This window comes from Lampetra fluviatilis, chromosome 59, assembly GCF_964198595.1.
Source record: "Lampetra fluviatilis chromosome 59, kcLamFluv1.1, whole genome shotgun sequence".
Lineage (NCBI taxonomy): Eukaryota > Metazoa > Chordata > Hyperoartia > Petromyzontiformes > Petromyzontidae > Lampetra > Lampetra fluviatilis.
The window spans coordinates 1972384-2041801 of NC_136333.1; the positions used below are offsets into that span (position 1 = coordinate 1972384).

Consider the following 69418-nt stretch of genomic DNA (forward strand, 5'->3'; position numbering starts at 1 on the left):
CTCATGATGGCAGGAGCCAGAGCCGGTCCACCGGACCTCCTGAATACCACAGAGATCCAGGCAGTACTGGTCCAGCTCCCGACAGAGGAGTGGCAGCCTCTCCTTCACAGTGAGCGTTCGAACATTCTACGTGGCCACACGTAGTGGTTTTTAGTTGTTTCTAGAAGAGCCCCGAGGGTAAGGATTCAGTCTTATGGCTCCGCCAAATGGGGTTTGGCCAGGAGACGTCATAGACGCCTGTCCCCCCGGGGCCTCCGGCACAAGCTTATTAATTCGATATTTTATACGTGGTTTTGTGGTAATTAATTGAAAGGGGAGGGGTTACCAGCCCCTCGCACCCATCCAGAGCCCCCATTTGGCCGCTGTGGTGGTCACAAACGCTACGAGGGGAATGGCCAATCTAAGTTGGCCGTCCCCCCACGTCACTGCCAACCACGGCGTTGCCGTCCGGCACCACGAGGAGGTCCGGGGTTGTTTTTCACCACGCCACGTTGACTAGGACACACACACTCACTGTGACGCTTCACACACACACTTGCCATAGTCATCCACACAACTTGCCATGGCGCCGCTAGTACCGCACCCACCTGCCACAACACCGCAGATGCACCTGCCATGACCCCTGCCATGACCCCTGCCATGACCCCTACCACGACCCCTGCCACGACCCCCTCCACGACCCCTGCCACGACCCCCGCCACGACCCCAGCCACGACCCCTGCCACGACCCCCTCCACGACCACTGCCACGACTCCTGCCGTGACCCCCGCCACGACCTCTGCCATGACTCCCGCCACGATCTCTGCCATGACCCCTACCACGACCCCCGCCACGACTCCCTGCGATGACCCCACGTTGTGCCACCCGCGCAGGTGTTCCTGCTGTCGTTCGCCCTCATCATCTACCCCAGCTGCGGCCCCTCCTCTCCTGCCACCTCGGCGCCCGCCACCTACCGCCCGCAAGGAGGTAAAGGCGGCCACGCGAGGTTTGGGCGGCGCCGGTGGTCGCACTCGCGCCTTACGGCAGGAAGAGGCTGGGGGGTTCGAAACTCCGACTGCGGCGCCCATCTGTGTGGCGTTTGCGTGCTCTCCGCGTGCTCTACAGAGTGAGCGAGTGTGCGCAGTTTGTATGTTGATAATTGGTTTTTTACCCTTTTATCTGGCAACAAAACTGACACCTTTTTGTTACGAGGAGTCATGTTGGCATAGACCACAATACCTGCAGTCGTAATGCAAACAAAAAACACAACTCTGATAATATATGCACTGTCCTTGAAGATGATTGGTCCACACCCGAGACAGCTTTCCTTAGAGCCTAGTCTCACATGGGTTGGACCATATGACGCCAAAAGGCGCAGTTTGTATGTTCCCTCCTTGTTCTGCATGGGCTTCCACTGGGATTTCGTCCCATGGCAACAAAAAAACAGAGAACCCAGAGTCAACCCATCCTCCTCTTCCTCCTCCTACTCCTCCCACCTCCCTCCTCCCCCCCCCCTCCTCCTCCCCTCCTCCTCCCTCCTCCCTCCCGCCTCCTCGCTCCTCCTCCTACTGTCTCCTCCCGCCTCTCAGTGCTGTCCAGGTCACTGATGGACACCGACGCGGCCAGAGTCGTCGCCCCCACTGACGACCCCTATGGGGCCTCCCCAGGGCCTCCCATCCCGCCCGTCGCCCCGGCCGCTCCCGGCCGCCCGGCCCAGCCCGAGGCCGCGATCGGAGTCGCGGCGTCCGAGAAGAGCCCTGGCCCAGTGGCCCCTGGCCCCAGGAGGAGACTCGACCAGATCCAGCGCAAGGAGAGAGAGGAGGAGGAGGAGACGGGCAGGAGGCACGGGGCCCACGGAGGCACGGGGCCCAGGAACCGGACGGCGCCGGGCGCCGCCGGGGGATACGGGGAGCGCCGACGGCCCTACGCGGGGCCCAAACTGGGGCCCAGATTGGGGCCCAAGTCGGAGTCCCTCCTGGGAGGCCGTGGGCAGCCTCCGCTGCACGTGACGGCCGGGGAGATGTAGGGAGACAGGAGTGGAGGCCACTGGAGATCGGCCGACGACGACTACGACGATGATGTTGATGATGGTGATGTTTGTATTCCATAGTGAATATTATAGTAGCGCGTGTGCAGGCGTTGAGTCGATCAACTGCTGGATGAGGGCCACCCCAAGCTGTTATTTGACCGTCCGCCGTCCCGCGAGGGAGCGGCGGGTTGGTGTTGAAGGCGGGGAGCGTAGAATGTGAGAATGTACAGCACAACAACTGGTTCTGCTGCACGGCCCTCCGTTGTGGCGACTGCACGTAGCCCTGCAGCCACAGCAACAACAGCAACCCATAGCAACCCATTCACCAAAGCACTAATCAGGTCCCATTCCTGGTCATTTGTTCACGAGATTTTGTATTAGCCATAGTGTGTGTCGTGTGTGTGTGTGTGGGTAGCGGTAGGTAGTGTGTGTCGTGTGTGTGGGTAGCGGTAGGTAGTGTGTGTCGTGTGTCATGTGTGGGTAGCGGTAGGTAGTGTGTGTCGTGTGTGTGTGTGGCGGTAGTGTAGCGCTTCGAATCCGACGACCCGAGATCGATTCCCGCGCACGGCCAACACCAGTGACGATGATTTAAATCGGTCCTGGGCCTCACCTAGGTTGACTCAGCCTCAAATGGGTACCTGGTACTATGTGTAAACATCGTTACTAGGGAGACAAAGGCGGCCGAAGATTGTGCTGGTCACCCACCCCCTCGTGTGCCGTACCGGCCTTCTTAGGGTCTCGCTAACAGCACTTGCCCCCACAGTCGGTTTAGGCTCTACGGGGGAAACAGGAAGACTTACGGCAATCCGACTTCACGGAAATGCTCTCATGAACAATGTAAAAAAATTAACCCGTAAAAACAAAGTTTTTCACTATAAATCCTTTATATGCGTGGCGGCTAGAGTCCTCTCGTCCTCTGGCTTGAGATGGCTGCCACCTATGGGTCAGATGATTGCCTGCCACCATTAAACAATTGGTAATTAAATATAAAAAAATAAAATCCTAAAAAGTGTAAAGTTTTGGAATTTTTCCACGAAAATAAATTGTCACGCACAACGAGTCTGTGTGCAAAATGTCAGCTCGATTGGATCACGGAAAGTGGGTTAAAAAACGACCGAAAGATTTGCACGGTCGTAAGCGCGCAAGCAAGCAAGCAAGTGAACTTAATATAAAGGATTTAAAAACAAAAATTCAACATGCGGAAATTCCTCGCGTGAGTTACGTAAGCGCAAATAGTGCAGCGTGGTGAGGTTGTCGATGAATGCCGAGGGGCGAGGCGTAAGGGGCCGTCCATAAATGACGTCACGCACCTAGGGGGGCGGGGGGAGTTCAGACATTTGTGACGATGTGTGACGAGGGGGGGGGGGGTTGAGAAATGTGACGTCACATCAAAATGCGCAACTTTAAATAAATATAGAATTTACACCATTGGAACCTCATTTGCCAGTAACAAATATGATAATTGTTTTTTTACCCTTCTATCTGGTTGTGCGCCTATTGGCGTCATCTGGTCCAACCCATGTGAGACTAGGCTCTAAGGAAAGCTGTCTCGGGTGTGGACCAATCAACTTCAAGGACAGTGCACATTATCAGAGTTATGTTTTTTGTTTTAATTATGACTGCAGGTATTGTGGTCTATGCAAACATGACTCCTTGTAAAAAAGGTGTCAGTTTTGTTGCCAGATAGAAGGGTAAAAAAAACTATTATCAAATATAGAATTGTTATAGCAACACTAATCGTTATAACAAGACTCCTACAACATCAGAGTGCAGCGCCACTTTAAATACGCACTACAATGACAATAGTTTAAAGCGATTTGAAGCATGCTTTATTTTCAAAATAGAAATATGGTTTTGGGGGGGGGGGGAGGGGGCAGAGCTTTGTGACGTCATATTTGAGGGGGGGGGGGGTCTGACTTTTTGTGACGCCGTGTGGGGAGGGGGGAGTCAAAAATCGTTTAAAATCGCGTGACGTCATTTATGGACGCCCCCTAAGGCTAGGATTAAGGGAAATGTAATTTTTTGTAGCGTTAAGTAATTATTTTTCTTTTGTAGCAATACGCAATTCAGTTTTCTATGCTTTGAGCTAGCAATAGCACCGCTAGTATTTTTCGCGTTAAGTTTATTTCACGAGTTATCTGCTGTATGTACTTTATTTAACACAATTACACTTCAATTGTTCGTGGTCTCAGCCAACAGCGATCGCAGAAGTCTCGGGCCTTGCCTAATGCACGGTAGACGGACATTCGGAAGTGACTGCTTTCTATTTCGATGTAAAGCTTTTGTGACTGCAGCAGGGATTCATATTCTTGGTTCTTTCGTTAAATTCACGTAGAAGGGAAATAATAAAATAATAAACATATAAAACAATACAATTCTCACGACGTTTCGACTGCAACACAAGCAATCGTCATCAGGTGTGAAAAATGCTCTTGCTGTGTTTTTCACACCTGATGATGGTTACTTGTGTTGCAGTCGAAACGTCGTGAGAATTTTATTGTTTTGTATTTTATTACTTTATTGTTTCCCTTCTACGTGACTTTACCGAAAGAACCAAGAATATAACTGCTTTCTGTTAACAATGTTAAAATAATGTTTCGTGGTGTTCATCAACAATTGGATACAGTATATGTTCTCGTTAGTTTAATTATGGGTTAGTGTTAAGGGTAGATGTTCGATTGAATACAAGAATCGTAGGAAGTGCAGAGCATATGTACAGCGATACGATCAGGTAGCGAAAGATAAGGGACGACCGACATACGGAAAATTCGGGTTACGGATCGCACTCGGAACCTAACCCTTCCGTAACCCGGGGGACTGCCTGTATTTGTCTGTGTGTGTGCTTCGTCGATTGTTCGTCGTATCAAGGGGGAGGGCCCACACACGGCTCGTCAGACATGTGCGGTTTTCCCGCGGGGTTCCATCAACACGCAGGCAATGTCTCAACCAGTGGGCAGAACTCCATTATCAGACGGTAAACACATTCTTGCGGAGGGAGCTGGTATAGGAACGTTGGGTTGCTCGGTCAATGGCCAGGGTCAACGGCGGCGTGGTATATTCCGCAAATATGCCCGATTGTGAGGGCGGGCACAAGCCGGCGTGAGTAGGTTAAACGTTGAGTTTTATAAGGGCACCACGGGGTGACCAGCCCCCTCCCCACCCAGCCACACCCCTCCCACCCCCCACCCAGCCCCTCCCCACCCAGCCCCTCCCCACCCTCCCCACCCAGCCCCTCCCTACCCAGCCTCTCCCCACCCAGCTCCTCCCCACCCTCCCCACCCTCCCCATCCAGCCCCTCCCCACCCAGCCCCTCCCCACCCTGCCCCTCCCCACCCTCCCCACCCAGCCCCTCCCTACCCAGCCTCTCCCCACCCAGCTCCTCCCCACCCTCCCCACCCTCCCCATCCAGCCCCTCCCCACCCTGCCCCTCCCCATCCTCCCCACCCAGCCCCTCCCCACCCAGCCCCTCCCCACCAGCCCCTCCCCACCAGCCCCTCCCCACCCTCCCCACCCAGCCCCTCCCTGCAAGACGGACGGACACAATAATCCCCTGTGGGCAGGTGGAACCAGGTGGTTCCTAGCAGTAAAAAGTAAATCTGTGCATCCAGAGAGAGAGAGAGCGCGGCCCTTGGGAAGCGGGGCCCCGTGGCAAGAGCCCTTTCAGGAGCGCTGCCGCAGATTTCTAAACTGCAAACCTGCAAAGCCAGACCCGCCACGCACGGTGCGACCCAGCAACCAACGTGATCGTGCGGCAAACCCCACCACGTGCTTGCGGCAAACCCCACCGTGGCATCACTCGGCAAATGAATGCGTCCTCGGGTTTATATTCTCTCTTGTATCGCCGTGGAGATTTTTTTTTATCTTATCGCAGCTTTGTTCTCAAACATTTTACGCATTCTAGCAGCGAATTATTTGAACAGTGGAAGGGGGGAGAGAGGCACGGATGAGGTGGCGCGTGGCTCTTGACGAGAGCTCACGGTCGGAGGAGCTCCCTAGCTGAGCGTTCGTTTGGTGGTGGTGGTGTGGGAGTGGTGGGTGGGGGGGGGCATATCAGAACGTTTCAAGGTGCCGGGCATTCACGAGCACAGATGCAGCGCTGTGTCCGTGGTGGCGAGTTCCTTTCAAGCAACGGGCCGCTCGGACAGAACGCAGAGCCCCCCCCCCCCGCCACTGTGGGAGCCCGTAGGGTCAGTAGGTTGGTCCAGATGTACTGTGACCCCCCCCCCACCCCCTCCACTCCCAATTAATTTACCCCCCCCCCCCACCATTTTTTTCTCCCTTTGCATATTCATTTCTGTTTTAAATAAACCTTTTGGAAAAATATATATGCCTTTTTTTGAGAGAATAAAATGGGGGGGGGGGGGGGTGGTGGGGGAGGGGGGGGGGGTCACGAGACATCTGGACCACCCTGCAAAATGGAGACGCATCACAACCCCCGCGCAAGGAACCGAGGCGACCCAGGCCGCAGGGGATGCAGAGCGCAATTATCACCACCAACAACAACACCAACAACAACGCCAACAACACCAACAACACCAACAACAACACTAACAACAACAACACCAACAACAACACCAACAACACCAACAACACTAACCACACCAACAATACCAACAACAACAGCAACACCAACAACAACACCAACAACACTAACAACACCAACAACACTAACAACACCAACAACAACACCAACAACAACAACACCAACAACACTAACAACACCAACAACAACAGCAACAACAACACCAACAACACCAACAACAACACCAACAACACCAACAACACTAACAACACCAACAATACCAACAACAACAGCAACACCAACAACAACACCAACAACACTAACAACACCAACAACACTAACAACACCAACAACAACACCAACAACAACAACACCAACAACACTAACAACACCAACAACAACAGCAACACCAACAACAACACCAACAACAACAACACCAACAACAACACCAACAACACCAACAACACTAACCACACCAACAATACCAACAACAACAGCAACACCAACAACAACACCAACAACACTAACAACACCAACAACACTAACAACACCAACAACAACACCAACAACAACACCAACAACACTAACAACACCAACAACAACAGCAACAACAACACCAACAACACCAACAACAACACCAACAACACCAACAACACTAACAACACCAACAATACCAACAACAACAGCAACACCAACAACAACACCAACAACACTAACAACACCAACAACACTAACAACACCAACAACAACACCAACAACAACAACACCAACAACACTAACAACACCAACAACAACAGCAACACCAACAACAACACCAACAACAACAACACCAACAACAACACCAACAACACCAACAACACTAACAACACCAACAACAACAGCAACACCAACAACAACACTAACAACAACAACACCAACAACAACACCAACAACACCAACAACACTAACAACACCAACAATACCAACAACAACAGCAACACCAACAACAACACCAACAACAACAACACCAACAACACTAACAACAACAACACCAACAACAATACCAACAACAACAGCAACACCAACAACAACACCAACAACAACAACACCAACATCAACAACATCAACAACAACACCAACAACAACGCCAACAACAACACCATCAACAACAACAACACCAACCACAACAACAACAACACCAACAACATCAACAACAACACCAACAACAACACCAACAACAACACCACCAACAACACCACCAACAACAACAACATCACCAACACCACCAACAACAACACCAACAACAACAACAACACCAACAACAACACCAACAACAACAACAACACCAACAACAACAGCACCAACAACAACAACACCAACAACACCAACAACAACACCAACAACATCACCAACAACAACATCACCAACAACACCAACAACAACACCAACAACAACAACACCAACAACAACACCAACAACGCCAACAACAACACCAACAACATCACCAACAACAACATCACCAACAACACCAACAACAACACCAACAACAACAACACCAACAACAACACCACCAACACCACCAACAACACCAACAACAACACCAATAACACCAACAACAATAACACCAACAACAACACCAACAACAACACCAATAACACCAACAACAACACCACCAACACCACCAACAACACCAACAACAACACCAACAACACCACCAACAACACCAACAACAACACCACCAACAACAACATCAACAACAACAACAGCACCAACCTAACACGTCCCGTGTCAATATATAATTTGTGACGTTTGGGAAATTTGCCAAATGATTGATCTGCTCTGAAGAAGGACCATTGCCCAAAACGTCGCCTAATTATATGTGGCCTCGAGTCCGTGTGGTCTACAGAAGCGGTTCCAGATCTCCTTGCACACCGCACGCGTCACTGCCAACCCTCAACACGTGCGTGTGTGTGTGGAGGTGCAACACACACGCGTATATAAGGGCTTCAACTGCGAGGAATGCACAAACCAACATCACCCGCCCCACCGGACCTTGACGCACTGGGGGCGGACAACCTCAACGATTTTCGACGGGACCCTTCCATGGTTTTAGCAGTTTGGGCGACGTGGACAAAGGCACCTGGGACAATGGAGCCAGGCCTTGTGCCCCATGGTCCAAGCATGCATGGATGTCTTGGGATCACAAAGGCACCTGGGACAATGGAGCCATGCCTTGTGCCCCGTGGTCCAAGCGTGCATGGACGTCTTGGGATCACAAAGGCACCTGGGACAATGGAGCCAAGCCTTGTGCCCCATGGTCCAAGCATGCATGGATGTCTTGGGATCACAAAGGCACCTGGGACAATGGAGCCATGCCTTGTGCCCCGTGGTCCAAGCGTGCATGGACGTCTTGGGATCACAAAGGCACCTGGGACAATGGAGCCATGCCTTGTGCCCCGTGGTCCAAGCATGCATGGACGTCTTGGGATCACAAAGGCACCTGGGACAATGGAGCCATGCCTTGTGCCCCGTGGTCCAAGCATGCATGGATGTCTTGGGATCACAAAGGCACCTGGGACAATGGAGCCAGGTCTTGTGCCCCATGGTCCAAGCGTGCATGGATGTCTTGGGATCACAAAGGCACCTGGGATAATGGAGCCATGCCTTGTGTCCCGTGGTCCAAGCGTGCATGGACGTCTTGGGATCACAAAGGCACCTGGGACAATGGAGCCATGCCTTGTGCCCCATGGTCCAAGCGTGCGTGGATGTCTTGGGGTCACGCAGCCGCAAGATGGTCCGTTGTCGAGAGGCCGTGTTTTCAATGGCGGCCTCTCGTGCTTCAGTCACTTTACGCGGACATCGGCAGGGGGGACCGCATCCCTGCCGTACATTAAGGAGAATGGCGAAAATCCAGTCGCCGCGTGAGGTGCCATCCGGTATGCGGCCAGGACCCCAGGGATTTGCAGATCACAGTCGAGCTGCGAATCGATGATTGTTTTTTTACCCTTTAATCTGGCAGCAAAACTGACACCTTTTTTACGAGGAGTCATGTTTGCATAGACCACAATACCTGCAGTCCAACACCATGTGAGACAAGGCTCTAATGAAAGCTGTCTCGGGTGTGGACCAATCAACTTCAAGGACAGTGCATACATTATCAGAGTTGTTTTTTGTTTGCATTATGGCTGCAGGTATTGTGGTCTATGCAAACATGACTCCTCCTAAAAAAAGGTGTCAGTTTTTTTGGCCAGACAAAAGGGTTAAAAACCAATGATCATATTTTTTACTGGCAAATGAGGTACCAATGGTGTAAATGCTTACCCCGAGCTCTCATACTCTGATGGTGCATTGTCTTTGAGTTGTGCGCCTTTTGGCGTCATCTGGTCCAACACCATGTGAGACTAGGCTCTAAGGAAAGCTGACTCGGGTGTGGACCAATCAACTTCAAGGACAGTGCATACATTATCAGAGTTATGTTTTTTGTTTGCTTTTCGACTGCAGGCATTGTGGTCTATGCAAACATGACTCCTCGTAAAAAAGGTGTCAGTTTTGTTGCCAGATAAAAGGGTAAAAAAACCAATTATCATATTATTTACTGGCAAATGAGGTTCAAATGGTGAGCTGCGAATCGTCAACTTTGTGGCACAACATAGAGGTGAGCGTCCTGTGGAGACGCTCCACCATCCCGTCGGTGTGTGGGTGGTACGGAGAGGTGCGGACCTTCTTTGTGCCCAAAAGGTTGCATACATCGCCCAAGAGGGCGCTCGAAAACTGTCTTCCCTGGTCGGTCAGCAGCCGTTATCTATATACTCAATAGGAACTACACAATCTGCAGTAGTATCTACCGACTATGGTCTTACCGACTAACTCTATAGCAGTATCTGACTTAACAGTCGTATCTACAGACTCTATAATAGTGTTGAGGAGTGCAGTGGTGACGTCAGATCACACTCGCCTCGGGGGGGGGGGGGGTGCCGTCAAGGAAATGTGACGTCATGTCACCCGGGGTATTTGAGGGAAGACCCGTGACGTAGAGGGGGCTTCGTGGGGAGCAGAGGTCGCAACCGGGTACCCGATACCCGTACCCTACCCGATACCCGGCCGGGTACAGGTACCCGTTTGCGGTCCTGGTGCGGCCGGGTACGGGTACGGGTAGGCCGTGAGTCACTGGTGAGTCACCGTTTGTCACTCGTTTCCCAACGTCTTGTCTCTTCTCACAATTCAAGTTCCTAGAATCAACCCACCCGCGCCTGCAACATGGCTTCATCCCAGAGGTCGCAATCGGGTACCCGATACCCGTACCCTTGGGTATAGCCAGAGGTGGGACAAAGTCATTGTTATGCAAGTCCAAGTCGAGTCGCAAGTCATCAAATTCATGACTCGAGTCTGACTCGAGTCCAAGTCACATGACTCGAGTCCACACCTCTGGGTATAGCCCTGTGAGCCATTCGGCTCTTGAATCGGGTGCAACCGCAACAAACAAAAAACAAAAACATGAACAAGAAAACATCTTGAAGATGAATCCCTGCAGTCACGAAAGCTTTAAATCGAAATAAAAACTATTAGACATTATTGTAAAAAATAAAATAAAAAGTCCATCCCATGTGTCAGTGAATTTTTTTTCATATTTAAATCCTTTATATTAAGTTCACTTGCTTGCTTGCTTGCGCGCTTACGATCGTGCAAATATTTCGGTCGTTTTTTAACCCACTTCCCGTGATCCAATCGAGCTGACATTTTGCACACAGACTCGTTGTGCGTGACAATTTCTTTTGGTGTAAATTTTTTTCCAAAATTTTACACTTTTTAGGTACATTTTTTTTAGATTTTATTACCAATTGCTTAATGGTGGCAGGCAATCATCTGACCCATAGGTGGCAGCCATCTCAAGCCAGAGGACGAGATGACTCTAGCCGCCCGGTTCAAAGACCAATGTGGGCTGGGTTGTGGCCCATTGAACACGCATATAAAGGATTTATAGTGAAAAACTTTGTTTTTACGGGTTAAGTTTTTTAGGAATGAAATGGCATGAAATTCGTGTTCCCCCCCCCCCCGCAATATTGACGCCATGCTCCACTATCCTTACCAACACCACCACCACGGTCGCAACACACAGGACACACGCGTCTCCCATCCCCGAGATCCAGACGCGCTCCACCGCACGAGAAACTCTCTAAGAAGTCGCGCCGCAGGAACGTGGAGTGACCCTCGCGGGCCCGGGCAGGGCGCCCTCTGCCGGCGACGCAGCAGCAGCAGCGATGGCGGCCCACGCGAAGTTCATCTCCCGCACGGTGATGGTGCAGAGCGGCAACGTGGACGCGGCCTACAAGCTGCTCAACAGGTGAAGGGGATTAGGGGGCTGAAGGGGGTGCTGAGAGGCGTCTGAATGGGGGCTGAGGGGATAAGGGGACCGGGGAACCCCACAAATGGGGCCCACGCGAGAATGACGCCTGGGAGCCTGCGCTAGGCCTCGGGCACCACGGGGTCGCCGGGTAGCGCCTCGCGCCGCGTAGTTCATCCCCTTGGGCCCCCTTGAGCTCCGGAGACCGCTGGGGTTCCCTGGGGCCACCGAGGGGGACCCCTGGGGGACCCGGCCCCCCACGAGGTCGTCCGCACAGACCTCGGGCCTTGTCGCCCTTGCGGGGTCGAGCCGCCTCCTCCACCCCGCGCTCAGTCAATCTCGGCGGGGTCTCTGTGTGGGTCTGTGGGTCTCTGTGAGAGCCTCTCTCGGTGTGAGTCTGTGGGTCTCTGTGTGAGTCTATGAGTCTCTGTGCGAGTCTGTGGGTCTCTGTGTGAGTCTGTGGGTCTCTGTGTGAGTCTGTGGGTCTCTTTGTTAATCTGTGGGTCTCTGTATGAGTCTGTGGTTCTCTGTGTGAGTCTGTGGGTCTCTGTATGAGTCTGTGGGTCTCTGTATGGGTCTGTGGGTCTCTGTGAGAGCCGGTCTCTGTGTGAGTCTGTGGGTCTCTGTGGGAGTCTGTGGGTCTCTGTGGGAGCCCCTCTCGGTGGGAGTCTGTGGGTCTCTGTGTGAGTCTGTGGGTCTCTGTGGGAGCCTCTCTCGGTGTGAGTCTGTGGGTCTCTGTGGGAGTCTGTGGGTCTCTGTGTGAGTCTATGGGTCTCTGTGTGAGTCTATGGGTCTCTGTGTCTATGGGGGGGTCTGTGTGAGTCTGTGGGCCCTTGATTCTATGGGTCTCTGTGTGAGTCTGTGGGTCTCTGTGTGAGTCTGTGGGTCTCTGTGTGGGTCTGTGGGTCTATGTGTGAGTCTGTGGGTCTCTGTGTGAGTCTGTGGGTCTCTGTGTGAATCTGTGGGTCTCTGTGCGAGTCTGTGGGTCTCTGTGAGTCTGTCGGCCTCTGTGAGTCTATGGATCCCTTTGTGAGTCTGTGGGTCTCTGTGTGAGTCTGTGGGCCCTTGAGTCTATGGGTCTCTGTGCGAGTATGTGGGTCTCTGTGTGAGTCTGTGGGCCCTTGAGTCTGTGGGTCTCTGTGCGAGTCTATGGATCCCTGTGTGAGTCTGTAGGTCTCTGTGCGAGTCTGTGGGTCTCTGTGCGAGTCTGTGGGTCTCTGTGCGAGTCTGTAGGTCTCTGTGGGTCTCTGTGTGAGTCTATGGATCTCTGTGTGAGTCTGTGGGTCCCTGTGTCTATGGGGGTCTGTGTGAGTCTGTGGGTCTCAGTGCGAGTCTGTGGGAGCCTCTCGGTGGGAGTCTGTAGGTCCCTGTTTGAGTTTATGGGTCTCTGTGTGAGTCTGTGGGTCTCTGCGAGTCTATGGGTCTCTGTGTGAGTCTATGGGTCTTTGTGTACGTGTGGATCTCTGTGGGAGTCTATGGGGTCCTGTGCGAGTCTATGGGTCTCTGTGTAATTCTGTGGGTCTGTGTAAGTCTGTGGGTCTCTGTGCGAGTCTATGGGTCCCTTTGCGAGTCTATGGGTCTCTGTGATAGTCTATGGGTCTCTGTGAGAGTCTATGGGTCTCTGTCTAAGTCTGTGGGCCCCTGTGGGGGGTCCGTCTCTGTCGTCACGCTCGTGTCCACATACGGTTGCTCGCCAATAGGGGTGTAAAGTCCCGAATACGGCCCTCGAGATGGAACAGCTTCCTTACCCCTGCCCCGATGATCCCTGACTCCCTGACCGCCCCCAAATCCCATACCCACCCCCCCTTAATCCCGTTGCCGTGGGTCCCGTGTCACCACGGCAGGATCCTGACGCACGACCGGGTGCTGGAGGACGCTCGGAGGCGCCGCTACTTCGAGAAGCCGTGCCGCCAGCGCCAGCGCAAGAGCTTTGAGGCCTGCAAGCGCATCTACGACACGGACATGGCACGCCGCCTCGCCTTCGTGTCCCGCAAGAGCGGCTTCGACCCCTGGGTGGGCTGCTGAGGCTCCGCAAGCCGACCTCCGCCGCACTTCCACACCCCCCCCCCCCCCCCGCGGTGACATCTGGCGCCCGGCGTTGCCAACTTCCCGACGATCCTCCGACAACGCTGCGAGATGGACCCCTGCGACAGTCCTCGATAAATGTGATGAGAAAACCTCAAGTGTCTCGTCGTCGTCGTCGTCTTCGAGCGGTGGTCGATCCACGGGCTCGATGTTTATTTTTGATCTCTGCGTTTAGTTGTCGTCCTTCGCCCGCACCTCCGATTCGCACGGTCGGCCGCGTACACCGCGACAGAAGTTCAACATCCATAATGTAGTTTTTTGGGTTAGATCGCGTAAATGTGTGTCGTTCAACCCACCACAGCCAATTGGTCATGTTGTGTCGCGTAAACAGAACGCGTCAATCCGTTACTAGACCAGCAACATCGGTGTGTTGGAGTGCAAATCCACAACATTTACAATGTGAATAATACAATAATAAAAATAAGACAGTCAGACTCTGTCTTCTCGACAGACCTGTTCTCCACCTGAGGACGGCTGCTTGCGTTGTGGTCGAAACGTCGTGAGAATGTTATTGTTTTATTATTATTTTATTATTTCCATTCTACGTGACTTTACCGAAAGAACCAAGAAGATGAATCCCTGCAGTCACGAAAGCTTTAAATCGAAATTTACAATGCGAGTACGACGTTTAAAGTTCAACATACGTACGCTTGACGGAGGCATCCTCCCATCCGACCCACCCCAAATCGCTGCCGCCTCTTGCGAGCCTCTGCTGCAACACCACACGGCACCCCTAGCGCCTGGCAGGAGCCGATTCCATCAGGGGTGTCTGACAGTCGAGCGAGCGTTACCCACCCCCCGTACACGGTTACAGGATCCCTGAAGGCACACCGGGGATCGCTCGTACATCTACACAATGTCCTCGGCCCAGAATGTCGCTGTTGCGAGGTCTTCGTGAATCTGTGGGCCTCTGTGGGAGTCTAGCAATGTTGGAAGCACGGTCTGGCAGAAGGAAGCGATGGCTTGGACCTTCCGCCCCACTCCCCGTCTCCAGCTGTAGTGGAGTTGTGCCCCACCCCCCACCCCAGCTGGGTGTAGAGCGAATGAGACGGGGGGGAGGTGGGATTTCACCTTCCTCGCTGCAGACGCCCTTCTGTCAAGGTCAAAAGGTCAAACCAATGACATTGCTTCCTTCTAGAAGATCCTGCAGCTGTTGTAGAATTGTCACGTGTCCTCCCCCCTGCAAGTCTCCTAATAAAGTGTCGAACAAACTGGGTTCAGGTTTTTGGGGGGTCATAGTTGGCACGTCCTTCAAGGAGTGCTTGTACAGTTTCGTCATTGCCAGTGTGTAGTGATGACGCGAGTTGTAATTACTGGCAAAACGTCATATTGTAAATGTGGCTTGGCTCTCCAACACACCGGTGTGCTGTACTCGTAACGAATTGGCACGTTCTGTTTCCGTGACAAGACTTACTAATTGGCTGTGGCGGGTTTAACGACACATTTACGTGATCTAACCCCCAAAAAAAAATCTGTATTATGGACCAGTGTCTGGCTTTTAGGTCTTCTCTTCACCTTGGTTGTTACCCTATGGGTGCCACTCCAGTGCCCGTCCCGGTCATCTGCCCTCGTTGATCCAGCGTGCGTCCACCTCCCCGATTCCACACCCATCTCTCTCCTTCCGCGCGGACGAACCTCCGAGTCCCTTACCCTATTCCACGCTGAAAAATTGGAACCCATCTCTCCGCTCTGGAGTTGGGTCACGGAGGGCAGCATCGAAGTGGCTTATCACCACGTGGAAATCTGTATCAGCCAAATAATTTAAACGAGAGCTCCTGGTGGGCCTTCGCGCGACCCCTGAGGTGCGCCCCTCCCCTCAACAATGCACAAAGTGAAAACACCGCCCATCATCATCATGCTGCTGCTGTCAACCCCCAATGGTTTCAAATGTGTGGCGGCTCTCACACTGATGATGCCTTGTCAGCGAAAGTGGCCCCCCTCTGAAAATGAGTGAAGAACACCGCTCTCACCGCATGTTTCTGGCGCTGGGTGCCGATAACCGCAGGGAGTTTGGGGAAAATGCGTAGCACGTCACGCCTTGTTTGAGTTGACCTTGCGCTTGACCTCGCCTTTGACCCTCCCCCTCCTCGTTGTGACCTTGCGTTTTACCTTGACCTTCGTGCTTGACCCCACTTTGCCTTTGACCTCCCCCCCCCCCCCCCCCCCCCCCCGTGTCTGTCGCGCGTTCGTATCCAGGCCGTTGCCCATAATATTGTGTTTTAATAACTTATAAATAAAAGCACATTTACAAACCCGCTGCGCCGTGGCTGACATTGCACTGCCGGTTAAGGACAAACCGCGCCTTGCGCGTGGATTACGCATCGCTTTGCCACAACGCGCGTTTGAGAAAGTTCTGAACTCAATGGGCAAGCGCGGAGTCGACGGGGGCGAGCGGTGAAGGCAAAGCAACGTAATTGTTGCTCTGGGTTGTGGTTTCGCCAAGGTTTTGGGCAACCTTTAAAGATGAATGTGTGAAATTTCGATTTAAAGCTTTCGTGACTGCAGGGATTCATCTTGGTTCTTTCGGTAAAGTCACGTAGAAGGGAAATAAAAAAACAGTAAAATAATTCTCACGACGTTTCGGGCACAACGCAAGCAGCCGTCCTCAGGTGTCTCGACAGACCTGTTCTCCACCTGAGGACGGCTGCTTGCGTTGTGGTCGAAACGTCGTGAGAATGTTATTGTTTTATTATTATTTTATTATTTCCATTCTACGTGACTTTACCGAAAGAACCAAGAAGATGAATCCCTGCAGTCACGAAAGCTTTAAATCGAAATTTACAATGCGAGTACGACGTTTAAAGTTCAACATACGTAAGCTTGATCGAGGCATCCTCCCATCCGACCCACCCCAAATCGCTGCCGCCTCTTGCGAGCCTCTGCTGCAACACCACACGGCACCCCTAGCGCCTGGCAGGAGCCGATTCCATCAGGGGTGTCTGACAGTCGAGCGAGCGTTACCCACCCCCCGTACACGGTTACAGGATCCCTGAAGGCACACCGGGGATCGCTCGTACATCTACACAATGTCCTCGGCCCAGAATGTCGCTGTTGCGAGGTCTTCGTGAATCTGTGGGCCTCTGTGGGAGTCTAGCAATGTTGGAAGCACGGTCTGGCAGAAGGAAGCGATGGCTTGGACCTTCCGCCCCACTCCCCGTCTCCAGCTGTAGTGGAGTTGTGCCCCACCCCCCACCCCAGCTGGGTGTAGAGCGAATGAGACGGGGGGGAGGTGGGATTTCACCTTCCTCGCTGCAGACGCCCTTCTGTCAAGGTCAAAAGATCAAACCAATGACATTGCTTCCTTCTAGAAGATCCTGCAGCTGTTGTAGAATTGTCACGTGTCCTCCCCCCTGCAAGTCTCCTAATAAAGTGTCGAACAAACTGGGTTCAGGTTTTTGGGGGGTCATAGTTGGCACGTCCTTCAAGGAGTGCTTGTACAGTTTCGTCATTGCCAGTGTGTAGTGATGACGCGAGTTGTAATTACTGGCAAAACGTCATATTGTAAATGTGGCTTGGCTCTCCAACACACCGGTGTGCTGTACTCGTAACGAATTGGCACGTTCTGTTTCCGTGACAAGACTTACTAATTGGCTGTGGCGGGTTTAACGACACATTTACGTGATCTAACCCCCAAAAAAAAAATCTGTATTATGGACCAGTGTCTGGCTTTTAGGTCTTCTCTTCACCTTGGTTGTTACCCTATGGGTGCCACTCCAGTGCCCGTCCCGGTCATCTGCCCTCGTTGATCCAGCGTGCGTCCACCTCCCCGATTCCACACCCATCTCTCTCCTTCCGCGCGGACGAACCTCCGAGTCCCTTACCCTATTCCACCCTGAAAAATTGGAACCCATCTCTCCGCTCTGGAGTTGGGTCACGGAGGGCAGCATCGAAGTGGCTTATCACCACGTGGAAATCTGTATCAGCCAAATAATTTAAACGAGAGCTCCTGGTGGGCCTTCGTGCGACCCCTGAGGTGCGCCCCCCCCCCCCCCCCGACAATGCACAAAGAGTTCAAACACCGCCCATCATCATCATCATGCTGCTGCTGTCAACCCCCAATGGTTTCAAATGTGTGGCGGCTCTCACACTGATGATGCCTTGTCAGCGAAAGTGGCCCCCCTCTGAAAATGAGTGAAGAACACCGCTCTCACCGCATGTTTCTGGCGCTGGGTGCCGATAACCGCAGGGAGTTTGGGGAAAATGCGTAGCACGTCACGCCTTGTTTGAGTTGACCTTGCGCTTGACCTCGCCTTTGACCCTCCCCCTCCTCGTTGTGACCTTGCGTTTTACCTTGACCTTTGTGCTTGACCCCACTTTGCCTTTGACCTCCCCCCCCCCCGTGTCTGTCCCGCGTTCGTATCCAGGCCGTTGCCCATAATGTTGTGTTTTAATAACTTATAAATAAAAGCACATTTACAAACCCGCTGCGCCGTGGCTGACATTGCACTGCCGGTTAAGGACAAACCGCGCCTTGCGCGTGGATTACGTATCGCTTTGCCACAACGCGCGTTTGAGAAAGTTCTGAACTGAATGGGCAAGCGCGGAGTCGACGGGGGCGAGCGGTGAAGGCAAAGCAACGTAATTGTTGCTCTGGGTTGTGGTTTCGCCAAGGTTTTGGGCAACCTTTAAAGATGAATGTGTGAAATTTCGATTTAAAGCTTTCGTGACTGCAGGGATTCATATTGGTTCTTTCGGTAAAGTCACGTAGAAGGGAAATAAAAAAAACATAGTAAAATAATTCTCACGACGTTTCGGGCACAACGCAAGCAGCCGTCCTCAGGTGTTTCGACAGACCTGTTCTTCACCTGAGGACAGCTGCTTGCATTGTGCCCGAAATGTCGTGAGAATTATTTTATTGTTTTATTTGTATTACCTGTTGTTCACCTGAGGACGGCTGCTTGCATTGTGGCCGAAATGTCGTGAGAATTATGTTTTATTTTTATTATTTTATTATTTGCCTTCTACGTGACTTTACCGAAAGAACCAAGAAGATGAACGTGTGGTCCCCAATTCGCCGTTTGTTGGGTCCTGCATAGCAAACGCCACACCGGATCCTCTTCACGAGTTAGCGTGCATCACCGCCACCCTCGTCGAGGACGGGGCGAACCGTGGCAACGCTGCACGTGGCTACATGAAATTCGGCACCGTGCAGGCAGCAGCGAGGGTTAGTGGAGCGTGCGAGTGTTGTGAAACTCCCTTTCCCCATGGGTCGAGGAGGAGTTGTAGCCTGGCTCTGTCGGGAGAATGCGGTTATCGTAAAAACGTAGACCTCAGCCGTTCCCTCTGTATGGGATGGTGTTTCCCCCTCGCACGCGTAGCTTTTTTTTAAAAACACTGATTAAGTGGACTTGGAAACGCCTTAATGTAGAGGACTGCAGAGCTTGGGCAGTTGGTGCCGGCCCATCACGTGACTGCTGTCTGTGGACGCTTTCTCGTTGAGAGCGAGCAAATCCTGTGCCGTGTGGCAATATCGTTACAAGTTGACAGTGTTTTTGCTGCTGTGTAAACACTTTCAAACGTCTTCTTATTTTATTATTTCCCTTCTACGTGACTTTACCGAAAGAACCAAGAAGACGAATCCCTGCAGTCACGAAAGCTTTAAATCGAAACTTTCAACCGCGGCTGAAAAGCTTTGAAAACAAAGCAGGCAGAACCGGTCGAGATAAAATCGGCAGCTGCTCTAACCGCACTTTCACGTTGGGGCGTTGAGAAAGCTCTACAGGTGAAGGGGATGACAGGGAGGTAAGGGGGGGGCCAACCTTGTTCCACCGTACAGCTCCCCCCACGTCGTTTAAGGTTGGGCAATGAGGTCCGACGTTTCGCTCCACGTGCCGACCGGGCACCAGCTTCTTCTCGTTCTCCTGGAACCGCGTGCACGTTCCTTCCCTCGATCCGGGCAACGGCCGTGACCCAACCGGGTACCCGGGTCGCCCTCCTCGCACGTACGGACACGCAGGCGGGAAGCGCGCGTGATTCTTTATTATGTGCTTATTACGTTTAGCAGCGGCAGCAAACGACAATGGGTGGGGAGCCGCGCCGGTCGGCCACGATCAACAATCGGTGCGTACAAGCTCTCACCCCGTCCGCCGGATCAGTGGGTTCGGCGGAGTCGCAAGTGGACTCTTCATCATCATCGTCGCAGAGTTCCATTTAAAATGAGCTCCATCCCCTCCCTACCCACCCAAAAAGCATATACACGTGTGTGTATATACACACTGGGTGCTTCAAACAAATGTGAACACTTATATGGGCCTATCGTTTTTAAATAGAAAGAGAACGTGATAACAAATGAGTCGAAAGGGTTTCCAACACGTGGCCTGGAATCTTCTCCAGGTGGTCTCCAGAGTACGGAGGGGGCACATTCAACGTAGTGTCGTTGCAAATTCTCAGAAGTGTTAACATTTTTGTTGAAGCGCCCTGTATATAAACAGATTTTTCAATACGTTAGGGGGGGGGGGGGGTAACCACGCACACGCCTTCGGGAAACATTCTCAAGAGGTGGGGGGGGGGGGAGTTAGGGAGGAAGCTGAACCGGCGTAAGGGACGTCGGCCAAGAGATGGAGTGAGAGAAATGCTGTGGAACGACTTGGGAGGGGAGGGAGTCAGGGGAGTCAAGGCCTGGCACTGCACGGACCACTCGAGGAGGAGGCTGTCACCATTGCTCACAGCGGCGAATGTTTGAATCGGTCCTGGGCCCTCCCCTAGGTCGACTCGGCCTCAAACCAGCACTCGGTGTTGTTGGCCACCCCACCTCGTCGTGTGCCACAGTGCCGGACTTCGTAGGCGCTCGCTCGCTGGGAGCACTTGCCCCAGACAGTGTGCTCAAGGCTATTGGGGGGGGATTCCATCTTTATGTCACAAAAGTGCCCTTTTGTTGTTGGGTTGAGGTTCCCTCCTTAATCCCGGGATAAACTTGGCTCGCCCCCCGTGTTTTAGTCACAGCACGGCGGAGGAGGCAGATGAGGAGTGGAATGATTGGCGGCGGAAATGAAATGGAACTGAGGTCTCGTTACGGGAAGGGGCGAGTGACGTTTATCCCCTTGCAGATTAAGGCGATGGCACGGTGGGGGTGGGGGGGAGGTGGGGGGGGGGGGAGTAGTGGTGGGGGGTGGGGAGTAGTGGGGGGCAGTAGTGGTGGGGGGCGGTGGGGGGGGGCGGCTGGGGCTGATGGCTCTGGTCCAGGCCGCTCCACCATCACCACCATCACCACCACCACCATCACCACCATCGGCAGCACCAGCGGCGCCGACAAAGACGAAACTTGCGGAGTTTGGCAACATCACCAAGCTGCGTCGCGCCACCTACGAGCACCCACGCGACGCGACGCGTCTCACGCGACGCGGCCTCCGTGCCCACGGGAGTGTGGGGGGGGGGCCCCGACCTCGCGGACAGACACGGCAAAGGCCCCCCGGGGCCTCTCTCTCCCTCTGGACCCCGGCGCGACACGGCACGCGGATTGTGCGTTTCAGACACGAACAATTCCGACGTCGCACGGACGTCGTTGAAAAGCTGCGCGGCGTTTGAAACGGAAAGGACCAGAAGTCCAAACGGCTCTGGAATTGGCGTGGAAGGAAGGACGGCGTCAGGCAAGCAGCGTGGCCCCTGCGGAACGGAAGTTTGCTTAAGACGAAGACGACGACGACGATGGCGGCGCGTGGCGGCCACCTTTACGGCGGCCTGAAACGTGACGGACGAGCACCTGTTCGGAGTGCGTGCGTCTGTACGTGTGAATGCGTGCGCATGTGTGCGCATGTGTGCGTACGTGTGCGTACGTGTGCGTGCGTGTGCGTGCGTGTGCACGTGTGTGCATGTGTGTGCACGTGTGTTGCGCGAAAATGAACAATTGCCGGAAATGCAGACAGTATTAGACGATTATCAACCACCTAGGACCACCGCCGCGACCGCAGCCCAGGCCAGCTCTCCTCGGCTTTGGCGGCGGCGGCCTTGTCAGTAACCATGGGGCCTTGTCAGTAACCATGGGGCATGCAGGAAACTCGGGGCCCTCCACGCGCGTGCTGGCCGCAGCGATGAAGGAAGGGGCAGCCCGGGCGGTGGGAACGCGGCGGCGGCGGCGACGAGGCCGACGTCACTCCGTGTCCTTGACGCGGCTGCAGATCTCGGCCGTGAACTCGGAGCACTTTGCCTTCCCTCCCAGGTCTCCCGTGAGCACCTGGGACACGGGGCACGGGACACGCGGCGAGGGGCGTGAGAGGGGAAACGGTGCGGATACGTCCGATCCTTCCGCAAACCAGGCCGGGTTTTACAGATCAACGGAATCGAGAGAGCACTTCCTTTGGGGGAGTTGCCTCTTGCTACCTCTCACCCTCTCATCTAAATCTCCCTCTCATCTCACTCTCCTCCCTCTCACTCTCTCATCTCACTCTCCTCCCTCTCACCCTCTCATCTCACTCTCCTCCCTCTCCCCCTCTCATCTCGCTCTCCTACCTCTCACCCTCCCTCTCATCTCCCTCTCCTCCCTCTCACCCTCTCATCTCACTCTCCTCCCTCTCCCCCTCTCATGTTGCTCTCCTTCCTTAAATGTTTCATGTCGCCTGATGAAGCTGGTTGTAATTACTGGCGAAACGTCGTACTCAGATGGTAAATGTTGTGGCTTGGCTCTCCAACACAACCGGTTAGTGCTGTACTAGTATAGTACACTATACACTACACTACTATACACTACACTATACACTAGTGCTGTACTAGTATAGTACACTATTCACTACACTATACACTACACAACTATACACTACACTATACACTAGTGCTGTACTAGTATAGTACACTATTCACTACACTATACACTACACTAGTGCTGTACTAGTAAACTACACTATACACTACACTATACACTACACTACTATACACTACACGACTATACACTACACTATTATACACTACTATACACTAGTGCTGTACTAGTGACGAATTGGCCACGTTCTGTTTACGTGACAACCCTTACTCGTTGGCTGTGTCGGGTGGTGGGGGGATTAACGACACATTTTAGTTCGGCAGTTCTACTGCTGGATTCGATTTTTTCCGGCCGAGGACGACCCACTTGGGTTGCGATCGAAACGTCGTGATTTATTTTATTTTTGTTTTATTTCATTTTCTACCCACGTGGCTTTACCGAAAGAACCAAAGTGTATTTATTTTAAAATAAAATATTTTATTTTTATAAAATAAAATATTTTATTTTCTACCTACGTGACTTTACCGAAAGAACCAAAGTGTATTTATTTTAAAATAAAATATTTTATTTTATAAAATAAAATATTTTATTTTCTACCTACGTGACTTTACCGAAAGAACCAAAGTGTATTTATTTTAAAATAAAATATTTTATTTTATAAAATAAAATATTTTATTTTCTACCTACGTGACTTTACCGAAAGAACCAAAGTGTATTTATTTTAAAATAAAATATTTTATTTTATAAAATAAAATATTTCATTTTCTACCCACGTGGCTTTACCGAAAGAACCAAAGTGTATTTATTTTAAAATAAAATATTTTATTTTTATAAAATAAAATATTTTATTTTCTACCTACGTGACTTTACCGAAAGAACCAAAGAGTATTTATTTTAAAATAAAATATTTTATTTTATAAAATAAAATATTTTATTTTATTTTTCTACTCTACGTGACTTTACCGAAAGAACCAAAGTGTATTTATTTTAAAATAAAATATTTTATTTTTATAAAATAAAATATTTTATTTTCTACCTACGTGACTTTACCGAAATAACGAAAGAGTATTTATTTTTAAAATAAAATATTTTATTTTATAAAATAAAATATTTTATTTTATTTTTCTACTCTACGTGACTTTACCGAAAGAACCAAAGAGTATGGATTCCTGCAGTCACGAAAGCTTCAAATCAAGATTGACATTTATATATTTAAGCGATCGGAAAAAAAAAACCTGTACTATGTACACACGCGGTTAGTGCTGAAGTAGTCACCGATTGGCAGGTTCTGCTTACGTGACAAAGCTTCGGAGTCGGCTGTGTCGAGTGGCGGTGGGTTAACGACACATTTATACGATCTGACCCAACAAAAACCCCTTGATTGTGAATGCAGGAGATCATCGATTGTTATCATGGGACAGGAGATCAGATTATCCAGCGGCTTCGGGGGTAGCGGCAGATTTTTTAAAACGCCGGATAATCACTACTCAATCGTGATTTAAAATAGCTTATTTTTGCACATTTTTGTGTGAGATTATGTTCTTAAGGTGCTGTTATAAGTGTTTTTTATTTACCATTTATTTACTAAATGAAATTGTCATAAATAAATATACAAAGACAAAAAATAAATATCCTACTTTAAAAATGTTACCGTATTTACCGTACTGTACTTACCACTCCAATCTCGAACACTCTACATGGGGTCATGTACATATCCACCTGCAGTGGTTTAATTGTTTAAGCTGTTGGATGCAGTGCGTAATGTACCGCATGTAATATTTAACACCGAAATCAAGCACAGCTACTTTTTTTGTCATGCACATCGTGGCAATCGCCGGACCAGTCACAGCCTTTTGGAGCGGCTTTGCCGGTTTCACCGGATCGGCCTGGGACCGCCGGATGAACACGTTCCTTCGGAGTGGGCAGGTAGGAACTTGGTTGGACAGCGCATTCGTGCGATCCGTGTCACGCGGCGCAAGCCGCGTGGGGCGGCGTGTTACGTGATGCTGAGCCCGCCCGAAGCGCTCTATGAAATACAAATCGAGGGCGTGGCTATGCATGACAGACAAATCATCCCTGGTGGGCAGTGTGGAACTGTTGTTCCGACCTGTATAATCGATGATCAACCGTCACGTTGCTCGCGGAAGCCTCCCCTTGCGTGTGAAACTGACGCGGTACCATCACTATCATCAGGTGCACAACAAGAGGCGAGGCCTTCTGCGGGGGGGGGGGGGGGGGGGGGGGGCAGGCTTGCCGAGCGCGACCCGGCGCCATCGCCGCCGTACCTTGCCGTCCTTGATGGTGCCGTAGCAGGCCGCCTCGATGCGCTGGGCGTAGCCCGTGTGGCCCATGTGGCGCAGCATCATCACGGCGCTCAGGAGCAGCGCCGTGGGGTTCGCCAGGTCCTTGCCGGCGATGTCGGGTGCCGTGCCGTGCACCTGCGGGCGGAGGCGATCGTTATTATCGACGTCGTTGATTATCGTCGTTAATTACCGGTGGTGGTGGTGTGGTGGTGTGGTGGTGTTGTAGTGGTGATTAGCGCCCGCACGCACGATTACCACGGTCTGCCACGTGCAGTGCAAAAGAAGTTCAGCATACACACACACGGTGTGGTGGTGCGGTGGCGGCGGCCGTACGGATGGCCCCACACTCACCGACTCGAAGATGGCAACGCCGTTGGTGCCGATGTTGCCGCTGGGAGTGACCCCGAGGCCCCCGATGAGACCCGCGCACAGGTCACTGCAACGGCGGGGGCGGCGGGGGCGGGGGGGGGGGTCAGTGGGTGGCACTCACAACCACGTGGGTGGGGGGACATGGTGGGGACACGGCACAGTGTGTTACAGTGGGTGGTGCGATGTAGCGTAGTGCCACACGGCGCTGTGCGATGCACCGAGGCATCGCGTGGTGTGCTACGGCGTGGTGTGCCGTGGCTCAGTGCGCCCACCTCAGGATGTCCCCGTACAGGTTGGGCATGACCAGCACGTCGAAGTGCGTGGGGTCCTGCACCATCTGTGGACGGCCAACGCAGCACGCCGGTTACAACCGCCCCAGCAGCGGACGGCACATGGCAAGTTCATGTGCTGTACGTTATTATTGTTGTTGCTGCTGTTGTTGATGTTGTTATTGTTCCACTTGTTTACCCAAGAAATCACCGCCGAGTCTCAAGACTCTTTTTTTAGGAGGGTCCTGCCAAGTTTTCGCAGCGGGGGACGACGCTGCTGCTGCTGCTGCTGCTGCTCTGTGCGATGCCAATTCAGCGATTTGCAGGTCAATTCTTTCAGCACTGTGGTTTGGCCGATAGCAGTTCCACGGGGTGTGTGGGTTTAGCTGTGGGAAGGAGCCAGGGACCCCGGAGTAAACCCACGCAGACTAGGGGGAAGAGTACACACAGACCACCCCGCCCCACTACTCACGTTGAGGCACACAGTATCCAGGTACATCTCCGTGAACTTGATGTCCTTGAAGGTCTCGGCAACCTCGCGACACTTCTTCAGGAAGAGGCCGTCCGACAAGCGCCTGCACGCAGACGCACGGACGGCAACGGGCCCGGGGTCACGCGGTGGGGTCACGCGGTGGGGTCACGCGGTGGGGTCACGCGGTGGGGTCACGCGGTGGGGTCACGCGGTGGGGTCACGCGGTGGGATCACGCGGTGGGGTCACGCGGTGGGGTCGCACGTCCGCAGCGTCACCGTACGGACAACGGCACTCTGCCTGAAGCAAAGCCGCAAGTTCACTCAACCCACGCACTCTCCTACCTCGCTCCCCTCTCATCTCACTCCACTCCCCTCCACCCACACGGTCTCCCACCTCTCCCCTCTCATCTCACCCCACTCCCCTCCACCCCACGCGCTCTCCCACCTCTCCCCTCTCATCTCACTCCACTCCCCTCCACCCCACACGCTCTCCCACCTCTCCCCTCTCATCTCACTCCACTCCCCTCCACCCCACACGCTCTCCCACCTCTCCCCTCTCATCTCACCCCACTCCCCTCCACCCCACGCGCTCTCCCACCTCTCCCCTCTCATCTCACTCCACTCCCCTCCACCCCACACGCTCTCCCACCTCTCCCCTCTCATCTCACTCCACACCCCTCCACCCCACACGCTCTCCCACCTCTCCCCTCTCATCTCACCCCACTCCCCACCACCCCACGCGCTCTCCCACCTCTCCCCTCTCATCTCACTCCACTCCCCTCCACCCCACACGCTCTCCCACCTCTCCCCTCTCATCTCACTCCACTCCCCTCCACCCCACACGCTCTCCCACCTCTCCCCTCTCATCTCACTCCACTCCCCTCCACCCACACGCTCTCCTACCTCTCCCCTCTCATCTCACCCCACTCCCCTCCACCCCACACGCTCTCCTACCTCTCCCCTCTCATCTCACTCCACTCCCCTCCACCCCACACGCTCTCCCACCTCTCTCCTCTCATCTCACTCCACTCCCCTCCACCCCACACGCTCTCCCACCTCCCCCCTCTCATCTCACTCCACTCCCCTCCACCCCACACGCTCTCCCGCCTCTCCCCTCTCATCTCACTCCACTCCCCTCCACCCCACACGCTCTCCCACCTCTCCCCTCTCATCTCACTCCACTCCCCTCCACCCCACACGCTCTCCCACCTCCCCCCTCTCATCTCACTCCACTCCCCTCCACCCCACACGCTCTCCCGCCTCTCCCCTCTCATCTCACTCCACTCCCCTCCACCCCACACGCTCTCCCACCTCTCCCCTCTCATCTCACTCCACTCCCCTCCACCCCACACGCTCTCCCACCTCTCCCCTCTCATCTCACTCCACTCCCCTCCACCCCACGCACTCTCCCACCTCTCCCCCTCATCTCACTCCACTCCCCTCCACCCCACACGCTCTCCCACCTCTCCCCTCTCATCTCACTCCACTCCCCTCCACCCCACGCACTCTCCCACCTCTCCCCCTCATCTCACTCCACTCCCCTCCACCCAACACGCTTCCCACCTCTCCCCCCTCATCTCACTCCACTCCCCTCCACCCACACGCTCTCCTACCTCTCCCCTCTCATCTCACCCCACTCCCCTCCACCCCACGCGCTCTCCCACCTCTCCCCTCTCATCTCACTCCACTCCCCTCCACCCCACACGCTCTCCTACCTCTCCCCTCTCATCTCACTCCACTCCCCTCCACCCCACACGCTCTCCCACCTCTCCCCTCTCATCTCACTCCACTCCCCTCCACCCCACACGCTCTCCCACCTCCCCCCTCTCATCTCACTCCACTCCCCTCCACCCCACACGCTCTCCCACCTCTCCCTCTCATCTCACTCCACTCCCCTCCACTCACACGCTCTCCCACCTCCCCCCTCTCATCTCACTCCACTCCCCTCCACTCACACACTCTCTCCCACCTCTCCCCTCTCATCTCACTCCACTCCCCTCCACTCACACACTCTCCTACCTCTCCTCCCTCATCTCACGCCACTCTCGACAGATCGTGGCACACTTCGCTCGGGGAAGGGGAGCGGGGGTTGGCCGCGGCCGCGGCGCTCACATGATGTTGGCCTTGTGAACGGCGGTGACGGTGTGCCGCTTGTTGCTGCGCGCGTACTCAAACGCGAACTCCGCCACGCGCCGGCTCGCCTGCTCCGTGATCAGCTTGATGCTCTGCACCACGCCGTCCACGATCTGAGCGCGCAAGGACAAAAGACCCCCCCCCGCCTTAGCCCGCGCAGACGGCCGGCGCGAGCGCCGTTAGTGGGGAGCGCCTGCGGAGGCCGTTAGCGCGGCGCACGAGGGGGGTGGGTGGCCAGCACCACACACGCAGCACGCAGCACGCAGCATGCAGCACGCAGCACCACGCACGCAGCACCACGCACGCAGCACGCAGCACGCAGCACGCAGCACGCAGCACGCAGCACCACGCACGCAGCACCACGCACGCAGCACGCAGCACCACGCACGCAGCACCACGCACGCAGCACGCAGCACGCAGCACCACGCACGCAGCACCACGCACGCAGCACGCAGCACGCAGCAAGCAGCACGCAGCACCACGCACGCAGCACGCAGCACCACGCACGCAGCACGCAGCACCACGCACGCACGCACGCAGCACGCACGCAGCACGCAGCACGCAGCACCACGCACGCAGCACGCAGCACGCAGCACCACGCACGCAGCACGCAGCACCACGCACGCACGCAGCACGCACGCAGCACGCACGCAGCACGCAGCACGCAGCACGCAGCACCAGGCACGCATCACGCAGCACGCATCACGCAGCACGCAGCACCACGCACGCAGCACGCAGCACCACGCACGCAGCACGCAGCACGCAGCACGCAGCACGCAGCACGCAGCACCAGGCACGCATCACGCAGCACGCATCACGCAGCACGCAGCACGCAGCACGCAGCACCAGGCACGCAGCACGCAGCACGCAGCACGCAGCACGCAGCACGCATCACGCAGCACGCAGCACGCATCACGCAGCACGCATCACGCAGCACGCATCACGCAGCACGCAGCACCACGCACGCAGCACGCAGCACGCAGCACGCAGCACGCAGCACCACGCACGCAGCACGCAGCACGCAGCACGTAGCACGCAGCACGCAGCACGCAGCACGCAGCACGGCGGCGCTAGCCGCACACGGCCTGGTGGGGTACACGTTGGCGTGTTGTTGCACGAGTCGGCGTGTAGTGGCGGTGCGACATGGTGCGTGCGGGGAGCGGTGTGTGCGGGGAGCGGTGTGCGTGGGGAGCGGTGTGTGTGCGGGGGGAGCGGGGTGTGTGTGTGGGGAGTGGTGTGCGTGGGGAGTGGTGTGTGCGTGGGGAGTGGTGTGCGTGGGGAGCGGTGTGTGCGTGGAGCGGCGTGTGGGGAGCGATGTGTGTGTGTGTGGGGAGCGGTGTGTGTGTGTGGGGAGCGGTGTGTGTGTGTGTGGGGAGCGGTGTGTGTGTGTGTGGGGAGCGGTGTGTGTGTGGGGAGCGGTGTGTGTGTGGGGAGCGGTGTGTGTGTGTGTGGGGAGCGGTGTGTGTGTGGGGAGCAGTGTGTGTGTGGGGAGCGGTGTGTGTGTGTGTGGGGAGCGGTGTGCGGGGAGCGGTGTGTGTGTGTGTGGGGAGCGGTGTGTGTGTGTGGGGAGCGGTGTGTGTGTGTGTGGGGAGCGGTGTGTGTGTGGGGAGCGGTGTGTGTGTGGGGAGCGGTGTGTGTGTGTGTGGGGAGCGGTGTGTGTGTGGGGAGCGGTGTGTGTGTGGGGAGCGGTGTGTGTGTGTGTGGGGAGCGGTGTGTGTGCGTGGGGAGCGGTGTGTGTGTGGGGAGCGGTGTGTGTGTGGGGAGCGGTGTGTGTGTGGGGAGCGGTGTGTGTGGGGAGCGGTGTGTGTGTGGGGAGTGGTGTGTGGGGAGCGGTGTGTGTGCGGGGAGCGGTTTGCGTGGGGAGCGGTGTGGGGAGTGGTGTGTGGGGAGCGGTGTGTGTGCGTGGGGAGCGGTGTGTGTGTGTGGGGAGCGGTGTGTGTGTGGGGAGCGGTGTGTGTGCGTGGGGAGCGGTGTGTGTGCGTGGGGAGCGGTGTGTGTGCGTGGGGAGCGGTGTGTGTGTGTGGGGAGCGGTGTGTGTGTGGGGAGCGGTGTGTGTGGGGAGCGGTGTGTGTGTGGGGAGTGGTGTGTGGGGAGCGGTGTGTGTGTGGGGAGTGGTGTGTGGGGAGCGGTGTGTGTGGGGAGCGGTGTGGGGAGTGGTGTGTGGGGAGCGGTGTGTGTACGGGGAGCGGTTTGCGTGGGGAGCGGTGTGGGGAGTGGTGTGTGGGGAGCGGTGTGTGTGCGGGGAGCGGTTTGCGTGGGGAGCGGTGTGGGGAGTGGTGTGTGGGGAGCGGTGTGTGTGGGGAGCGGTGTGTGTGGGGAGCGGTGTGTGTGGGGAGCGGTGTGTGTGCGTGGGGAGCGGTGTGTGTGGGGAGCGGTGTGTGTGGGGAGCGGTGTGTGTGTGCGTGGGGAGCGGTGTGTGTGGGGAGCGGTGTGTGTGCGTGGGGAGCGGTGTGTGTGCGTAGGGAGCGGTGTGTGTGGGGAGCGGTGTGTGTGGGGAGCGGTGTGTGTGGGGAGCGGTGTGTGTGGGGAGCGGTGTGTGCGTGGGGAGCGGTGTGTGTGGGGAGCGGTGTGTGTGGGGAGCGGTGTGCGTGGGGAGCGGTGTGTGTGGGGAGCAGTGTGTGTGGGGAGCGGTGTGTGTGGGGAGCGGTGTGTGTGTGTGGGGAGCGGTGTGTGTGCGTGGGGAGCGGTGTGTGTGGGGAGCGGTGTGTGCGGGGAGCGGTTTGCTTGGGGAGCGGTTTGCTTGGGGAGCGGTGTGGGTGTGTGGGGAGCGGTGTGTGTGTGGGGAGCGGTGCGTGTGCGTGGGGAGCGGTGTGTGTGGGGAGCGGTGTGTGTGCGGGGAGCGGTTTGCTTGGGGAGCGGTGTGGGTGTGTGGAGAGCGGTGTGTGTGTGGGGAGCGGTGTGTGTGTTGGGAGCAGTGTGTGTGTGGGGAGCGGTGTGTGTGCGTGGGGAGCGGTGTGTGCGGGGGGAGTGGTGTGTGTGTGTGGGGAGCGGTGTGTGCGGGGGGAGTGGTGTGTGTGTGTGGGGAGCGGTGTGTGCAGGGGGAGTGGTGTGTGTGTGTGGGGAGCGGTGTGTGTGGGGAGCGGTGTGTGTGTGGGGAGCGGTGTGTGTGTGGAGCGGTGTGTGTGTCGGGAGCGGTGTGTGTGTGTGGGGAGCGGTGTGTGTGTGTGGGGAGCGGTGTGCGTGGGGAGCGGTGTGTGTGGGGAGCGGTGTGTGTGTGCGTGGGGAGTGGTGTGTGTGGAGAGCGGTGTGTGCAGGGAGCAGTGTGTGTGTGGGGAGCGGTGTGTGTGTGCGTGGGGAGCGGTGTGTGCGTGGGGAGCGGTGTGCGTGGGGAGCGGTGTGTGTGTGCGTGGGGAGCGGTGTGTGTGCGTGGGGAGCGGTGTGTGTGTGTGGAGAGCGGTGTGTGTGGGGAGCGGTGTGTGTGTGTGTGTGTGTGCGTGGAGCAGTGTGTGTGTGTGGGTGTGTGAGCGGTGTGTGTGTGGGGAGCGGTGTGTGCGGGGGGAGTGGTGTGTGTGGGGAGCGGTGTGTGTGTGTGTGGGGAGCGGTGTGTGTGTGGGGAGCGGTGTGTGTGTGTGTGTGGGGAGCGGTGTGTGTGTGGAGAGCGGTGTGTGTGGGGAGCAGTGTGTGTGTGTGGGGAGCGGTGTGTGTGTGGGGAGCAGTGTGTGTGGGGAGCAGTGTGTGTGTGTGGGGAGAGGTGTGTGCGTGGGGAGCAGTGTGTGTGGGGAGCAGTGTGTGTGTGTGGGGAGTGGTGTGTGTGGGGAGCAGTGTGTGTGTGTGTGGGGAGTGGTGTGTGTGTGGGGAGCGGTGTGTGTGTGGGGAGCGGTGTGTGTGTGTGTGGGGAGCGGTGTGTGTGCGTGGGGAGCGGTGTGTGTGTGTGGGGAGCGGTGTGTGTGTGGGGAGCGGTGTGTGTGTGGGGAGCGGTGTGTGTGGGGAGCGGTGTGTGTGTGGGGAGTGGTGTGTGGGGAGCGGTGTGTGTGCGGGGAGCGGTTTGCGTGGGGAGCGGTGTGGGGAGTGGTGTGTGGGGAGCGGTGTGTGTGCGTGGGGAGCGGTGTGTGTGTGTGGGGAGCGGTGTGTGTGTGGGGAGCGGTGTGTGTGTGTGGGGAGCGGTGTGTGTGCGTGGGGAGCGGTGTGTGTGCGTGGGGAGCGGTGTGTGTGTGTGGGGAGCGGTGTGTGTGTGGGGAGCGGTGTGTGTGGGGAGCGGTGTGTGTGTGGGGAGTGGTGTGTGGGGAGCGGTGTGTGTGTGGGGAGTGGTGTGTGGGGAGCGGTGTGTGTGGGGAGCGGTGTGGGGAGTGGTGTGTGGGGAGCGGTGTGTGTGCGGGGAGCGGTTTGCGTGGGGAGCGGTGTGGGGAGTGGTGTGTGGGGAGCGGTGTGTGTGCGGGGAGCGGTTTGCGTGGGGAGCGGTGTGGGGAGTGGTGTGTGGGGAGCGGTGTGTGTGGGGAGCGGTGTGTGTGGGGAGCGGTGTGTGTGGGGAGCGGTGTGTGTGGGGAGCGGTGTGTGTGCGTGGGGAGCGGTGTGTGTGGGGAGCGGTGTGTGTGGGGAGCGGTGTGTGTGTGCGTGGGGAGCGGTGTGTGTGGGGAGCGGTGTGTGTGCGTGGGGAGCGGTGTGTGTGCGTAGGGAGCGGTGTGTGTGGGGAGCGGTGTGTGTGGGGAGCGGTGTGTGTGGGGAGCGGTGTGTGTGGGGAGCGGTGTGTGTGGGGAGCGGTGTGTGCGTGGGGAGCGGTGTGTGTGGGGAGCGGTGTGTGTGGGGAGCGGTGTGCGTGGGGAGCGGTGTGTGTGTGGGGAGCGGTGTGTGTGGGGAGCAGTGTGTGTGGGGAGCGGTGTGTGTGGGGAGCGGTGTGTGTGTGTGGGGAGCGGTGTGTGTGCGTGGGGAGCGGTGTGTGTGGGGAGCGGTGTGTGCGGGGAGCGGTTTGCTTGGGGAGCGGTTTGCTTGGGGAGCGGTGTGGGTGTGTGGGGAGCGGTGTGTGTGTGGGGAGCGGTGCGTGTGCGTGGGGAGCGGTGTGTGTGGGGAGCGGTGTGTGTGCGGGGAGCGGTTTGCTTGGGGAGCGGTGTGGGTGTGTGGAGAGCGGTGTGTGTGTGGGGAGCGGTGTGTGTGTTGGGAGCAGTGTGTGTGTGGGGAGCGGTGTGTGTGCGTGGGGAGCGGTGTGTGTGGGGGGAGTGGTGTGTGTGTGTGGGGAGCGGTGTGTGCGGGGGGAGTGGTGTGTGTGTGTGGGGAGCGGTGTGTGCAGGGGGAGTGGTGTGTGTGTGTGGGGAGCGGTGTGTGTGGGGAGCGGTGTGTGTGTGGGGAGCGGTGTGTGTGTGGAGCGGTGTGTGTGTCGGGAGCGGTGTGTGTGTGTGGGGAGCGGTGTGTGTGTGTGGGGAGCGGTGTGCGTGGGGAGCGGTGTGTGTGGGGAGCGGTGTGCGTGGGGAGCGGTGTGTGTGGGGAGCGGTGTGTGTGTGCGTGGGGAGTGGTGTGTGTGGAGAGCGGTGTGTGCAGGGAGCAGTGTGTGTGTGGGGAGCGGTGTGTGTGTGCGTGGGGAGCGGTGTGTGCGTGGGGAGCGGTGTGCGTGGGGAGCGGTGTGTGTGTGCGTGGGGAGCGGTGTGTGTGCGTGGGGAGCGGTGTGTGTGTGTGGAGAGCGGTGTGTGTGGGGAGCGGTGTGTGTGTGTGTGTGTGTGTGTGCGTGGAGCAGTGTGTGTGTGTGGGTGTGTGAGCGGTGTGTGTGTGGGGAGCGGTGTGTGCGGGGGGAGTGGTGTGTGTGGGGAGCGGTGTGTGTGTGTGTGGGGAGCGGTGTGTGTGTGGGGAGCGGTGTGTGTGTGTGTGGGGAGCGGTGTGTGTGTGGAGAGCGGTGTGTGTGGGGAGCAGTGTGTGTGTGTGGGGAGCGGTGTGTGTGTGGGGAGCAGTGTGTGTGGGGAGCAGTGTGTGTGTGTGGGGAGAGGTGTGTGCGTGGGGAGCAGTGTGTGTGGGGAGCAGTGTGTGTGTGTGGGGAGTGGTGTGTGTGGGGAGCAGTGTGTGTGTGTGTGGGGAGTGGTGTGTGTGGGGAGCAGTGTGTGTGGGGAGCGGTGTGTGTGTGTGGGGAGCGGTTTGTGTGCGTGGGGAGCGGTGTGTGTGTGTGGGGAGTGGTGTGTGTGGGGAGCAGTGTGTGTGGGGAGCGGTGTGTGTGTGTAGGGAGCGGTTTGTGTGTGTGGGGAGCAGTGTGTGTGTGTGGGGAGTGGTGTGTGTGGGGAGCAGTGTGTGTGGGGAGCGGTGTGTGTGTGGGGAGCGGTGTGTGTGGGGAGCGGTGTGTGTGTGTGGGGAGCGGTGTGTGTGTGTGGGGAGCGGTGTGTGTGTGTGTGTGTGGGGAGCGGTGTGTGTGCGTGGGAGGCAGGCCGCACCACGTGCTCGATGCCGCTGTACTCGCCCTCCGTGTTCTCGCGGATCGTCACCAGGTCCACGTCGTTGTAGGGCGTGCGGAAGCCCTCGATGGACACGCACGGGCGCACGTTGGCGTACAGGTCGAAGGTCTTGCGCAGCAGCAGGTTCATGGACGGGTGGCCCGCGGCCACCGGCGTCTTCAGAGGCCCTGCGGCGGCGCGTCGTTAGCGCATCACTGCATCTCTCGCGCCGGATCCGCTCTCCGCCGATTTGCGAAATCGAATTTTGCAACGATAAAAACAACAACGACGTGCCGCACAGTGTCCGCTGTGCACGCAGGGCGGGGGGGTCGCTCTCTCACCCTTCAGCCCCATCTTGTTGCGATCCATCGACTCCTTGGCCTCCGGGGGGATGACCCACTTGCCCGACGAGCTGAGGATGGCCGTCACGTTGCGCTCCTCCCACTGGATCGGCGCCTGCCGGCGGAGAGAGCGGCGAGGAGCGCGGTGAGCATCACGAGCGGGGGCCATCGGGTGCCGGGTGTCGCGGTGCAAATTTGCCAAATTTGAAAAATCACACCACATCCTCATCACCCCCCCCCCAACCCCCGACTGTGAAACCACCGCAGGCCGTGTCTGTGAAACACAGCGGCGCCTTCCTGCGCGAAGATCGCCCTGCAGCGACATAAGACCGACGGCACTAATACCACGTGCAATCGATGACTACAATCGGTATTGGTCTGTAGCAACGGCCGCGTCGCTCCACCACTCCGGGGCCATGACCCCGCGGTGACCCCGCAGTGACCCCGCGATGCGACCTCGCAGCGACCTCGCAGCGACCCCGCAGCGACCCCTCAGCGACCCCTCGGCGACCCCTCAGCGGCCCCGCGGCGCGACCCCGCGGCGCGACCCCGTACCCTAGCGGCGTCGAAGATCTTGACGACGGCGGCGGAGATCTCGGGGCCGATGCCGTCGCCCGGGATGAGCGTGACGGTGCTGAGCGGCACCTGTGGGGACCCGGTTCGAGGGTCAGGGGGGCGGGTGGGGAGTGACAGCGAGTGTCAGGTGACGGTGGTGCGTGTCAGGTGACGGTGGTGCGTGTCAGGTGACGGTGGTGCGTGTCAGGTGACGGTGGTGCGTGTCAGGTGACGGTGGTGCGTGTCAGGTGACGGTGGTGCGTGTCAGGTGACGGTGGTGCGTGTCAGGTGACGGTGGTGCGTGTCAGGTGACGGTGGTGCGTGTCAGGTGACGGTGGTGCGTGTCAGGTGACGGTGGTGCGTGTCAGGTGACGGTGGTGCGTGTCAGGTGACGGTGGTGCGTGTCAGGTGACGGTGGTGCGTGTCAGGTGACGGTGGTGAGTGTCAGGTGACGGTGGTGCGTGTCAGGTGACGGTGGTGAGTATCAGGTGACGGTGGTGCGTGTCAGGTGACGGTGGTGAGTGTCAGGTGACGGTGGTGCGTGCTAGAGAGGGAGGTTGCGAGTGTCGGGGCGCCGTGGGGAGCAAGTGGCGAGTGGTGGGGTGAGGGCAGAGCGAGCTGCTCACCTTGCTGGACGCATGTTGCCAGCGGACGGGTGCCGCCCCTGCTCGCTGCTGGGCACCCCTCAGTAGCCGTGAGATCTGAGCGACGCACACAAAGGCAAAGATCCCCCATATAGCCTTTACCCGACTTGCAATGCACACGAGGGGGTGGCGTGGCAAGGACCGTGCCCGGCCGCCTTTGTCTCCCGAGTGGCGATATTTTCGCATCGCACCGGGTACTTCATTTGTGGCCGAGTCGACCTAGTGGGGGCCTAGGACCGGTTTAGAATATCGCCACTGGTGTTGGTGGCCGCGAGCGGGAATCAAACTCGGATGGTCAGGTTCGTAGCACGGCGTGTGAACCGCTACACCACCGCGCCCAATACACACGCATATATGAAGGCACACACACACACACAGACACGACAAACACACCATCCCTTTTTTACCCTTTGTGGCAATAAAACAGTTTGTGTTACGATGTAAAAAAACAAAACTGAAACCTTTTGCAAGGAATCACGTGACTGCATTAACCACACAGCACTTGTGGTAAACTTGCCAAACAAAAACCACGCTCTGAGAGTAGATGATGCGTCGCCTTTGAAACCGATTGGTCCACACCAGAGACAGCTTTCTTTAGAGCCTCGTCTCAAACGGCGCGAGACCAGAGTACGCCAAAAGGCGAACAGCACGAAGACAACGCCACTCTCAGGACACAGAGGGCTCGGGGTGAGCAGCTACATCATTACCCTTAGCGCGGGCACGCGAGGGAGTCTGTTGCGCGGAAGCCGGCTAATAATAGCGGCCACACACACGCACCGACGCACAGACACACAGACACACAGACGCACAGACACACAGACGCACAGACACACAGACGCGCGCGCGTCCTCCTCAAGGACGCGTCCGCTGTCCTTGAGACGCGCGTCGGCTCTCAGGGTCACCGAGCCGCGGCCCACCGCTCACGCCCGGGGGCTCCCCATCAGCCGAGGTCGCCCTGTCATTCCCAGGCCTCCCGAGCCTCGGCTCCACCACAAGACGTGCGTCTACGGCAGAGGTCGCAACCGGGTACCCCCCGATACCCGTAACCTACCCGATACCCGGCTACCCGATACCCGGCCAGGTACGTACGGGTACGAGTAGCTGTTTGCGACCCTGGTGCGGCCGGGTATGGGTACAGGTAGGCCGTGAGTCACTGGTGAGTCACCGTTTGTCACTCATTTCCCAACGTCTTGTCTCTTCTCACAATTCAAGTTCCTAGAATCAACCCACCCGCGCCTGCAACATGGCTTCATCCCAGAGGTCGCAATCGGGTACCCGTACCCTACCCGATACCCGGCCGGGTACGGGTAGGGTACGGGTACGGCCGGGTACGGGTACCCGTTTGCGACCCTGGTGCGGCCGGGTACGGGTAAGGAATCAAAACCCGTTTGCGACCTCTGCTCTACGGAGCCGCGTGCGTGCGGCTCTCTAAGGGCCGCTGCTTCGCGACGACACTATTTGTCGGGGACCGCCATCCCGTGTGTTCGCCACAGTGCAGCGGCGGCTCCCGATATACCGAGCTGTTTTTTTAATGAATAAAATGGCTCTTCTTGTTATTCTGGTTACGGACGACTGCCACAGATGCATCTCCGTTATCGTAGGTCACCGTTAAAACCAAGATCCCGTGGAAACCCGGGTCCCCATCAACTCAGGTCTCCCTCTCGACGAGCTCTCGGTCATCCCAGGGTCCCCGTAGCATCATCCGCCTTGTCCTCCCTACTGCCGTTCAAACCCGGCCGGGTACGGGTAGCCGGGTATCGGGTAGGGTACGGGTATCGGGTACCCGGTTGCGACCTCTGATTCGCCGTGGCGAGATGTCAACTGCCTCGCCTGGCATGCAGGAGGTCTTGGGTTCGATCCTGACCCTGACGCCTATGTTTGAAGTTTGCGTCTTTCTCCCCGTGGTCGTGTGGATTTTTCTCCGGGTCCTCCGGTTTTTCCCTCCACATTTAGAAACGCGAGTCTTTGGCCGCAATAAATTCCCACGTGATGAGCCACTTGTCATTTGTGGCCAGGTCGCTGAGCCATTACAGCCAGCTGTAATGGCTCAGTGGGCCTTACCTGATCAAGTAAAAATAGTTTTAAACCCTGATCCCATCCAAACTCATGTGCCCATACACTCAGATACATCCGCTGTCATCGGAGGTCTCCGTCACATAGTCTGCTGTCAAACTCAGGCCTCTTACAACAACCCAGCTCTCCCTGCCAAGCCAGAGAACTCAATTAAGCCAATGGGGGTCCCTGCCAACTGCAGTAAGCGATCTGTTCACCCAGCTCCATGCTGGAAACTCGATTATCTTGCACCACCAGAGGGAAGGCAGTGGCAGGATTAAGCTAGGAATGGGCCTGTAGCATATGCTAGGAAGGGGCGCGAAATAAAATAAAAACACTTAAATATTAAAACACAAATTTGTAACTTGCATAGTAAAGTAATTGTATTTTTTCATTTGCTACACAGCCAGATAATACGACAAATCGCTAACCTTGAACACGCAGTCGTTCGTAAAAGTTGAAGGCGGTATAGTACTATAGCGATAGAGCAAGTGCGGAATCACTGAACCGGAATTGACGGCTTGAAAGCGTTTAGCGCGGGGGCCCTTGAAAGTGCGGGTCCCGTAGCACATGGAGCTACTTTTGCCACGAGGATTCTCCGGCACTGAGGGGGGGGGGGGTCGCTGTGGGTTCCGCGTGACAGCCCCCCCCGGCAGCCGATTGGAGCTGGTTGTTGTGGTTGACGTTGATATTCAAATCAACATGTTGTTGATGTGACCCTGACCCCGTCCCGGCTATTGGGAACAGAGACGGCGCTATTATTGCCACGGGAAACCGCGTTAACGCCTCCCCGGCATCTCTCCTTGTTACCTCCCCCCCCCCCCCCCCGTTACCCGACCTTACTGAACATCTGTTAAAAAGATCCTCGTAAATTTCGATTTAAAGCTTTCGTGACTGCAGGGATTCCTCTTCTTGGTTCTTTCGGTAAAGTCGCGTAGAAGGGAAATAATAAAATAATAAAAATACAACTAAATAAAATAATTCTCACGACGTTTCGGCCACAACGCAAGCAGCCGTCCTCAGGTGAAGAACAGGTCTGTCATTCAGACACTGTCTTTCCGACAGACCTGTTCTTCACCTGAGGACGGCTGCTTGCGTTGTGGCGGAAACGTCGTGAGAATTATTTTATGATGTTTCATTGTTATTATTTTATTATTTCCCTTCTACGCGACTTTACCGACAGAACCAAGAAGAAGAGCCTCGTAGCTCATCGGGTTGCTGCGGTATACATATTCAGATTCTGACCTCTCCCAATACCTCTCTAAGTTACTCCGTTACCCCTCCCCGTTACACCCCCCACCCCTACCCGGTTACCTCCCGTCGCGGAATTGACATTGAAGGGGGAGGTGGCCACCCCGTCCGTCCGCCGATGGCCACGCGGCGCCAGCGGCCGTGGACTCAAGTCGCCCAGCGGCGATGAACAAACTCGACAACAACGCGGGTCGGAGTCACCGTCACCGACGGAGAGACGCGGCGTGGTCCGTCGCGTTGCCGACAAGCACGGGGCCCCACTGTTTTCACGTGAGCAGCCCCTAGGCAGCTGGTGAAGTGGCGGAAATTATTATTAAATGGGATCATTAGTGGGACCGGTCAGTTGCCGAGTCGACTATAGGGCCTGGTCATTGCCGAGTCAACGAGAGGGCCTGGTCCTATTGATCACTGTTACGTTGTTTTCATAGCTTTATTTTGGTGATTTCGAGAACGTTTAGGATTCGCCATATTTGTTTGTTGTAGTACAGAGTTAGGCTGATGACTTTCATCTAAATTGTCCTATGGTTGTTATTGTTTGACTTGCATCCCACTGGGATTTTTGCACACAGCGTTGATATACGGTGCTTTTTTTCTGGAAGACTTTGCTGTTTTTTCCTGGATTTTTCTGTTTGCGCATAGTCACTTTAAGATGTTTCTTGTTCTACACACCAGACACACACACACACACTAGACACACACACACACTAGACACACACACACTAGACACACACACTACACACACACACTAGACACACACACACACTAGACACACACTACACACACACACTAGACACACACACACACACTAGACACACACACTAGACACACACACACACTAGACACACACACTAGACACACACACACACTAGACACACACACACTAGACACACACACACACTAGACACACACACTACACACACACACTAGACACACACACACACTAGACACACACTACACACACACACTAGACACACACACACACACTAGACACACACACTAGACACACACACACACTAGACACACACACTAGACACACACACACACACTACACGCACACACTAGACACACACACACACACACTACACACACACACTAGACACACACACACACACACACTAGACACACACACACACTAGACACACACACTACACACACACACTAGACACACACACACACACTAGACACACACACACACTAGACACACACACACACTAGACACACACACACACTAGACACACACACACACTAGACACACACACACACTAGACACAGACACTAGACACAGACACTAGACACACACACACACTAGACACACACACACACTAGACACACACACTACACACACACACTAGACACACACACACACACTAGACACACACACACTACACACACACACTAGACACACACACACACTAGACACACACACACACTACACACACACACTAGACACAGACACTAGACACACACACAAACTAGACACACACACACACACACTAGACACACACACACACTAGACACACACACACACACTAGACACACACACTACACACACACACACACTAGACACACACACTAGACACACACACTACACACACACACTACACACACACACTACACACACACAGACACACACACACACAGACACACACTAGACACACACACACACTAGACACACACTAGACACACACACACTAGACACACACAGACACACACACACTACACACACACACACACATAGACACACACACACACACTAGACACACACACTAGACACACACACTACACACACAGACACACACACAGACACACACACACTACACACACACTAGACACACACTAGACACACACATAGAGACACACACACTAGACACACACACACACATACTAGACACACACACACACACACTAGACACACACACACTACACACACACACAGACACACTACACACACATAGACACACACACATAGACACACACACATAGACACACACACACACAGACACACACAGTGACACACACACAGACACACACACATAGACACACACACACTACACACAGACACACACACATAGACACACACACACTAGAGTCTATACACACACACACAGACACACACATAGACACACACAGACACACACACATAGACACCCGCTGCTCACCGCTGCGCATGCCGTTCCTGCCATTGTCGCCCAAGCCGTTGTGCGCATGCGCAGCGCGCGACCTCATCTTTAGAGGTCATGACGTCAACGCGTCAAAGGAGGAATGTGGTGACGTCACCGCCGCGCACGTGCCGGAAGGTTGTTTGTCGATTGCCGTGACGTCATTTAAAACGTTTCCAATGCGGCCGACGCTGCGGCAACCGGGGAGGGGGACATGACGTCACACCAATTGTGACGCGGCGCTCTTCGCTCTCGGTGAGAGCGGTGGTCAACGATTGCCCCAAGTTCTGTGGTCCTCCACGCGTGCAGATGCTTTCAGCCAATCGATACGCGTCTCCATGTGGTTGCTGGTCAGGGGCCGTCCATAAATGACGTCACGCGATTTTGGACGATTTTTGACCGCCCCCCCCCCCTCGTCACACGGCGTCACAAAAAGTCAGACCCCCCCCCTCAAATTTGACGTCACAAAGCTCTGCCCCCCCCCCCAAAATAAAACATGCTTCAAATCGCTTTAAACTATTGTCATTGTAGTGCATATTTAATGTGGCGCTGCACTCTGATGTTGTAGGAGAAAACATTTATTAAAAAGTATATTTAATCAAGTAGAACGTGTTGTCTATATTTATTTAAAGTTGCGCATTTTGATGTGACGTCACATTTCTCAAACCCCCCTCCCCCACCAGGTGCGTGACGTCATTTATGGACGGCCCCCTTCTCAACATCTGCGTGATCCACCAATCCCTCGGTGCCCCCACCCACGTGTCTGCGTGCCTCTCGCTCTCCCCCCGTGGATTTTTTTCTTCTCCCTCCACGTGCATTGAGATTCGAACCTCGTTTGCCAGTAGCAAAATTATTGGTTTTTTTACCCTTTTTTCTGGCAACAAAACTGACACCTTTTTTAAAAATCCTTTATATTAAGTTCACTTGCTTGCTTGCGCGCTTACGACCGTGCAAATCTTTCGGTCGTTTTTTTAACCCACTTCCCGTGATCCATTCGAGCTGACATTTTGCACACAGATTCGTTGTGCGTGACAATTTATTTTCGTGAAAATTTTTCCATAACTTTACACTTTTTAGGAAAAAAATGTTTATATTTAATTACCAATTGCTATAATGGTGGCAGGCAATCATCTGACCCATAGGTGGCAGCCATCTCAAGCCAGAGGACGAGAGGACTCTAGCCGCCACGCATATAAAGGATTTATAGTGAAAAGCTTTGTTTTTACGGGTTAATTTTTACAAGGAGTCATGTTTGCATTGACCACAATACCTGCGGTCGAAATGCTACTGGCGAAGGATGTTCCAATGGTGTAAATGCTTACCCTGAGCTCTCATACTCTGATGGTGCATTGCCTTTGAGTTGTGCGTCTTTTGGCGTCATCTGGTCCAACACCATGTGAGACGACCCGTCTTCACTTGCATGCAAATGATCATGGTGGGCTTTTTTTGTTGTTCAATTTTTTTTTTAAGTTGTTGGTTGAATGGCATAAATGAGCTCACACATCTGTGTGAAGCTGCCCCCCCCCCTCCTCAACTCGATGATGGCTAAGAGACACACTTTTATGTGGTTTAATTTAAATTATAATCCACCCGTCGGCAAACTATCTATACCTATTTAATTATTCAATCAAGGCAAGTAATTTCTTGTTAATTGTGGCACAATTTCTTGGGGGTCCTTTCCAGGAGCATTTAACGGAGACTTTTACTCCACACGATGTGGCACGTGGCCTTTAAATTAACAGCGGGGCTTTGAGATTTAAATGTTTAACACCCGATTAATGACTTGACTTTGAAATAAAAAGTGTTGTGGTCTATGCAAACATGACTCCTCGTAAAAAAGGTGTCAGTTTTGTTGCCAGATAAAAGGGTAAAAAAACAATTATCATATGTTTTACTGGCAAATGAGGTTCCAATGGTGTAAATGCTTACCCCGAGCTCTCATACTCTGATGGTGCATTGTTTTTGAGTTGTGCGCCTTTTGGCGTCATCTGGTCCAACACCATGTGAGACTAGGCTCTAAGAAAAGCTGTCTCGGGTGTGGACCAATCCATTTCAAGGACAGTACATACATTATCAGTTGTGTTTTTTGTTTGCATTCCGACCGCAGGTATTGTGGTCTATGCAAACATGACTCCTTGTGTAAAAAAGGTGTCAGTTTTGTTGCCAGATAGAAGGGTAAAAAAACAATTATCATGCATTGAGATTATTTAGCTGCTACAGATTTCCACGTGGTGATAAGCAACCTTGTTGAGCTATCATTTGTGGCCAGGTCGCTTCTAAAAAATTAACCCGTAAAAACAAAGTTTTTCACTATAAATCCTTTATATGCGTAGCATCGGTTTTATTTTATTATTCACTTCTGTTTTTCTTGAGTAAGAGTTTATTTTTTATCACATTGGTATTTTAAATGAAATATGAAAAAAAAATTTTCCTAAAAATTAAATGAAAAACATTTTTTCCTAAAAAGTGTAACATTTTTGACATTTTTTTCACGAAAATAAATTGTCACGCACAACGAGTCTGTGTGCAAAATGTCAGCTCGATTGGATCACGGGAAGTGGGTTAAAAAACGACCGAAAGATTTGCACGGTCGTAAGTGCGCAAGCAAGTGAACTTAATATAAAGGATTTAATAAGTATAACCCGTAAAAACAAAGTTTTTCACTATAAATCCTTTATATGCGTGGCAGCGAACTTAATATAAAGGATTTAAAAATATATTCGCCTGTGGGGGACGCGGGGATCAATCCCGCGACCTTTGGCATGGGAAGCGAGGGCGCTACCAACTGCGCTACTCCGCCACGGCCTGTGGAGGGGTTACGCTCTGGGCTCTTACACTCTGACATTCAGCCAAAGCCATGAATGCGTTCTATTTGAATATATGTAAAATAAAAACATTTTGCCTAAAAAGTGTAAAATTTTGGGAATTTTTTTTCACGAACAATAATTGTCTGGCACAACGAGTCTGTGTGGAAAATGTCAGCTCGATTGGATCACGGGAAGTGGGTTAAAAAACGACCGAAAGATTTGCACGGTCCTAAGCAAGCAAGCAAGCACGCAAGCAAGCACGCAAGCAAGCAAGCAAGCACGCGAACTTAATATAAAGGATTTAAAAATGAAGTCAATGCCTCAGTGGGCTATGCCTGCTAGAACGGGGATGGTTTTGTTTTATTTGTATGCGTTTGGGCGATTTGTTCACCTTTCTTGCACTTTACACGCCCCTACTGGACATCTGCGAAAAATAGCTTTACAGCGCATCGGATTCCTCCAAGATAAATATTCCGATTGTCACCGCATCACTGCAGTGTTGGAGTCACCATCTCGCTCTGCGCGTGCCGTGCGGGTCACGCCTTCCGTCAACCCTCTTAGTGCTGTTCGTTGCTGGCCGCTTGGCGTTTCGAGTCCTTTTACTCGCAGAACCGTGATGACAAATAAAAAATAATATCGCGGACGACTCGGCAACAACAAGAACCGACCACGACACCCGGGGGAGAGCCCTCCTCGAAGAGACACAGCGATACGCCGAGAGGAGAGACAAAGACGGCTTTTATTACAGGGGAACCACCTCGTGGTGTGGCCAGGGGTGCCAGAACCCCCACCGACACAAGCCACCCACACGCAAAGTTCAGAGTTCATTCAAGTGACATCAGACAGCACGTGACCCGCTCGGATATTGATCCATGCGGGCGGTGTGGGCGAGGAGCGACAGTGGCTTGAGGGGGGGGGGGTAGCGTGGAGGGGTAGAGGGCAGGAAGGAGGGGGGGGGCAGGTGCCCGCACCCACACACTCACGACTCCACATTCCCAGGACCGGCAGGTTTTGTTTTTAGCTCTGGGAGGAAACCGGAGAATGTTGGGGGCAGCAAACCCTCTGCCGGACAGGGGGAGAAATCTTACAAACTCCGCACACCATTGGAACCTCATTTGCCAGTAAAAAATATGATAATTGGTTTTTTATCCTTCTATCTGGCAACAAAACTGACACCTTTTTTTTTACAAGGAGTCATGTTTGCCTAGACCACAATACCTGCAGTCAAAATGCAAACAAAAAACATAACTCTGATAAACTCTGACCAATCAACTTCAACGACAGTGCATACATTATCAGAGTTGTGTTTTTTGTTTGCATTATGACTGCAGGTATTGTGGTCTATGCAAACATGACTCCTTGTAAAAAAAGGTGTCGGTTTTGTTGCCAGATAGAAGGGTAAAAAAACAATGATCAAACTCCGCACAGAGCGGCGCCGGGTCGGGAGTCGAACCCGATGCGTTCTTGCTTGCGAGGTGGCGCTGTTTCTAATGAGGTTATGAGTTGAGTGGAAGCCACCCCCCCCCACCTCCCCCGACCCGCCTTGCGGTGCAACATGTAAAACTCTCCAGCGTTCGGAGTCAACGGCGCCCAGGGCAGAGAGCGTTCGCTTGTGGGTGGGAACGCCTCGCAGGGAACGAAAACGTGGCTTGCTTTTTTTTATTTTCTTGTAAAAAAATAACCACACACACACAAAACTACACGAACATATGATCGTCAAAAACTCCGCTCAAAGTCCAAAAAGGTTTTTACCGGCCAAAACACTGTCAATGGCCCACATACAGTTATCGGTGCCTCGAGAGCTAGGCCGGAATGCGTCCTACCCACCCACCACCCCCCCCGGCTCGCAAAGCTAAGCAAGGGTTGTGCCTGGAAAGCGCTCGAGTGAGCGACCACCATGCACAACAGGTTGCTGCAGCTGCTGCATTGGAGGCAGCGGGAGGGCAGCGCAGTAAAATCCACCATTCTGTACCACGCTTTAATCAATCCGGAATTGACCAAACAAACCCCCCGCCACCTCCCCAACGATTAGCTATGGCGTGGGTAGGCCTCCACGCAAGATCCATACGCGGGTGTGCGACAACACGTTCCTGAGCGCGCGCGCGATTATGACTTTTGTGCGATTCTCTGTTCCTGTCCACATTGTTCATTCACGCGGCACGGGCGGCGCAAACACAGCGGCGGTCACCAACGAGAGAGAGGGGGGTGGTGGGGGGGGGTAGGCGCTGGCTCTCACTCTCCGCTGGCGCCCGCGTCTCACAATGTCGGTGGCGCGTACGGCCCCGGGTCCGCTGGAGACCAGATTTAGCGGCGTCTCAGGGAACCCAAGCAACGAGAACGGCACCACGTAGCGGTGCCAGGGAGTCTCCCTCCAAACTCCCCGCAGGGCGCGGCCGCCACCTCCAATCTCCGGATTGGCCATGGACGGTTAGCCGTGGGTCGTTAACCGCGGCGGGATTGGCTATGGCCGGTTGACTGTGGGGAGTTGGCCGCGTCGGCCGGCTGACAACGGCCGGTGGTGCCGGTGCCGGTGGCGCTGGCCCGGCGCTAGAAGCCGTACTTGGCCTGCGTCTGGCGCCGAGTCAGCTTGTTCTCCGACCACGAGTTTTTGAGCTCCAGCTCCCGCTCCTTCGCCTGGGGTAGGGACCGGGGTGGGGGGGGGGAGAGAGATGGAAGGTGAGCGGTGGGGGAATAGGAGGAGGGAAAAAAAGAAAGGGGTATGAGAGAGCGAAGGAGGTGTAGGGAGAGAAGGAGATGCAAGAGACAGGGATGTGATCCATGAGAGATGGAGAAAAAGGGTTGGAAGATAGAAGGATGGGATGAAGGAAGATGGAAGAAAGGGAGATGGAAGAGAGGGAGGGACTGTGGCGAATGCGGTGTGCGTGGCGAGGAGCGAGTGTGGCGCTCACCTGGTGCATCAGGTAGGTGATCTGATGCTTGCGCTTCTGCTGGGTGGAGGGCTGGTCGCCCTTTTTCTGTGAACACAGCAGCGGCACGAGGCGTCACACGCGGCCGCCAAGGGAGCCCCTTCCCACCGCCGTGGGCGATGCCAACGACGAAGAGGCATGCACAAAAGGTAACCTCAACGTCCTGGGCCTAGCAATGTATTCCGTCGCACTGCCCGCTAACCCGCTGCTAACCCGCCGCGCTAATCCTACCAAGCACCGTCCAGGAGACTTTAGGAGCGTTTCCTCCTCGTGCATTTGGTCACAAGGGTTCATAACAATATCAATTATAATTACGGCCATTATTGTAACATTATGAGATTCAGCTATTTTCCCAGGAACACCACGATGAGTCAATAGACTGGAGCGTGCTGCCACATTGGTCTTTGCAGGAAGTTTTTTCAACCAATCAATGAGCATTGATAGGAAACCGGAGCTCCCGGAGAAAAACCCACGCACGTGCAAGGGCGGACACGCTCCGTCCCGTACAGGTGGAACAAGCGAGAGTCCACATAGTAGTAGGTTTTTACCCTTTAAACTGGTACAAAACTGACACCTTTATACAAGGCATCATGTTTGCAATAACCACAACACAAGTAGTTAAAATGCAAACAAAAAGAAACAACTCTGATAATGATAATAATATGCACTGTCCTTGAAGTTTATTGGTCCACACCCGAGACGGCTTTCTTTAGAGCCTAGTCCCCATTGGTGTTGGACCAGATGACACCAGAAGGCGTACAACTCAAACACAGTGCAATATCAGAGTCTTGAGAGCTCGGGGTAAGCATTTACACTATGAGATCTCTTTTACCAGTGGCAAAATATAGTAGTAGGTTTTTACCCTTTTAAACTGGTACAAAACTGACACCTTTATTCAAGGCATCATGTTTGCAATAACCACAACACAAGTAGTCAAAATGCAAACAAAAAGAAACAACTCTGATAATGATAATAATATACACTGTCCTTGAAGTTGATTGGTCCACACCCGAGACAGCTTTCATTAGAGCCTAGTCTCCATTGGTGTTGGACCAGATGACACCAAAAGGCGTACACCGGTTATTGCACGCGGCAAGAACGACGGCAAAAAAAACCCTCTGCAACAAAGCGGCGGATGCGCCACCGCCACCGGTCCGCCCCCGTGAAGCCGCCGGGGGGGGGGGGGGGGCTCTGAGCGACCTTGCTGAAGGACTTCATGGTCTTCTCCTGGGTGAGCGACTTGGTGAGCCACTCCTTGGCGCCGCTCATCTGCTCCTCGCCCTTGATCTCGATGAAGTTGATTTCCTCCCCGCGGTTCCTCTTGCCCTGCAGCCGCCGGAACTGAGGACGCGCGGCCACGTTAGCGGCCACCGGGAGAGGGGCCGGCGAGGTGTGGACAGGTGAGGGGAGGTGATGGGTGTTTGTAGTGAGAGGCGAGGTGTGGACAGGTGAGGGGAGGTGATGGGTGTTTGTAGTGAGAGGCGAGGTGTGGACAGGTGAGGGGAGGTGATCGGTGTTTGTAGTGAGAGGCGAGGTGTGGACAGGTGAGGGGAGGTGATGGGTGTTTGTAGTGAGAGAGGCGAGGTGTGGACAGGTGAGGGGAGGTGATGGGTGTTTGTAGTGAGAGGCGAGGTGTGGACAGGTGAGGGGAGGTGATCGGTGTTTGTAGTGAGAGGCGAGGTGTGGACAGGTGAGGGGAGGTGATGGGTGTTTGTAGTGAGAGAGGCGAGGTGTGGACAGGTGAGGGGAGGTGATGGGTGTTTGTAGTGAGAGGCGAGGTGTGGACAGGTGAGGGGAGGTGATGGGTGTTTGTAGTGAGAGGCGAGGTAATTGGGTTTTTAATGAGGTTATGAGTAGTTAGGTGGTGTGGCGACGTGGCATGGTGTGTGGAGAGGTGGTGTGGTGAGCGGCGAGGTGGTGTGGTGAGCGCGGAGGTGGTGAGGCGAGCGGTAAGGGGCCTCTCACCGCGTCGTTGTCCACGATGCTGGTGCCAGGCTCGGTGCCGGCGGTTGCCATCTCTGCGCCGTACGGTTGCTCGTAGTAGCCCTGGCGCACGGAACAAATTACTCGATGGACTCAACGGAACCGGCGAGGCGGAGACCGTGGAGAACTACGACCGAACGTAGCCCTCAGCGCCGTATTCTTATTCGTGGCTCGGCTCCGACTCGGCTCTGGCTCGGTTCGTGTAAATCCCGAGCGCAGCTGGGACCGTGCCCACAGCCGGCTCAAGTGAAGCTCACGGGCCTTGAGCCACTGCTCGCTTGAGCCAGAACCAAGACTAAGAATACAGACAGGCCTGTGTGTGTGTGTGTGCCGTGGTTGCTGTGCGGCACCTGTGTGTGTGCGCTATGGTTGCTGTGTGTGACCTGTGTGTGTGCCTTGGTGGTGACGCAGTGCCTGTGTGTGTCGTGGTGGCTGTGCGGTACCTGTGTGTGTGTGCGCTATGGTTGCTGCATGACCTGTGTGTGTGCCGTGGTGGTGACGCAGTACCTGTGTGTGTGCCGTGGTGGCTGCGTGTGACCTGTGTGTGTGTGCTATGGTTGCGGCGTGTGACCTGTGTGTGTGTGTGCCGTGGTGGCTGCGTGTGACCTGTGTGTGTGCGCTATGGTTGCGGCGTGTGACCTGTGTGTGTGTGTCGTGGTTTCGGCGCGGTACCTGGTAGCCACCACCGCCATAGTCTCCGGGGAATTCTCCGGGCTCCCCAGCGTCCGCCTTCATCCCGGAGAACTCGAGGGGAGCGTCCTGCACGGAGTCGCCCGTCGCCGGGCACGGCACCGCCGTCCCGGCTCCTGTCCCAAGAAAAAAAGACCCGGGGCAGACTTCAGAATAAGGATATTAATACAGGTAGGAAAAACAGTTCCACACTGCCCACCAGGGATTATTTGTCTGTCTGTCGTGCATAGCCACGCCCTCGATTTGTATTTCATAAAGCGCTTCGGGCGGGCTCAGCACCACGTGACACGCCGCCCCACGCAGCTTGCGCCGCGTGATACGGATCGCACGAATGCGCTGTCCAACCAAGTTCCTACCTGCCCACTCCGAAGGAACGTGTTTTGTACACGGTAATCTGAAAGCCCAGCCCTGCAATCGCTGGCTCGCGCCACCCCTGGCGGAAGGGCCTCCACTCGAGAGGGCAACTTGACGGCCGATTATTATTCCCAGTCGGAGAATTGCCACGGAAGATGAAACCGCGGCACTAATTCCGAAGCCGCTCCATAAAGAGGCCACCGGGCGCCGGCGGCGTGGGCCTACCCAGCAGCTTGACGGCAACGCCGGGCGGCGAGGCGCCCATGCCGGGCCGCGCCGGCAGCGAGAAGAAACTGGCGCCGCCCCCGCTAGCCGCCTGCTCCTCCTCGCTGTCACTGGCATCGTCGTCAACCGCGTGGGGCAACGCCTGCCGCGCCACGCGCTGCAGCAGGGCCGCCCGCGACGCCGCCTTGATGGCCGATGGGCTGGGCACCTGCGCCGCCGTCGGGGCCGCGGCCCTGCGGGCCTTCGTCAAGGCGTGCGGCACGAGCGGCCGCGAGGTCACCTTGGTGCCGGCGAGCGACGAGGCGGACAGCACGCCGCCCCGCGGCTTGGGCAGCAGCGCGGAGAGGCCCGTGGCGCCCGGTGACACCTGCCGGCACGGGGGAACGAGACGGGGCGCGCGTTTGGGTTTGCCAAGCGGCGGACGGCGTGAAGCGCCACCCTACGCGAGTTTAACGCAGCCGATATCACGAATCAGAATTCATTTGTTGCGTCAGGCCAACGTAATGGGACGATGACATTTGTGTCGTCTAGACCCCGCACGCCACCCGACGTAGCCGAACAAATGTCGTTGTCACATGGTGTACAATTAACAGCAATTATTACCGTTGTTGTGCGAGCTTGCCGGCAAGTTGAAGAGTCGCACAACTGGGCGAGCGAGTGACTGGGAGGGAACCGGTGAGTGAAGTTGACAGCAGCGGTCGCGTGAGTGCTCGGAGTGGGGTGAGCGAGTGGCCGACGGTGAGCGACTGAGCGGGGGTGAGCAAGTGACCGGCGGTGAGCGAGGGTGAGCGAGGGTGAGCGGGGGTGAGCGAGTGAGCGAGGGTGAGCTAGTGAGCGGGGGTGAGCGAGTGAGCGACTGAGCGGGGGTGAGCGAGTGAGCGGGGGTGAGCGAGTGAGCGGGGGTGAGCGAGTGAGCGGGGGTGAGCGACTGAGCGGAGGTGAGCGAGTGAGCAGCGGTGATATAGGGGCGGTGCGTCCGAGCGAGCGAGAGCGATGGCGGAGGAAGAGGCACTCACCGTGGACGGCACAAACCTCTTCACTTTCGGCTCCTCGTCCTCATCATCAGAGTCGGGCTGCGGGACACGGGGCAACACCCTCATGAGCACGTGAACACAAGACTCCACAAACTCACAAACACACAGTCTCATAGGTAAGCATGAACACAATCATGTAAGCATGCGAACACAGACTCCTAAACAGTTACACAAACATGGGTGTATGAACACACACTCCTGTGTTCATCAGCGGCCATTCGTCACGAAGTGTGTGTATGTTGAACTTCTTTCGCACTGTACATCACCAACTGTGCTATTTGGAGGTGCGTGGGAAGGACAACAAACTAAACACAATTTTTTTTTTCTAGATTTGAAGCTTTCGTGACTGCAAGGATTCATATTCTTAGGTTTTTTTCCGGTAAAGTCACGTAGGTAAAAAATTATAATTAATAAAAGTAAAATAAAAAATAAAAATAAAATTAAAATCACGACGTTTCAGAGGCAACACAAGCTTCCGTCTTCAGGTGGAACCGTCACAGCACGATTGCTGTATCTAGTAAGAGAAATTCCAATAAAACAGTCCTTGTATATACTGTATACTGGTTGAGGGTGGGAGGAGCCAAGGCAGGATATTATGTTTCATCTACATAAAAATTATTTTCTCAGAAATTAGCGTTCAATCGAGATTTAAAGTGGCGGTGACGTCACCACGGCGCTCGTGCCAGGCCTGGTGCACTCAGAGGCCACGTGAAAGTGTCGAAGGCTCACTGACTGGAGGTCACGGGGCAGACCCAAGTGCCATGGGTTGAATGACACAAACACTCCCATATAATCACAAACATTCATAAACAAATACACACGTATTCTTGGTTCTTTCGGTAAAGTCACGTAGAAGGAAAAGAATAAAATAATAATATAAAACAATAAAATTATCACGTTTCGATTGCAACACAAGCAATCATCATCGGGTGTGAAAACCACAGCAAGAAAATGTTTTTGCTGTAGTTTTCACACCTGATGATGATTGCTTGTGTTGCAAACGAAACGTCGTGAGAATTTTTATTTTATTATCTCCCTTCTACGTGACACCGTAAGAACCAAGAATATGAATCCCTGCAGTCACGAAAGCTTTAAATCTATATATATAAAATCGCAAATCTGTCTGTCTGTGTGTCGCCGGACCATACGCAGTTTCATTGGACGGCGGTTGCCCCTGGCAACGGGTAGCGACGCATTCGCTGCGGGGTGGACGCCATTTTTAATTCCCGTTAAAAATATGCGCACGCATTAACACGCGACTCTGAGGTAAATTCATCAAAGTTTCACGTCCTCTTCACTCCCCCCCCACCACAATGTGTGCAATTACTATTATAGGGTCGGTAGATTATTAAATTATAGCGATTAGACAGTATTATTGTAGCGCGGGGGGGGGGGGGGTAACGGCCCCGGTACCCAGCCTCAGCCGGATGGGCAATCTAGGCGAGGCCGGAGGCTCTGCACGGTACTAGGCCTCGACACCCCACCACACTATAGGCCGTACATATTACTGCACAGCAGCCGAGGAGATCGTGGCTGGGGGGGGCAGGGGTAGCAGCCCATCTGTGTATATATGTAAGGTTATTAAGAAATATATTTTTCACCCGGGCAACGCCGGGTACTTATGCTAGTCGAAATATAAATACACACAACTATATGTAATCAAATACACACCAATCTTGATTTGAAGCTTTCGTGACTGCAGACATCCAAACTCTTTGGTTCTTTCGGTAAAGTCACGTAGGTTTCGATCACAACACGCCTACTTGAGTTGTCCCACCTGATGACGATTGCTTGTGTTGCGATCGAAACGTCGTGATTTATTTGATTTTTCTACCTACGTGACTTTACCGAAAGAACCAAAGAGTATACAAATACACACCCTCGTGTGTACGTGAACGCAGGCTACTAATGTGACGCAAATACAAATGCACAATCACGTAAAAACACACAACAACCAAACTGTTTTGTATTTTACCAGGTAAGGCCCACTGAGCTAAGCAGCTCTTTCTCAGACGCGACCTGGCCAACACAAATGATAGCTCAACGAAGTGGCTTATCATCACGTGGACAATTATAGCAGTCAAACACTCTAAACGTGTGATGTCTCTAAATGTTAATCCACACTACCAAGGGGAGAACGTGCAAACTAGAAATATACTACAGCAGGCGTCAGTCAGGATTGAACCCACGACCTCCTGCATACCAGGCGAGGTAGTTGACATCTCTCCTAGCCACCGTGATGATGAGAGAGACACGCAAACTCCAAATATACAGCAGGCGTCAGGGTCGGGATCGAACCCACGACCTCCTGCATACCAGGCGAGGTAGTCAACATCGCATAGCCATCGTGATGATGATGAGAGAGGGACACGCAAACTCCAAATACACAGCAGGCGTCAGGGTCGGGATCGAACCCACGACCTCCTGAATACCAGGCGAGGTAGTCAACATCTGATGAGAGAGAGACACGCAAACTCCAAATATACAGCAGGCGTCAGGGTCGGGATCGAACCCACGACCTCCTGCATACCAGGCGAGGTAGTCAACATCTCATAGCCACCGTGATGATGATGAGAGAGAGACACCACAAACTCCAAATATACAGCAGCAGGCGTCAGGGTCGGGATGGAACCCACGACCTCCTGCACACCAGGCGAGGTAGTCAACATCTCATCGCCACCGTGGCGCCCCTAACCACCACATCCACAGGAGGAGTGACCTGGGCCTTGAGACGCAGCTGAAGGATTTTGTGCGAACAAGCGACGTGACGACACGAAGTCTACATCCCTCGTCGGCTGTGACCATCACGTCGGTGCCACTTGGTCAGGGACACGTCGCCCGGATAGAGACGAGGTGGTGTGGGGCGACAGCCTCCCAGCACAGCAGTGGATAGAGCATGGCTGGTGATGGTGGTGATGAGCGTGGGGAGGGCTTCATGCAGTAGCAGTGGATAGAGAATGGCTGGTGATGGTGGTGATGAGCGTGGGGAGGGCTTCATGCTGCAGTGGATAGAGCATGGCTGGTGATGGTGGTGATGAGGGCTTCATGCTGCAGTGGATAGAGAATGGCTGGTGATGGTGGTGATGAGCGTGGGGAGGGCTTCATGCTGCAGTGGATAGAGCATGGCTGGTGATGGTGGTGATGAGCGTGGGGAGGGCTTCATGCTGCAGTGGATAGAGAATGGCTGGTGATGGTGGTGATGAGGGCTTCATGCAGCAGTAGATAGAGAATGGCTGGTGATGGTGGTGATGAGCGCGGGGAGGGCTTCATGCTGCAGTGGATAGAGAATGGCTGGTGATGGTGGTGATGAGCGTGGGGAGGGCTTCATGCTGCAGTGGATAGAGAATGGCTGGTGATGGTGGTGATGAGCGTGGGGAGGGCTTCATGCAGTAGCAGTGGATAGAGAATGGCTGGTGATGGTGGTGATGAGGGCTTCATGCAGCAGTAGATAGAGAATGGCTGGTGATGGTGGTGATGAGGGCTTCATGCAGCAGTGGATAGAGAATGGCTGGTGATGGTGGTGATGGGCGTGGGGAGGGCTTCATGCAGTAGCAGTAGATAAAGAATGTCTGGTGATGGTGGTGAGGGTCTCACGGCTCGCAGGGCTGGCGCCGCGATGCGCACTGGCTGCCCGCGCCGCCGCGGGGCCAAGAGGCCCGGGGTAGACGCCGCCGCCTTCTCCTCGTCGTCGTCCTCGTCCTCGCTGCTCGCGTACGCCACGAGCGACATGGCCCGGCCACCCCCCGCCCCAAGGCCACCCCACCCGGCTCGCCACCGCCAATCTTCGCCTCAGTTAATCGCCGATCTTCCACATCGGCGAAGTCGCCGCCGCCGCCGCGCTTAATTGACCGGGGGCCCTGATGAGTAAATTGGAAGCCTCGCGCCACGGGCCCCTTGGCTCTACAGTTCAAGCTGCGTCGCCGAGTGGATTCGCGGCGGCCATCTTACTAAGGGAGGTATTTTATCCTCGATTCCTATTGGCGAGCGGCCATTTTACTAAGGGGAGTCCTTTACGCTCGATTCCTATTGGCGAGCGGCCATCTTACTAAGGGGGGGGGGGGGGTGGTCCTTTACGCTCGATTCCTATTGGTGAGCGGCCATCTTACTAAGGGGGGCGTCCTTTACGCTCGATTCTTATTGGCGAGCGGCCATCCTACTAAGGGGGGCGGCCTTTACGCTCGATTCCTATTGGCGAGCGGCCATCTTACTAAGGGGGGCGTTCTTTACGCTCGATTCCTATTAGCGAGCGGCCATCTTACTAAGGGAAGTCCTTTACGCTCGATTCCTATTGGCGAGCGGCCATCTTACTAAGGGGGGGGGGGAGGTCCTTTACGCTCGATTCGTATTGGTGGGCGGCCATCTTACTACTCTTGATGCAGCAAATCTGGCTGTGACGGTCCCACCTGATGACGGAGACTTGTGTTGCCTCCGAAACGTCGTGAATTTTATTTTTTGTTTTGTTTTATTTTACTTTCATTACTTTTAATGTTTTACCTACGTGACTTTACCGAAAAAACCTGAGAATATGAACATCTTACTAAGGTTGGTCCTTTACGCTCGATTCCTGTTGGTGAGCGGCCATCTTACTAAGGGGGGCGTTCTTTACGCTCGATTCCTATTAGCGAGCGGCCATCTTACTAAGGGGGGGGTCCTTTACGCTCGTTTCCTATTGGTGAGTGGCCATCTTACTAAGGGAAGTCCTTTACGCTCGATTCCTATTGGCGAGCGGCCATCTTACTAAGGGGGGGGGGAGGTCCTTTACGCTCGATTCCTATTGGTGAGCGGCCATCTTACTAAGGGGGAGGGGGGGGTCCTTTACGCTCGATTCCTATTGGTGAGCGGCCATCTTACTAAGGGGGGCGTCCTTTACGCTCGATTCTTATTGGCGAGCGGCCATCCTACTAAGGGGGGCGGCCTTTACGCTCGATTCCTATTGGCGAGCGGCCATCTTACTAAGGGGGGCGTTCTTTACGCTCGATTCCTATTAGCGAGCGGCCATCTTACTAAGGGGGGGGTCCTTTACGCTCGTTTCCTATTGGTGAGTGGCCATCTTACTAAGGGAAGTCCTTTACGCTCGATTCCTATTGGCGAGCGGCCATCTTACTAAGGGGGGGGGGAGGTCCTTTACGCTCGATTCGTATTGGTGGGCGGCCATCTTACTAAGGTTGGTCCTTTACGCTCGATTCCTGTTGGTGAGCGGCCATCTTACTAAGGGGGGCGTTCTTTACGCTCGATTCCTATTAGCGAGCGGCCATCTTACTAAGGGGGGGGTCCTTTACGCTCGTTTCCTATTGGTGAGTGGCCATCTTACTAAGGGAAGTCCTTTACGCTCGATTCCTATTGGCGAGCGGCCATCTTACTAAGGGGGGGGAGGTCCTTTACGCTCGATTCCTATTGGCGAGCGGCCATCTTACTAAGGGGGGGGGAGGTCCTTTACGCTCGATTCCTATTGGTGAGCGGCCATCTTACTAAGGGGGAGGGGGGGGGTCCTTTACGCTCGATTCCTATTGGTGAGCGGCCATCTTACTAAGGGGGGCGTCCTTTACGCTCGATTCTTATTGGCGAGCGGCCATCTTACTAAGGGGGGGGGGAGGTCCTTTACGCTCGATTCCTATTGGTGAGCGGCCATCTTACTAAGGGGGAGGGGGGGGTCCTTTACGCTCGATTCCTATTGGTGAGCGGCCATCTTACTAAGGGGGGCGTCCTTTACGCTCGATTCTTATTGGCGAGCGGCCATCTTACTAAGGGGGGCGTCCTTTACGCTCGATTCCTATTGGTGAGCGGCCATCTTACTAAGGGGGGCGTCCTTTACGCTCGATTCTTATTGGCGAGCGGCCATCTTACTAAGGGGGGCGTCCTTTACGCTCGATTCCTATTGGCGAGCGGCCATCTTACTAAGGGGGGGGTCCTTTACGCTCGTTTCCTATTGGTGAGTGGCCATCTTACTAAGGGGGGGGGGGGTCCTTTACGCTCGTTTCCTATTGGTGAGTGGCCATCTTACTAAGGGAAGTCCTTTACGCTCGATTCCTATTGGCGAGCGGCCATCTTACTAAGGGCGGGGGTCCTTTACCCTCGTTTTCTGTTGGTGAGCGGCCATCTTACTAAGGAGGGGGAGGTCCTTTACGCTCGATTCGTATTGGTGGGCGGCCATCTTACTAAGGTTGGTCCTTTACGCTCGATTCTTGTTGGTGAGCGGCCATCTTACTAAGGGCGGGGGAGGTCGTTTACGCTCGATTCGTATTGGTGGGCGGCCATCTTACTAAGGTTGGTCCTTTACGCTCGATTCTTGTTGGTGAGCGGCCATCTTACTAAGGGCGGGGGAGGTCGTTTACGCTCGATTCGTATTGGTGGGCGGCCATCTTACTAAGGTTGGTCCTTTACGCTCGATTCTTGTTGGTTAGCGGCCATCTTACTAAGGGCGGGGGAGGTCGTTTACGCTCGATTCGTATTGGTGGGCGGCCATCTTACTAAGGTTGGTCCTTTACCCTCGATTCCTATTGGCGAGCAGCTCTATGACGTCCGCTCTGAGCAAGGCGGCTGTCCTGTTCTCTCCCCTGACCAAGATGGCTCAGGGAGTCACGTGATACGTTGAGGATAATCTGAACATGTTTCTGAAAATGTATTTATCCTGGAAAAATCATCAACACAAGCAATCATCATCAGGATGATTGCTTGTGTTGCAGTCGAAATGTCGTGAGAATTTTATTGTTTTATTATTTTATTGTTTCCCTTCTACGTGACTTTACCGAAAGAACCAAGAATATGAATCCCTGCAGTAACGAAAGCTTTAAATAAAAAATATTAACACCTGTTTTGTTGCCAGAAAAAAGGGGAAAACCCATTATCAAACCATGACTTAACCAACATATGTACTCATCTTCTTGGTTCTTTCGGTAAAGTCACGTAGAAGTGAAATAATAAAAATATAAAACATAATAAAATAATTCTCACGACGTTTCGGCCACAACGCAAGCAGCCGTCCTCCACCTGAGGACGGCTGCTTGCGTTGTGGCCGAAACGTCGTGAGAATTGTATTTTATTATGTCTTGTATTATTTTATTATTTCCCTTCTACGTGACTTTACCGAAAGAACCAAGAAGATGAATCCCTGCAGTCACGAAAGCTTTAAATCGAAACATATGTAACTGTCAAAGGTCAACCGTGCGTTGAACTCAACAGTCCACTTGGGCCTGTGCCCGAAATCTAATGCTGTAATATCCACGCTCCAAAGTGTCACACGATGAAGGGCCATTGTGCGAAACGTCGACTGTTATTTCAAGGCCACAGCCAACAACAGCATCACCAAATAAACAGAATGTTGACAAACGTGAAGTTAGAAACGCTATCTTTATTGGTAACCATCATTGTACCGATCACTCACGTGCAGGTGCTCGTGCCGTCGCGATGTGAACCACGTGGATGGGGGAGGGAGGGGTAACGATCAGAGGTAGCAACCGGGTACCCGATACCCGTACCCTACCCGATACCCGGCTACCCGTGCCCGGCCGGGTACGGGTACCCGTTTGCGACCCTGGTGCGGCCGGGTACGGGTACGGGTAGGCCGTGAGTCACTGGTGAGTCACCGTTTGTCACTCATTTCCAAACGTCTTGTCTCTTCTCACAATTCAAGTTCCTAGAATCAACCCACCCGCGCCTGCAACATGGCTTCATCCCAGAGGTCGCAATCGGCTACCCGTACCCTACCCGATACCCGGCCGGTTACGGGTAGCCGGGTATCGGGTAGGGTACGGGTATCGTGTACCCGATTGCGACCCTGGTGCGGCCGGGTACGGGTAAGGAATCAAAACCCGTTTGCGACCTCTGGTAACGATTGACGGAGATTCAGACTCCAGTCGGAATCTCTATGTGATCCAGATTCCATATTACAAACTGCAAGTTTTTTTTATTTTTTAAATGCACGCATATAGCGACGTCTAGCGGCTGAAGCGTTCACGTTACAACCCCCGTTACATCCATCAACGTTGATTTGTAATCGTTTAAAGGGGCATCCTGGGTCAATGTACTGCTGGATGAAGACATCCCCACGCAGTGTCGGTCACAGGGGAGCCATTGCTTGATCATACTTCACCGCACTTCATGAAGGCGGTGGTGGGGTAGAGACCCAGGTACCGGACCAAGACATCGCTAGCCACCGACGGGAGCCGTGGCCGGAAATCCAATTAATGTTTGCCACCAGGAGTTTGTAAAACCAGGCGCGCCGAGCGCTATACCCCCACTTGAACGCACGCGTGGCGAATGGGAGACGTGGGAAAAATCTCTGCGGATTGGTCGGTCGCGACATCGTCGCCCACCCTCCCCGGCGGTCTCCACCGCGGGACACGAGAATCGCGATTAAACGCGGACAATCGGAACGCGAACCGTCCGGACTACGACGCGCGTGTGCGTGTGTGTGTATGCGTGGAACGCGTGGAATGCGTGGAAGGAGGAACAGCGCGCGTGCGGGAAAAAAAAACAGCCGGACGCGGCGTAGCACGCGGCTACAACCGCCATCGCACACAGCAGCACGCCAACACACGCGGGGCAACTAGCGACTGCACACAAACTACGACGAAGGGGACGGCGAAGACGATGGTGGTGGTGAAAATGCTGGTGATAGGAATGATAATTACAGTTATGATGACGCTTGCTCTGATGCTTATGGAGATGACGATGGCGACGGTTATGTTGATGGCGACGAGACAATGCCCATCGTGATGTCAGTAATAATATCGACGAGGGTGACGGCGCCGATGACAAATACAGCGCGATGACGATTGCGGTCGCGAACGATGATGCTTGTGATGAACGTGATGATGGCGATGATGGCGATGATGATGACGACGACGATGGCTGCAGAGGAACCTGGAGCCACGTGGAGGAGACGTCAATCCACCATCACTCCACCCCGAGCTCCCGTGACCCGTTCCACCAGCTCCACGGCGCTAGCGCCCCCCCCCCCCTCCCCCACGCCGACCACTCCCCCGGCCGCCCCGGTCACGCGCGCTTGCGCTTGCGAACTCCGAACCGCTTGCTCCGCTGCTTGTACATGTGGCGGAAGTTGATGCAGACACCTGGGGTCGGGGGGAGGTCAAAGGCAAGGTGGGGTCAAGCACGAAGGTCAAGGTAAAACGCAAGGTCACAACGGGGATGGAGGGTGGTCAAAGGCAAAGTGGGGTCAAGCACAAAGGTCAAGGTAAAACGCAAGGTCACAACGGGGAGGGGGGGTTCAAAGGCGAGGTCAAGCGCAAGGTCAACTCAAACAAGGCGTGACGTGCTACGCATTTTCCCCAAACTCCCTGCGGTTATCGGCACCCAGCGCCAGAAACATGCGGTGAGAGCGGTGTTCTTCACTCATTTTCAGAGGGGGGCCACTTTCGCTGACAAGGCATCATCAGTGTGAGAGCCGCCACACATTTGAAACCATTGGGGGTTGACAGCAGCAGCACGGCGATGATGATGATGATGACGGGCGGTGTTTGAACTCTTTGTGCATTGTCGGGGGGGGGGGGGGGCGCACCTCAGGGGTCGCACGAAGGCCCACCAGGAGCTCTCGTTTAAATTATTTGGCTGCTACAGATTTCCACGTGATGATAAGCCACTTCGTTGAGCTATCATTTGTGGCCAAGTCGCTTCTGAGAAAGAAGCTAATAGCTCAGTGGGCCTTAGCCGGTAAAATGAAAGTTTTATTTTCTTAGTGATTTGCTTACCTTTCCTATTGTAGTTTTGTACTGTACTTATCTTATCTATATAGCACATTTAAAACAAGGCCCTTTACAAGGGTTGCGAGTGGTACAATGAGGGTATCTAAATGCGATACGGTTGAATAGGGCTGCGGGTACGGAGAGGGAGGTTTAGTGGGTACGTGAATTACTGGGGGGGGGTACCTAGAGGGATGGAGGGAAGGACGGGCCAAGGAGAAGAGGTGGGGGTCGTGAGGGAGCAGCGGAAACTCGACAGGGAGAGGCTGCGTGCTTTAACGTGGAGCTTTGTAAGCTCATCGGATTCCTCGTGCAGTCGAAATAAAGATTCTGACCAACGCTCTTCCCCGGCGATCACCGATCGACTCCCCCCCCTCCCGATCACGCTGCACGCTGCACGCTGCACACTGCGCACTGCGCACTGCACGCACCGACGGCGAGGACGGCCAGGTAGGCGTAGAGGATGTAGGGGAAGTGCACGGACGAGTTGAGCGCGTTGGGCAGCCGCACCGAGAGGGCCTGGGACGCCTCGAACAGCGGAATGGCGCTCAGCACGCACGCCGCTACGGTGGGGCGGGGGAGAGGTGGGGGGGGGGGGTGCCGTCAAAACACTCGCCGACTTCAAGACCACGAGTTTAGAACGACTGTCGTCACGAGTGACAGTGAGCGGACACGGGCAGGCCACGGCAGAAACTGGTGCAGCACCGACGGAAACCGGCCGAGCGAGGGATCGCGTCCCCGGCTTGTGCACGCCGGCTAGGGGCGGTTGAGCGCCGATACAATCCGTTGCTTTGCGAGGATCCCGCCGGTTTACCCGGCACAAGCTTCGCCGGGTCTCAAGATTCCGTCCGCAGGGAGGGTCCCGCCATGGTTTTGTCGCAGCAGGTGGCCATGTTGCTGCCCCGCGTAGAATCCCAATTGAGCGATTTGCGGCGTCATTCTCGAATTTGGCAAATGCGGAGTCGTGACGCCGGCACACGATGCGACACCTCTTGGCAACGACGTCACGGGATCTTTAACGGCCACTGTGAAGCGGACGGCGCGTAGTGTTTGTATTACGTTGAGCACGCACCGCGGTATTAATCAGGGCCGCCGATGGGGTCGATACCGCTAACCTCTGGAATAAGCGGCGACCGCGTTACCGCCGGACAGCGTTACCGCCCCACAATGGTGCGGCACTTGTGGCAAATGAACGGTGCGCGTGGAGCGTGTGGAGCGTGAGGCGAATGAACGGTGCGCGAAAAGCGTGTGGAGCGTGAGGCGAATGAACGGTGCGCGAGGAGCGTGTGGAGCGTGAGGCGAATGAACGGTGCGCGAGGAGCGTGTGGAGCGTGAGGCGAATGAACGGTGCGCGAGGAGCGTGTGGAGCGTGAGGCGAATGAACGGTGCGCGAGGAGCGTGTGGAGCGTGAGGCGAATGAACGGTGCGCGTGGAGCGTGTGGAGCGTGAGGCGAATGAACGGTGCGCGAGGAGCGTGTGGAGCGTGAGGCGAATGAACGGTGCGCGTGGAGTGTGTGGAGCGTGAGGCGAATGAACGGTGCGCGTGGAGCGTTTCGAGCGTGAGGCGAATGAACGGTGCGCGTGGAGCGTGTGGAGCGTGAGGCGAATGAACGGTGCGCGAGGAGCGCGAGGAGCGTGTGGTGTGCGGTGAATGAACGGTGCGCGTGGAGCGTGTGGAGCGTGTGGAGCGTGTGAGTAAACGCATGACGTGGGTGAGTGTGTGTGTGCGAATGCGAGTGCAGCGAGTGCATCAGTCCATTTCTTCTCCAGCCCATGTCGTGCTCGTTTGGCCGCATCGAGGGGGCTAAACGGGCACGACACGGGCTGGAGAAGAGATGAACTGATACGGTTCGGGAGGATGTGAAGCTGAGTGGACTTGCCGACGACTGGTACCAGCGGTGTCAAGATTGGCCTCTATGGAGGAGGCTCGTGAAGGACGCTGCTGCTGCTACTGAGCAGTTGGAGGCAGTCGCCCTCCAGCAACAACGGAGGGCAGAGCAGCGACGCTCACAACAATGAGCGGAGTGCCGGTTGGCTAAAATGCAGCAAGTTGGCACAGCAGGGGGTACAGCTGGTGCATCTGCCGGTCATCTCAGTCAGCCGACCCATGGCACCTGGATCTGTCCCGAGACCTCCTCCTGTCAGCAGAGAGCCTTCGACACTTCACGTGGCCTCAAAGTGCACCTGGCCTGGCACAGGCGTCGTGGTGACTTCTACGTCACTTAGTGGCGCATGGCGGTTGTGTTGGTATTGCAGCGTGTGTAGTGCGAGTGCGGCGCCAGTGCGACGCAAGTGTGGTGAGTGTGGTGAGTGTGGTGTGAGTGGTGAGTGTGGTGAGTGTGGTGTGAGTGGTGAGTGTGGTGAGTGTGGTGAGTGTGGTGTGAGTGGTGAGTGTGGTGTGAGTGGTGAGTGTGGTCTGAGTGGTGAGTGTGGTGTGAGTGGTGAGTGTGGTGAGTGTGGTGTGAGTGGTGAGTGTGGTGTGAGTGGTGAGTGTGGTGAGTGTGGTGTGAGTGGTGAGTGTGGTGAGTGTGGTGTGAGTGGTGAGTGTGGTGAGTGTGGTGAGTGTGGTGTGAGTGGTGAGTGTGGTGTGAGTGGTGAGTGTGGTCTGAGTGGTGAGTGTGGCGAGTGTGGTGAGTGTGGTGTGAGTGGTGAGTGTGGTGAGTGTGGTGTGAGTGGTGAGTGTGGTGTGAGTGGTGAGTGTGGTGAGTGTGGTGTGAGTGGTGTGAGTGGTGAGTGTGGTGAGTGTGGTGAGTGTGGTGTGAGTGGTGAGTGTGATGTGAGTGGTGAGTGTGGTCTGAGTGGTGAGTGTGGCGAGTGTGGTGAGTGTGGTGTGAGTGGTGAGTGTGGTGTGAGTGGTGAGTGTGGTGTGAGTGGTGAGTGTGGCGAGTGTGGTGAGTGTGGTGTGAGTGGTGAGTGTGGTGAGTGTGGTGTGAGTGGTGTGAGTGGTGAGTGTGGTGAGTGTGGTGAGTGTGGTGTGAGTGGTGAGTGTGGTGAGTGTGGTGTGAGTGGTGAGTGTGGTGAGTGTGGTGAGTGTGGTGTGAGTGGTGAGTGTGGTGTGAGTGGTGAGTGTGGTCTGAGTGGTGAGTGTGGCGAGTGTGGTGAGTGTGGTGTGAGTGGTGAGTGTGGTGAGTGTGGTGTGAGTGGTGAGTGTGGTGTGAGTGGTGAGTGTGGCGAGTGTGGTGAGTGTGGTGTGAGTGGTGAGTGTGGTGAGTGTGGTGTGAGTGGTGTGAGTGGTGAGTGTGGTGAGTGTGGTGAGTGTGGTGTGAGTGGTGAGTGTGGTGAGTGTGGTGTGAGTGGTGAGTGTGGTGAGTGTGGTGTGAGTGGTGAGTGTGGTGAGTGTGGTGTGAGTGGTGAGTGTGGTGAGTGTGGTGTGAGTGGTGAGTGTGGTGTGAGTGGTGAGTGTGGTGTGAGTGGTGAGTGTGGTCTGAGTGGTGAGTGTGGCGAGTGTGGTGAGTGTGATGGGTGTGGTGAGTGTGGTGAGTGTGGTGTGAGTGATGAGTGTGGTGTGAGTGGTGAGTGTGGTGTGAGTGGTGAGTGTGGCGAGTGTGGTGAGTGTGGTGTGAGTGGTGAGTGTGGTGAGTGTGGTGTGAGTGGTGTGAGTGGTGAGTGTGGTGAGTGTGGTGAGTGTGGTGTGAGTGGTGAGTGTGGTGAGTGTGGTGTGAGTGATGAGTGTGGTGTGAGTGGTGAGTGTGGTGTGAGTGGTGAGTGTGGCGAGTGTGGTGAGTGTGGTGTGAGTGGTGAGTGTGGTGAGTGTGGTGTGAGTGGTGAGTGTGGTGAGTGTGGTGAGTGTGGTGTGAGTGGTGAGTGTGGTGAGTGTGGTGAGTGTGGTGTGAGTGGTGTGAGTGGTGAGTGTGGTGTGAGTGGTGAGTGTGGTGTGAGTGGTGAGTGTGGTGAGTGTGGTGTGAGTGGTGAGTGTGGTGAGTGTGGTGTGAGTGGTGTGAGTGGTGAGTGTGGTGAGTGTGGTGAGTGTGGTGAGTGTGGTGTGAGTGGTGTGAGTGGTGTGAGTGGTGAGTGTGGTGTGAGTGGTGAGTGTGGTGTGAGTGGTGAGTGTGGTGAGTGTGGTGTGAGTGGTGAGTGTGGTGTGAGTGGTGAGTGTGGTGAGTGTGGTGTGAGTGGTGAGTGTGGTGAGTGTGGTGTGAGTGGTGAGTGTGGTGTGAGTGGTGAGTGTGGTCTGAGTGGTGAGTGTGGCGAGTGTGGTGAGTGTGATGGGTGTGGTGAGTGTGGTGTGAGTGATGAGTGTGGTGTGAGTGGTGAGTGTGGTGTGAGTGGTGAGTGTGGCGAGTGTGGTGAGTGTGGTGTGAGTGGTGAGTGTGGTGAGTGTGGTGTGAGTGGTGTGAGTGGTGAGTGTGGTGAGTGTGGTGAGTGTGGTGTGAGTGGTGAGTGTGGTGAGTGTGGTGTGAGTAGTGAGTGTGGTGAGTGTGGTGAGTGTGGTGTGAGTGGTGAGTGTGGTGTGAGTGGTGAGTGTGGTGAGTGTGGTGTGAGTGGTGAGTGTGGTGTGAGTGGTGAGTGTGGTGTGAGTGGTGAGTGTGGCGAGTGTGGTGAGTGTGGTGAGTGTGATGGGTGTGGTGAGTGTGGTGAGTGTGGTGTGAGTGATGAGTGTGGTGTGAGTGGTGAGTGTGGTGTGAGTGGTGAGTGTGGCGAGTGTGGTGAGTGTGGTGTGAGTGGTGAGTGTGGTGAGTGTGGTGTGAGTGGTGTGAGTGGTGAGTGTGGTGAGTGTGGTGAGTGTGGTGAGTGTGGTGTGAGTGGTGAGTGTGGTGAGTGTGGTGAGTGTGGTGTGAGTGGTGAGTGTGGTGTGAGTGGTGAGTGTGGTGAGTGTGGTGTGAGTGGTGAGTGTGGTGAGTGTGGTGTGAGTGGTGAGTGTGGTGTGAGTGGTGAGTGTGGTCTGAGTGGTGAGTGTGGCGAGTGTGGTGAGTGTGATGGTGTGTGGTGAGTGTGGTGAGTGTGGTGTGAGTGATGAGTGTGGTGTGAGTGGTGAGTGTGGTGTGAGTGGTGAGTGTGGCGAGTGTGGTGAGTGTGGTGTGAGTGGTGAGTGTGGTGAGTGTGGTGTGAGTGGTGTGAGTGGTGAGTGTGGTGAGTGTGGTGAGTGTGGTGAGTGTGGTGTGAGTGGTGTGAGTGGTGAGTGTGGTGTGAGTGGTGAGTGTGGTGTGAGTGGTGAGTGTGGTGAGTGTGGTGTGAGTGGTGAGTGTGGTGTGAGTGGTGAGTGTGGTGAGTGTGGTGTGAGTGGTGTGAGTGGTGAGTGTGGTGAGTGTGGTGAGTGTGGTGTGAGTGGTGAGTGTGGTGAGTGTGGTGTGAGTGGTGAGTGTGGTGAGTGTGGTGAGTGTGGTGAGTGTGGTGTGAGTGGTGAGTGTGGTGTGAGTGGTGAGTGTGGTGAGTGTGGTGTGAGTGGTGAGTGTGGTGAGTGTGGTGAGTGTGGTGTGAGTGGTGAGTGTGGTGAGTGTGGTGAGTGTGGTGAGTGTGGTGTGAGTGGTGAGTGTGGTCTGAGTGGTGAGTGTGGTCTGAGTGGTGAGTGTGGCGAGTGTGGTGAGTGTGATGGGTGTGGTGAGTGTGGTGAGTGTGGTGTGAGTGATGAGTGTGGTGTGAGTGGTGAGTGTGGTGTGAGTGGTGAGTGTGGCGAGTGTGGTGAGTGTGGCGTGAGTGGTGAGTGTGGTGAGTGTGGTGTGAGTGGTGTGAGTGGTGAGTGTGGTGAGTGTGGTGAGTGTGGTGAGTGTGGTGAGTGGTGAGTGTGGTGTGAGTGGTGAGTGTGGTGTGAGTGGTGAGTGTGGTGAGTGTGGTGTGAGTGGTGAGTGTGGTGTGAGTGGTGAGTGTGGTGAGTGTGGTGTGAGTGGTGTGAGTGGTGAGTGTGGTGAGTGTGGTGAGTGTGGTGTGAGTGGTGAGTGTGGTGAGTGTGGTGTGAGTGGTGAGTGTGGTGAGTGTGGTGAGTGTGGTGTGAGTGGTGAGTGTGGTGTGAGTGGCGAGTGTGGCGAGTGTGGCGTGAGTGGTGAGTGTGGTGAGTGTGGTGTGAGTGGTGTGAGTGGTGAGTGTGGTGAGTGTGGTGAGTGTGGTGAGTGTGGTGAGTGTGGTGTGAGTGGTGTGAGTGGTGAGTGTGGTGTGAGTGGTGAGTGTGGTGTGAGTGGTGAGTGTGGTGAGTGTGGTGTGAGTGGTGAGTGTGGTGTGAGTGGTGAGTGTGGTGAGTGTGGTGTGAGTGGTGTGAGTGGTGAGTGTGGTGAGTGTGGTGAGTGTGGTGTGAGTGGTGAGTGTGGTGAGTGTGGTGTGAGTGGTGAGTGTGGTGAGTGTGGTGAGTGTGGTGTGAGTGGTGAGTGTGGTGTGAGTGGTGAGTGTGGTGAGTGTGGTGAGTGTGGTGTGAGTGGTGAGTGTGGTGTGAGTGGTGAGTGTGGTGAGTGTGGTGTGAGTGGTGAGTGAGTGGTGTGAGTGGTGAGTGTGGTGAGTGTGGTGTGAGTGGTGTGAGTGGTGAGTGTGGTGAGTGTGGTGTGAGTGGTGTGAGTGGTGAGTGTGGTGAGTGTGGTGTGAGTGGTGTGAGTGGTGAGTGTGGTGAGTGTGGTGTGAGTGGTGAGTGTGGTGAGTGTGCCGAGCGTGTGGTGAGTGTGGTGAGTGTGGTGTGAGTGGTGAGTGTGGTGTGAGTGAGATGCGAGTGTGGTGAGTGCGGCGCGTTGCCTTCAGCGAGTGCGCCAAGCGGGTAGAGCGGGATCCACAGCGAGTAGCGGATCCAGGTGAGCAGCCTCCACTCCACGCCCACACTGCCCAGCATGTAGTACGGGTACCTGCAGCACACCCAGAAGCACACCCCAGTCACCGCCACCACACATCAGGTGCCAGTGCAGCGTGAGGGCAGGCGCAGGTGTGTGCATTCGTGTGTGTGCGTGTGTGTGCGTGTGTGTGTGCGTATGTGTGTGTGTGCATTCGTGTGTGTGCGCCTGCGTGCATTTGCATGCGTGTGTGTAGTCGCTGACAGCACTTGCCCCAACGGTCTGTTAATGCTATACGGGGGATATAGGTCTTGGTTTTGTGTGCGTGCGTGTGCAAATGTGTGCGCGTGCGTGTGCAAATGTGTGCGCGCGTGTGTGCGCGTGCATGTTTGTGTGCGCGTGCGTGTATGCGTATGTATGCGTATGTGTGCGTATGTGTGCGTGTGTGTGTGCGCGTGTGCGTGTGCGCGTGTGTGTGCGCGTGTGCGCGTGTGCGTGTGTGCGTGTGTGCGTGCGCGTGTGTGTGTGTGCGTGTGTGTGCGTGTGTGCGTGCGCGTGTGTGCGTGTGTGTGCGTGTGTGCGTGCGCGTGCGTGCGTGTGCGTGCGTGTGCGTGTGTGTGCTTGTGTGCGTGCGTGCGTGTGCGTGTGTGTGCTTGTGTGCGTGTGTGTGTGCGTGTGCGTGTGTGTGCTTGTGTGCGTGTGTGTGCGCGCGTGTGTGCGTGTGTGTGCGTGCGTGTGCGTGCGTGCGTGTGTGTGCGTGTGTGCGTGTGCGTGCGTGTGCGCGCGTGTGTGCGTGCGTGTGTGCGCGTGTGTGCGTGCGTGTGTGCGCGTGTGTGTGTGTGTGTGTGCGCGTGTGTGCGTGCGCGTGTGCGTGTGCGCGTGCGTGCGTGCGTGTGTGTGTGCGCGTGTGTGTGTGCGTGTGTGCGTACCGAAACACCTCGATGGCGCTCCACAGGTAGTAGACGGCGAAGGCGGCGTTGGTGGCGCTCAGGCGCTCGTGCATCCCGATCACCACAAACAGCATGAAGCCGCGGCCCAGCACCTGGCGGCAGGGACCAGAGGGGAGGGGTCGGGGGGAGGGGTCGGGGGGAGAGGGGAGGGGTCGGGGGGGAGGGGTCGGGGGGGAGGGGTCGGGGGGTCAGGGTCGCGGGGTCAGGGTCACGGGGTCAGGGTCGCAGGGTCAGGGTCGCGGGGTCAGGGTCGCGGGGTCAGGTCGCGGGGTCAGGGTCGCGGGGTCAGGGTCGCGGGGTCAGGGTCGCGGGGTCAGGGTCGCGGGGTCAGGGTCGCGGGGTCAGGGCGACTGGTTAGGGTCGCATGGTCGGAGTCACGGGGTCGGGATCGTGGGGGGGCGGCACCTGCAGCGCGGTGGGGATGAGCGCGGCGGAGACGAGGCCGGCGAGCGGGTGCACGACCTCCAGCAGGGCGAGCAGCTGGCAGAAGCGCAGCACCTTGTGGGCGTCCTTGAGCGCCGAGCCCCAGAACTCTGCGCCGAGAGCGA

At 55.2% G+C, this 69418-nt stretch overlaps 5 protein-coding genes across 6 annotated transcripts in view; 2 read left to right on the forward strand and 3 right to left on the reverse strand.

The window, feature by feature from the left end:
• The window catches only part of LOC144950889 (cyclic AMP-responsive element-binding protein 3-like protein 3), an 8466-nt gene extending 5156 nt beyond the window's left edge, over nucleotides 1-3310 (forward strand). For both annotated transcript variants that reach the window (XM_078881057.1, XM_078881058.1), the window contains 2 exons: nucleotides 873-966; nucleotides 1569-3310. In XM_078881057.1, coding sequence (XP_078737183.1) covers nucleotides 873-966; nucleotides 1569-2005 — 531 coding nt within the window. In that variant the 3' untranslated portion in view covers nucleotides 2006-3310. The remainder of the gene's footprint in view (nucleotides 1-872; nucleotides 967-1568) is intronic.
• An 8403-nt stretch (nucleotides 3311-11713) lies between these two features.
• On the forward strand, nucleotides 11714-16068 carry MRPS21 (mitochondrial ribosomal protein S21). The gene is made up of 2 exons (XM_078880838.1): nucleotides 11714-11850; nucleotides 13695-16068. Exons 1-2 carry the CDS (start codon nucleotides 11768-11770, stop codon nucleotides 13873-13875), a joined length of 264 nt encoding a protein of 87 aa, XP_078736964.1. The 5' UTR covers nucleotides 11714-11767; the 3' UTR covers nucleotides 13876-16068.
• Nucleotides 16069-19899: 3831 nt separating this feature from the next.
• On the reverse strand, nucleotides 19900-41592 carry LOC144950762 (isocitrate dehydrogenase [NAD] subunit alpha, mitochondrial-like). The gene is made up of 11 exons (XM_078880839.1): nucleotides 41520-41592; nucleotides 36040-36114; nucleotides 35414-35503; nucleotides 34859-34973; nucleotides 34518-34705; nucleotides 28153-28286; nucleotides 26041-26143; nucleotides 25572-25636; nucleotides 25282-25366; nucleotides 24913-25065; nucleotides 19900-22105 (listed from the first exon to the last, which is right to left on the reverse strand). The coding sequence occupies exons 1-11, from the start codon at nucleotides 41565-41567 to the stop codon at nucleotides 22022-22024; spliced, it is 1140 nt and encodes a 379-aa protein (XP_078736965.1). The 5' UTR covers nucleotides 41568-41592; the 3' UTR covers nucleotides 19900-22021.
• Nucleotides 41593-45052: 3460 nt separating this feature from the next.
• PRCC (proline rich mitotic checkpoint control factor) lies at nucleotides 45053-55475 on the reverse strand. The gene is made up of 8 exons (XM_078880841.1): nucleotides 55134-55475; nucleotides 51522-51578; nucleotides 50506-50872; nucleotides 49909-50042; nucleotides 49219-49299; nucleotides 48454-48594; nucleotides 47236-47301; nucleotides 45053-46960 (listed from the first exon to the last, which is right to left on the reverse strand). Exons 1-8 carry the CDS (start codon nucleotides 55266-55268, stop codon nucleotides 46874-46876), a joined length of 1068 nt encoding a protein of 355 aa, XP_078736967.1. The 5' UTR covers nucleotides 55269-55475; the 3' UTR covers nucleotides 45053-46873.
• A 5048-nt stretch (nucleotides 55476-60523) lies between these two features.
• HACD3 (3-hydroxyacyl-CoA dehydratase 3) overlaps nucleotides 60524-69418 on the reverse strand; it is an 18450-nt gene continuing 9555 nt past the window's right edge. The window contains exons 6-10 of the mRNA XM_078880842.1: nucleotides 69276-69403; nucleotides 68850-68962; nucleotides 67889-67995; nucleotides 61669-61800; nucleotides 60524-60610 (exon numbers count right to left, since the gene is read on the reverse strand). Coding sequence (XP_078736968.1) covers nucleotides 60534-60610; nucleotides 61669-61800; nucleotides 67889-67995; nucleotides 68850-68962; nucleotides 69276-69403 — 557 coding nt within the window. The 3' untranslated portion in view covers nucleotides 60524-60533. The remainder of the gene's footprint in view (nucleotides 60611-61668; nucleotides 61801-67888; nucleotides 67996-68849; nucleotides 68963-69275; nucleotides 69404-69418) is intronic.

Excerpts from the sequence above, each read along its gene's own strand:
- MRPS21 (XM_078880838.1), top strand. The coding sequence starts at position 11,768 with ATGGCGGCCCACGCGAAGTTCATCTCCCGCACGGTGATGGTGCAGAGC. Across the intron at positions 11,851-13,694 it reads GCCTACAAGCTGCTCAACAG|GATCCTGACGCACGACCGGG; the intron begins GTGAAGGGGATT and ends TCACCACGGCAG.
- LOC144950762 (XM_078880839.1), bottom strand. The coding sequence starts at position 41,567 with ATGCGCACAACGGCTTGGGCGACAATGGCAGGAACGGCATGCGCAGCG. Across the intron at positions 35,504-36,039 it reads GGCAACATGCGTCCAGCAAG|GTGCCGCTCAGCACCGTCAC; the intron begins GTGAGCAGCTCG and ends GGGTCCCCACAG. Across the intron at positions 26,144-28,152 it reads GTTCACAAGGCCAACATCAT|GCGCTTGTCGGACGGCCTCT; the intron begins GTGAGCGCCGCG and ends GTCTGCGTGCAG.
- PRCC (XM_078880841.1), bottom strand. The coding sequence starts at position 55,268 with ATGTCGCTCGTGGCGTACGCGAGCAGCGAGGACGAGGACGACGACGAG. Across the intron at positions 51,579-55,133 it reads CGGCGCCAGCCCTGCGAGCC|CCCGACTCTGATGATGAGGA; the intron begins GTGAGACCCTCA and ends CGTGTCCCGCAG. Across the intron at positions 49,300-49,908 it reads ATGGCGGTGGTGGCTACCAG|GGCTACTACGAGCAACCGTA; the intron begins GTACCGCGCCGA and ends TCCGTGCGCCAG.